Source organism: Lepisma saccharinum, chromosome 11 (assembly GCF_977018435.1).
Source record: "Lepisma saccharinum chromosome 11, izLepSacc3.1, whole genome shotgun sequence".
Taxonomy (NCBI): domain Eukaryota; kingdom Metazoa; phylum Arthropoda; class Insecta; order Zygentoma; family Lepismatidae; genus Lepisma; species Lepisma saccharinum.
In genome coordinates this window covers 63725211-63787773 of record NC_139239.1, presented here as the reverse complement: position 1 = coordinate 63787773, position 62563 = coordinate 63725211, and the positions used below count along the sequence as shown (strand labels likewise).

Sequence of the window (62563 nt, the reverse complement as noted above, 5' to 3'; positions counted from 1 at the left end):
GCAATACATGTTGAAAATTTTTACTGTTCATGGTAGACAAAATCTGTTGTCAGAAATCTAATGGAAACCCAATGGTTTTGTACTGAACATCCTATGTACAGCTACAATACACTTAAAGTAGAGGAACTAGAAGTGAAAATATCTCCTCAGAATTGTATTTAATATAGTATGGAGTGTTTGCTTAATATTGTGCTGATCCCCATGGTGGAGTGGTTATCACATTGCGCTAAAACAGGTGCTCCAGGTTTGTATCCCAGCCTGATCATGCATCTTTCAGTGTGTTCATTCACAATTAGCCAAAATTGGCAGAAAAGCGAAGTAAAATAAAGCAAATGGATAGAGCTCAACATGGTGACTGTAAATATAACTTTTCATTACTTCTGATTAATATTTTTAATTACTTCTGATTAATATTTTTAATATCTAGTTGAAAATCGGAACCAATGTTTCAAAACACCTATTGATCTACTGAAAACAGTACAACTGAGGAACTAATAAGGGAGGTTATCTAAGTGTCCCCCTCAGATTTCCATGAAACTTGGCAGGTGTATAGAGGGGCCCAAAGGAAGAAGTAAGTTTTTGTGTTTCAGCTAAACTGTTTAAGGGGGCAAACCCCCCCCCCCCCCCTGTGCAAATGTCAAGATGAGAAATTTGTGGGGATCTGACCCCGAAACCACGTAAATATGGTATAAGAAACAGGGCATAGGATCCCTCTATACACCTGCCAAATTTCATGGAAATCGGAAGGGGACACTTAGATAACCTCCCTTGTAAGTCAAATATTCTCTATATTTAATATGGGTTGTATTGCACTTAGCTTAACATTGTGACTAAATATCTTTTGATTCCTCCTGATTAATATTCTTACATATTTCTCTGAAAATCTGAACAAAGTAGATGCTTCAAAACACACATTCATCTACTGAAGACAGAATTTTCAGTAGGGATTTCTAATACTACACTGTACATGGTTAAGTTGTATAATTTTGTCTGCTTTTGATGCAGGTGTCAAACCAATAAGAATTCTTTCACTGTTCATGTAAACAAAAACTATTTTGCTACTAATATACAAACATCTAAAAATCATGAATTTGGAAAGCTGTTGTCTAGAAAGCAGTGGTTAAAATTTGAATACAACTTGATGAATCAAATAAGCCATTAAACTGATGAAAATTTATTGTTTTGTCAGTAATGGAATGTCAAAAGTAAAAATATTTGTGAAAATTCATGTTTTGGAAGGCAACTTATGCATTTGAGACTGGTTTATTATCTTAACTTATCATGCTATTATCAAAATGTAAGTGGCATGAATACCAAATTAACTGAGTTGCACTTGGCTGTGTCAGCAACTGATTATGACATCATTGTTCTTACGGGATCTTGGCTGGCAAGTGATGTTCAAAATTCAGAATTATTAGACAAGATCGAACAAAAAGTAGAGGGGGAGGTGTATTGGTCAGTCAGGGAAACTATTTGTGTAAAATGTACTGAGATGTCAGTTGATTTGTATTTTTGCGTATAAGTTGAGACCTCAAAAAGTTCTTTATTTATATCATTGTATGTTCCTCCTGAAACTAAATTGGATAAATATATAAACCTATATTCTTTGTTAGAAGAGGTGTATATATCTTATAATGGTAAGGTATTTATTATTGGGAGATTTTAATATCCCCACAATATTAAATTCACATACTGATCTTATGCGGTGTGGGAATATTGCAAATGCACTTGTAGTATCAATGACACAAAAAATAACAAAACTTTGTATCTAGTGTTATCCAAGTTAGAGACTGTATTTAAAAAGTAAGTTTCCACTCCTACCAGTTGACGGACACAACCCCCCTCTTATATTTAATTTTAAGTGCTATCGAACTAAATTGTATTGAGCTATGGATTTTAACTTTAAGAAAGGTAATTTTTGAAGTAGTAGTTGGGAAGAATTGCTTCAATGTAAACACCCAAATAATGCAGTTGATAAGTTTTATCAGACCTTTTACGATATACTTAATAAACATATGCCAAAGAAAAGAATTCATAACACAAACTCGTATCCTTGTTGGTTTAATGTTGAAATAATAAGAATATTAAAATGCAAGGAATTACACAGGCGTAAAAGACATATTTCTAATTATTATAATGAATGGTTTATTCAGTTAACTTTGCCTATAAAAACTATGTAAACAAAGTGCAAAATGAAATTCGAAATGATTCAAAACAATTTTGGCAATATATCAAAAATAAGAACTTATAAGAACTAAGTTCCTTTTGTTTTATTGCGATTTCATCATGCTACGAATGCAATTTTAACATGGTTCGATTTCAATTTACTTCTGTTAACACATATTGCGGAGTTTTATCGATTACTTAAGATTTTGTTCAATGTATGCTTTTGTGGTTAGGTTAGGCAGACCAGGTTTGGTTCTCTTAGCATTAAAATAAAGTTCCTTCATGCATTCTACTAACGTTCCGATTTACTTCTTAATTCCCACTAGTCTACGATACTTAGTTGCTTGTCAACAGAAAATACATGGGAAGCGCACATGCATACGTAAGATAATTTTTAAGTTGTTTTTTTGGTAAAATTTTGATATCCGCAAAACGTATTTCTTCAATTTTACAGGAGAAAGTACGGTAATCGTAGACACATTTCTTCAATTTTACACAAGAAACTGCTTTCGGAAATGAGTTTCTCCAAGGTTTACAATGTTCGTCGAGATATTTTCCTTCATCGTGGAATATATTTGACTGGGAAATCATGTATTTTTCAAGAGATATCTCACCGACTCACAATTGCCATTGCTTTCATTTGATTGCCCTACGACAACCGGATGCTGCCTACGTTTGATGACATAAGCCCCTGTCAGTGTTTCAACCCTCTTTTTTACTATGCTTGCCTAACGTAACCAAACCTAGCCCAACCTTATCGGAAATGGTTCGTGGGGCTATCGGTCAGCTACCGTGCATAATGGTTCGTGGTGCTATCAGTCAGCTACCTGTGCATAATGTACAATTTGCACAAGTGACTAACATGGTGAAGGATGTTTGAAACAAGATTTGCCTGCCATATTCTGTGTTATGGAAGCGAAAAAAGAGTCAAAGAAATTACTCGCTATGTGAAAAATTGTTTTATTTTTTCGTGTAAAAAGCATAATGGCACCTTGAAATATGTTCTGCAATACACAATTGGTAAGTATGAACCATGCGAAACACATAATATCCGATTTTAATGTGTCTCCGATCTATGAAACTGGTACCAAACGTACTTACCGAACTGACTTTCCGTAAACTTTTGGAAGGTTGTGGAAGTGTTTTTTCCCCATCGCTTAATTTATTTCGCCGGTAAATCATGTATTTTTGAAGATTAATCTCTCTCCAATGCATGAAAGCTGTTGCCTCTATGTCCTTCCACTACATGAACAAAATGTTGCGTGCGTTCGATGATGTAACCCCTGGTCAGTGTTTCCAACCAAATCGTTGTTTTGCAAGAACATGACAATTTTAACTGTTTGCCTAACCTAACCGTGCATGGTTCATGGGGCTATTTATGAATTGTTTGTGGGGCTACGTGCATAGTTTGTGGGGTTTTTGAACCCAGAAAAAAATACAAAATCAGTAACACGAAAGTAGGTATTTTTCGGTGAAGAAGGTTGGAAACACTGCACACCCACTGATCATAGACAACACTAGTAAAGATTTGCCTGCCATATTGCGTGTAACGCAACCGAAAAACCAACAAACAATAATTACTCAATATGTGGAAAATTGAAATTATTGTCATGAAAAAACTAAAGATACCAGTTTCATAGATCGGAGACACATTAAAATCGCATATTTTGTGTTTCGCATGGTTCGTACTTACAAATTGTGTATTACGGAACATAGTTCATGAATAGTTCATGTAAATGTTTACTATCCTTCGGACACCTATAACTTCTGAGTTTCGTCAATTTTTGACATTTGTACTTACCTATCTGCTTCGCGGATCATTTTTTAACGTGTATTCACGTTTTTTTGATCAATTTTTTTTTTAAAAAAAAGTGTTTTTGTAACTGAAGAACGTACGTTTCCCCAAATGGTTTGTGGGGGCTATGCGAGAATGGTGTGTGGGGCTACGCATATTTTTTTCAAAACCAATTTTTAACTATTGTGACCCTACCTAACCTAACCTTACCGGAAATGGTTCGTGGGGCTATGCGTCAATGGTTGAATTTCCACTATGAAACATTCCCACATCACACAAAACACCTTCCAGATGTTAGACAATACTACAGGAACTTATTACGGTAAGTAGTTTCTTCTGCAGAAATGAAGACATCTGTCCGAAGGATAGTAAACTAGTACCGAAAAATACATGATTTCCCAGTCAAATATATTCCACGATGAAGGAAAATATCTCGACGAACATTGTAAACCTTGGAGAAACTCATTTCCGAAAGCAGTTTCTTGTGTAAAATTGAAGAAATGTGTCTCCGATGTATGAAACTGTTACCAAACGAAATCCCACCTTCAAGAATCCTTAGCAATGCAGAATACGTAAGTACCAATGTGAAAATAAAGGAATTTCAGACGTTTGGTGGATACCGAAATTTTAATGTCTTGGCAGGTTCATGAGATGAGAACACTTATTTTTGTTCGATTCGTGAGTATCCTTGCCTTACGGATCATTCTAGTCTGTGGAGCAAGCCCTATACCAAAGATTAGGATTGTTCCGACACATACTATAGAGATAACACCAGTGTGATAACACAACATACATAAATAATAATACAAATAACATCAACAAAAAAAATATCTTCTTCTTCTTCTTCTTCTTTGTGACCCTTACCGCCGGTTATATGGCAGTTTTGGTCAAAGGTATGCGATGTAGTACACTTGTGAGCAGAAGTACCATTGAATCGAAGTCATAGTAAGTTGTGGTCGTAAAGATATTGTAATATTACACTTCACTGTATTTTAGTACTGATCAGAAGCTTGAACATACACACAAATTTCAAAATTGAATACCATTCTGTCTGGCAAAACTATATAATATCCACATCGTACGGGGTGAAGGAGACGATAATAGGGATGGTATGGATATGGGAAATGGTATTTTGGCTCTGTGTAAACAGTTAAAAAGAGCGTGTCTGTATTTGCTTCTTAACGGGCAATGGAAGAAGAGATGAACTGGCGTTTGTTTGTTTTCTCCGCAATCACAAGCAGGGGAGGGATTTTGATGCAGTCTTGCTAGGTGTTCGTTTGTGCAAACGTGTCCCGTTCGTAGGCGAAGTGTGAAAGTTATCACTTCACGAGGAAGTTTCAGTTTATGAAACCAGGGTCGACTGACTACTTTTTCTGCGTACCATTTATAAGTGGTCGTATTTGCAATTTGATTAAGTGCCCGAGCTTCCCATTGGGAATTAAGTTTCATTTTAACTCGGGGTAGAAGATCAGTATAGGATAAACGAAGGGGAGTAGGAAAAGGAGTGTTCTTTGCCTTTTTTGCGTATTGGTCCACTAAATCCTGATATATATTAAGATTGCTATGAGCTTTTACGTACGTAAATTGCACTCGTTGATCATTTTGGCGGAGATTTAATGTAGTTTGTAAGATCAGGGACGGGAGAATGGGCATGCGGTATGCATCTTTTCCACAACGATCGAGTGTAAATAAAACACTCATTGCGTCAGTTAGAATTAGAGTTTTTTTAAATCCCGCTCCACGGGCATAGAGCAATGCCTGGTGTATGGCATAACATTCTGCCGAAAATATGGACATGTCTTGCGGTAAGGAGAATTGTCTGACTATGTTTTGGCAGGGTGCGTAGAATGCGCAGCCGACATGTTCGTCATCTTTTGATCCGTCAGTGTATATGAAGTCATAGTCTGGCCAAATTTCTTTATAATATTCATGTCGACCGAAATCAACATAATTGACATTGACAGGTGACTCGGTAGGAATCCTCAAAGTGTAAATCAAGGGATTTTCTATAGTGTAACTTAAGTGATATGCTTCTCTATCTATGTTGTAACAATACAAAAAATAATATCTAGAACATGATCTATCCAAGGGTAAAGTTTCACCCAGTTTTCGTTGTATTGCAAATGCTTTATTGAAAGGATGGTTGTGTCTTTCCCATATTTTAAATAGAAATTTCGTAGTAGAATACTGGCGTCTAAATGAAAGGGCCTGTTCAGCGCTCTCGTTGTAGACACTAATATTTGGACTAGATTTCATTAATCCTAGACAAACACGGAGTGCCTGTCTCTGTAAAATGTCTATTTTATCGGCCCAAGTATCAATCGTCCCACCATAAACGGGTGCCGAATACTCGAATAAAGAGCGAAAGCAATTTTTGTAGAACAAAGTCATAATGGAGGGGTGTCCACCCCATTTCGTGTTCGCCAAACCTTTTAGAATATTGATTATTTGTTTTCCTTTTGCTAGCAGTTTGTTAATATGGACTTTCCAATCTAATTTTCTATCAAAGGAAACCCCCAGGTAAGTACAGGAAGATACTACCGGAATCTGTAGTATATGTGTCAGATTGTTAGGGTGTCGGTTTGATGTATAAGGGTTAAATATTATAATTTTTGATTTCTCGGCAGAAAAAGATAAACCGCGAGATAATAATTGAACACGTAGAGTATGAATCAGGTTGCGCAATTCTAAAATTCCTTGTGTGGTGTCTGATGTACTTTGATAAAAACAAAAATCGTCAGCATATTGAATGATGTTGTGAGTGGCCCTTGGTATTTGATGTATATATTTGGTGTAAATGTTAAATAGGAGGGGACTCAGAGGGGAGCCCTGTGGTATTCCGCTCCGAACCAGTCTCGGGCCCTTCACATCATTATGAAACCAGAAGACCAGAATACGTTCCTGATATAGATTCCAAGCTATTTTAGCCACAATCGGGTGAATGTTTATTGAATCAAGAAGATTGCATAATATTGAAATGTCAACGGAGTCATATGCTTTAGCGATGTCAACAAATAAGCTGAAGCAAAATTGTCTCAGGAGTTGGCTATTTTGAATAGCAACAGTGAGTGTAGCAATAGCATCCTGACTACCAAGACCGATGCGAAATCCTAATTGTGTGGATGGGAAAAATTGGCGTTTTTCTAGTGTCCAAACGATTCTATGTTGGAGGGTACGTTCGAATAGTTTAGCCATAACTGGTATCAAAACTATAGGTCGATATGAAGAGGCTTGCATGGTTGGTTTGTTTGGTTTTAAAATAGGTATCACAATATGTTGGGTCCAGCCACGTGGTATTTTTCCTCTGCGATATACATAATTATAAATCGCAGCAAGAATTTCGAACCCTTGAACTGGTAAGTGCTTTAGAATTTCATAGGTAATACCATCGTATCCAGGTGCCGTGGATTTGATTTTATCAAGGATATTTTTTAGTTCTTTAACTGAAATAGCTGGGAAGTCATCAGTAAATTCGGTAGGTTCACGGTCATAAAAGGGGGAAGGCATAGGGACGGATGGGGGGGTGAGAAGATCCATAAAATCTGATTCCCAGGAAGTATCAATTGGACGTGGATGGGAAACATGGGGATGTCGGAGAGAATTGAATTTCCGCCAAATTATACTAATTGGCACGTTAAGGTCAAGAGACTGACAATATGATTTCCATGCCTGACGTTTAGCTTTGATATATGTTTTTTTCGCTATCGCCTGGGCATTCTTTAGTTCTCGCCAGGTATCCGGCATAGGATATCTGGCGTATAATTTTGCTAATATTTTCTTTCTTTTTTTAATTGTGGCACAGGTTGGGTTCCACCAATAGAGTTTTGGAAAACGGTCAAAAGAGTAAAACTTTTGTCTTGTTCCGCTGTCATCGAGTGCGATTGTTAGCATTTGCAAGAATTGGGTATATGTAATGGTCCTTACTGAAGCCGAATCATCACTATAATATAAACGGAGGAAAGAAGTGCGGAAATTTTCCCAGTTTATGGAATCGCGTTTCCAGCGACGAACCGGAGGTACAGTTGTGCTTGTAGTCGATAAATTAGCCGGTAAAGAAAGGAAAATTGGGGTATGATCACTCCCTCTTAAATCCATGTCGTTAAACCAATTGATGTTATTGAATATATGTGGTGATACTAAAGTGAGGTCTATACTCGTCGGGCTGGATCCGTTATGAGGATAATGTGTGGGGGAACCATCATTCAGAATAATAAGGTTATTTTCAGTAACCCAATTTTCTATTGTGGTTCCCAGCCTATCCGTCCGAGAGTTACCCCATATGTGATTATGTGCATTAAAATCTCCTGTTATCAAATATGGACCCGGAATGATTGTAAAAAGTTCGTTCAAGGCTGAGAGTGGGATATTCTGAGAAAGAGGATGTGGTGGAAGGTACATAGATATAAGCGTAAATAAATAATGAGCATATTTAATTCGGGCGGCAGCTATTTCACCTTGGTATTTTTTTATTATTGGGAGGGAATGTGGAATGTTAATTACGGAATGGGGTATATTTTCATGGACATATACAGCAACTCCCCGTTGATTTTGGTCAAAGGGAGGGCCGTACATTATGTAGTGTGGTAACCGATAGTTCTCATGATGTGTACCTTTCACCTCCTGTAGACAGATAAGTTGTGGACGGTAATCCGCCAAAATATCTTGAATTTCGCATTTACGTGCCGATAGACTGCGCACGTTCCATTGTAGAGTAACAGGCAAGGACATGTTTTTAGGATAAGGGAGGGGAGGTGATAGAGATAAATATGAAAGATATCGGGGCGTATTAACGACCCGACATAATAGACAAGAGGTGTGACGTAAGTTCTTGTATTCTTCTAATTATTTTCTCCTGTTCGTGTATTTCTGGTATATTAACTACAGAGGCCCATAGATCCGGAATAAGATCAAGTAGAGAACGATATATTGATCGCTGTTCGGGAGATAATGTGTCTCTGGCACCATATGTCCGCATAGGGGGTAAAGTGTTATCGGAACGAGTCTCTGTTAGGCCTTGTTGACCTTGAACCTTCTCGTCTGTACGAATCGTGATACTTTCTGGTGTACTCTTGGGTGGAATTCTCCCAAGTGCACCAGCTCCTGTACTACGAGGCGGAGGAAAGGCTCGGGATCCTATTGGGGGTGAGGGATGGAAAATATCATCATCTGAGGCACTGGTAGAAGAGTCCGAGGTGTCAGAGGTTTTCTTATTATTTTTCTTCTTACGTCTTCTTCCACGTGTAGGGCGCACCAGAGGTGTACAGTCCTGGGTAGAGTTAGCTTTATTATTTGTAGGAGGTTCTTGTCTCACGATGTTGGAATAAGTGTTTCTTCTTGTAGAGGCCGGTGGTCCCCCAAAAGAGGTATCTGCTTCCAGGGTAGGTATGGTTGGGTATGTATGTGGATCGTGTAGTGATCGTAATACCTCCGCCTTTGTGAGAGGGGCTACATATGTACCCCGTATTTTGTGGCTAGCCTCAAAGTAAGAAATATTTTCTATTGCCATACGAGTATGTATGGCATGAGCTTCCCTCCTAGCTGGACAATTCTTATCTAGAGCATTGTGTTGTTCTTTGCAATTTATGCATTGGGGTGGTTTGTTGCAAGATTCCCCATGCTTTGGGGATCCACATTGTGGGCAATTTGCTTTCGATTTGCACTGATTTGCACCATGAGACAGTCTGTAACAGCATTTGCACTGCAAGACAGGTCTAATACGAGGTTGTACGTCCTTGATTTCGAGATTTAATATAATTTTTTCTGGAAGTCTGTTTCCGCGAAAAGTGACACACACTACAGTGGAATCTCTGAGTGTGAAATTCGCATCGGAGTTCCAAATTTTCTTTTGTTGTCGTTTGGCACTTATTGCCTGTATGGGACCAGCATCAATTCCTTCCAGAATATCTGTTTCTGTTAAGTCTATGGCCACGCCAAAAATTAAACCCTCTCTTTGAACTAACGATTGGGGTACGCGGGCCAGTACGGCTAGTTGTGTGTGTAGTGTTCGGTCATTAACGAACGTGTTGGCTGCTTGTGCACTAGCAAATGTGACTCTCACCCGATTTCGTCCACATTGCTCTACTAGATCAACTGGGATTTCGTTTTTACGAAAAAAATTGCCCAAACTTCCCCCATTTAGTTTGCCAATATTTTTATCCACTCCTTCTAATAAAACAATATATGGTCCCGAATGATCTCTAGAATAATTAAAGTTAGGTATAGCAGATGTGGGTGATTTAGCTACTTTTTCCTGGCCTACTTCATTGTTTTCCTCTCTTTGCCTTTTGGGAACACGTTTGCTTTTGTGATCCGTCATGTCAACTTCTTCTCGATCATTTATATCTGCCCAGTCATTCTGGTTTTCCGTTACGTCAGCCAAAGCTAACATAGCATTGGCTGCGTTAAGTTCATTACTACTTTCTTCCATGTTGGGACGATCTAATTGTTTCCCGGTATCCTTTTGAAACAACTAGAAAAATGTCTGTCACAACACAATCGTAGCACTCGATAGTCACACTTTCTTACGCTTTTCGCGTTCAAAACCTATCACGTATGTATTTATCGAATCCTGAACCTTTCACTTCTAATAACAGATAACTTTCAAGTCCACAATTATTAAAAAACCATGTAAAATAGACACTTCCAGAAAAGTACAACTTGAAGTTCCTATTTTAGCCACAAATTCCAAAAAAAAAAAAATATGCAGAATTGCTGATGCCCTATCCAGAATCCAGACTCACTCGGAGTTGACTGTTGAATACTCGGCAAGATAGCGTAATTTGGGCAGACAGTTGAAGGCACTACCAACATTTTGTTGTTTAAATAGATATAAATCAATCATGCCGTTTTCGCAAAGTAAATTCAAATCCATTTTTAAATTTACGATAATTATGAAGCTCAAGAGAGAAGAGAGAATTCAAAATTGACTGGTTTATGTCAACAAGACAAAAAGAGTTGCAGAAAAGTTGCAAAGTTGAGTTAGGCGCGTTTCCGTTAAGTTCATATACATCCAAAGTCGCAAAAGAGGCGCAACTGTTGAATGAACTAGATCCACGCTATCACCCAGAAAAAGATAAAAAAGACAGATGAATGGCGGCGCCCTTCCGAGATGAAACACTGCTGCGCCCGATTCCCTTTTAAATCTGAAAATTAAACTACGAGTAATGTTTTACTTATATTTAATCGCAATATATTTGAATACATAAATACAATGGATTATATGTCAATGGTAAAATATATAATAACTTAATGTTAAGTAGGTTTCCCTGGCAGAAAGTACAAAAAGTTGAGGAAATTTCTAGAAGTGTACCCGTGAACGTAACCTTTCGTAAATTTTATCATAGTGTGCTACAGACTCGAATGTCTTGCAACACAGCAACAGAATGTGCTAAGTAATGTAGAAGCACACGAGGTCCTCATAATCTTCATTGACAAGGCAAGAAAATTATACGAAGACGTGGCTGGGTGAAAAGTTTAAATAGTAAGTCGAAGAAAGCCTAGGTTAATTTGTTTTTCATGTAAGTGTGACACTAAAGTATCTCACGATTACCTGTAAGACTAATAGAATTATTTTTTTACATTGAATCTGGCTCTCTGTGTGTTCACGTTTTACTGTTAAATAGTAGTGATCCTTAACTTTTAGTTTACAAAGCCATCCAGCCCGTCGTATTTTTAGATCGGTACACATGAAAAACTATTGTCATGTATTGTGTCTTCGATAAATTTTGAAAAAAATTTTGTAATTACATTTCATATCATGGTCTGAACATCCTACACAGATCTCACTGTAAACATATGTTTTAAAATTGCAGAGTATCTTGTGGGTTGTTAAAGCTTCAAAGAGTAATCAATCTCGGGGAGAATTTATTCTGGTAAGAAGTATAGGTAAGAAGTATAAAAGCATAAAGTAACAACCTGTATGTAATAGAATTAGTGAAATTCATTTATTTGGGTGACTGATTTTCAGTTAGAATTTTTAAATGTTTTTAGATATTCTACTTTTCATTCAGATGTTGTTTTCCAGTCTGATGTTTGGAGCAAGGATTTAAGTTACAATCAGACACCTACAGGCATCATGTATGGTTGGGGAAACACTGTCAATGGAGAGTTGGGTCTAGGTGGGATAGAAGAAGAACAGATTCTTACTCCACAGATGCTTAGGTTTCAAGATGCATGGAAAGTAGAAGAAGGTATGATATACTTTTGCAGTATTTTAATTCATGGTATGACTTAAGATGACCGAACCCCTCTCCGATTTTCTTCATATTTGACATACTAATTGAGGCCTGCTAATGATGAATCTGAAGTTAAAATTTGTCTGAAACTTCTAGAAATTGCTAAATAATTGCGAACCATTGACGCTAGCCCCACGAACCAATGACGTGTAGTTAGGTTAGGCAAACGTAGTTAATATTTGGTGTCGTGGTAGTATCAGGAATATATATATTTCCTTGTGAAACAAAAAAATTTGCGAAAATGGACTGTTTCCATTCCGAAAACGGTAACACTTTACTATACCTGAGACAGATTTCTTCAAATTTACAGGAGAAAGTACTTACGCAAATCATTTTCTGTAGTGTTGTTGATGTTCGGGAATGTAATTTTGATTCATTTTAATGCGAATGCATGTGGTTTTGTACGAAAATCTATTTCCGACGCGCTATTGCTGCTGCCGCCATTTGCTTCCTGCATGAGAGCACAATACGCTCTCGTATTGTCCGTATATGCTAAATTGAACGAAAGGAGTGCTAATGGAACCAAACCTAACAGGCCTAACCTAACCTAGTAGGCATACCTTGTCCCCGTGATGGTTTGTGGGGCTATCGTGAATTTTTGGGCTAACGTCAATGGTTTTTCTGGCTCAAGGGACGATCAACGGTAAGCTATCGCCATGTTGTGTGTGGAAATAACAAGAACAGTAAGTACTCATAAATGTAAGAAATATACATTACTTTCCTAACAAATTCAATTATTTCACCTAAATAAGTGTTCCGTAATGCAGAATAGTACGTTAGCAATGTAAAAAAGTGCGAAAGAAATGATTCCCAGGTGTCTCAGGTATAGTAAAGTAGTACCCCGAAAACTAACACCTTATTTTTGCTTATTTTGCAATTTCAAGACATTTCCGACAACTTTTAACTTCAGATTCGTGATTAGGAGGCCTCAATAAGTGAGTATGCAAAATATGAAGAAAATCTGGAAGGTTTCGGTCATCTTAAGTCGTTCCTAATTCATTTTTACTTTAAAAAAGGTAACTGTTCTGAATGTCGAATGATTTTTTTCAAGTTTCGTTGGAGAAAGATGAAGTATCGCAGAAGTGTGGAAATGATTGGGAGCAAATTGACAATATCGTAAGTATCTTCAATTGCTTTGAAATTCGGCATATTCACTAATTTTGGCCTCGTAAATCACGAATCTGCAGTTAAAATTTGGCGGTCACGTCTAGAAATTGCAAAATAAGTCGAAAAAAGTGGAGTGAACACCCGTTATATATGTTTACGATCACCCTTAATTTTAACTATGCTTGCCTAACCGAACCTTACCGTGAATGGTTTGTGGGGCAAATGTGTTTTCCACCTTTACGTAAGATGCCATTTTCTCACATGCAAATGAACACTTCATGCAATGGGTCTCACTTATTGCACAACACTTGAGCAACGTTGTGTTATGACTACGGTAGCAAGACCGTTGTGTGGAAAGGAAGACGTCTTCGGTTTCCATGTTTGTGTATGGAGAATTGTAGCGGTAATTGACAAGCTTATTTTGCAATTTCTAGATGTGACCGCCAAATTTTAACTGTAGATTCGTGATTACGAGACCAAAATTAGTGAGTATACCAAATTTGAAAGCAATTGGAGAAACTTCCGGTATTCTCAATATATACCAATGATTGTGAAGTAAAATTCAACCATGGTGAAATAAATTTCTGCTGTTGGAGTTTGGAAAAGTGCAATTTATCGTTGGAGAAGAGAGATAAAAACTACCTTACACAAGCATCTGCGCTTCCCATCGACGAGTCATTTTTCGTTCATAGAAGAAGAAAAAATACATAATAGTGGAAATGACTGTGAACGTAAATTTGAAGCTTTCTGAAAGTAATTTACACGGTTCCTGCTTCCGGAAAGTCCTTTTAATTTGCAGAGCCAAACAGCCCCACTTCCCATCGATAAGCCATTCCACAGACTATACGCTGCTTGGTCTCCACATGAAGCTAAAAAGGGGTGTTATGCTTGAGACCCTCCTAACCTAAGGAGGAAAGTACTTTAGGATGTAGTTTTAATGCTAAGAGTCCTTAAACTAACCAGCCTAATCTAATCACGAAAGCATTTAGTGACATTTGTTAATTGGAAACTATACAATAGCTCGCCGCACGATAAACAGACCGATTCAGAAAACCCCTTTGCACGCCACACACATGACCTAGATGGCAGCAGCAGTCCGTAACTAAGACAGCAGTAAATGAATGCCTGGTAACAATAGGTAATAGGAGTATATGCAAATGCAGAGTAAGTAATCGCTAAAACTCCAAAGTTTGTGTTAATAGACATATGTAGAAATTGAACCATGTAAAACATGGGTGTGTACAATGATGAAATCAGAATTAAACACTCGGAGCTTGACCCTTTAAAAAAGGCTGAGACTACTTTCATAGTAGTGCTGTAAATAGCAGAAGATGTTGAAGGCCAGAAATCACACGATCAGATGTTGGAAGTATTTACGGAAGTAATTTTAATACTAACAGCCTTGAATGTGACCTGCTTAACCTAACCATGAAAGAAAAAGCGTACTTGTCAGCCACATGGAAATAAATGCACACTGACATGCTAACAACTAAATATTAATTATATTAATAATAGATGTCCAGGCCAAGACATAGGTCATGGGTATGCACAATCTAAAACCTGGTAAAGCTAGTCACTCCTGTGGAAGGAAAAAAAAACTTTGTGCTTTCAGATAAATTAGCTAAACTTTTGTTTGCTGGATGCTGAACTCATCATTATAAACATACCTGTTGTACATTATGTAAATCCACTACATGCATATTCACATAATGAATACTTATCTTTTAGAATGATTTATCTGTCCCATGTTCTTACATATATGCATTTTACATTGTGCAGCCATTTGTCATGTGTTGCCTAGGTAACCCATTACTGCTGCAATCTTTGAGACATTTAGCTATATGAGCAATTTTGCATTTTATGTCCTCTAAGTAGAAACGTTTGAACAATTACAATCAATGTGTTCTACTTGCTGCACTCATTTGTATTTTTTCCCCCTGTAAAATATTGGTCTCTTCACATGAATAGGTTAGGTGAGTTCCGTTGCAATCCCTTAATATTTCCATGTTATGTTGACTACATGTACAGTCGTGGAAAGAAATTCTTCCACCATAAGACTACTGGTATAAAGGCTCTATGGGGGAAGTGTCTTTTTCCATGACCGTACATGCCTAGGCTACATATAAGTTAGCCACTTCAGTTTGATTGTCATAGCATTTCACCCTTACTTCTTTTTGTGGCCCAACTTTCCAATGTTCCAGTTGTTTAATCCTGAACTAATCATGGTACACATGCATTTCCAACATGATTCAATTTCTAATCATGTCTGCACACCCACACATATTTCATTGGGCCCAATGGAGGCACATAGTGGTTCAGATTCAACTTTAAACTGTAGGTCCAGTCCCGATTAGCCTTTCTATGCATAAAGTGAACTTATAAACTCAAACTCGCATACTTCCTTCATTTAGTGATTACTTAATCCATGTTTTCTAGAGAATGATTTTTCCCTTCCGTCTGTTCCTATGTGCATATTTGTTTGCTAGTCGCCATTCATTTACTGTTATCTTGATTACAGACTGCTGCTGGCATCTAGATCGCATGCATGGGTTGGGAAGGGCTTTTCCACTTTGGACCTGTTACCGTGAGATGAGAAATATTTTCATTGTAGGTTAGATGTTTCAGGTTTAGGGCTCTTAGCATTAATATAAAGTCTCTAAATGATTTTGTATCTAGTTTCAACCATTGTATGCACAAGACGATATTCTCATCTTGGTCCACACGTAGCAAGAGGTGACTCACTGTATAGCTATGATGTCATTCACTCTTAATCAGCATAGGAACAGCTTTACGACCTACAACTATGAAAGTCATTCCTTGAACTTGAATTTTACTGTGCATTATATACGAGATATAATAGTTTGTTGCTTTTCCCCATCAAAACCAGTGTGTGCATTATACACACACAAATAAGGTATATTCTTCCTTAGATATTTGTATAGTACAATTGTGTTGTTAGAGTTAAATGTACAGTACTTTAGTGTAAAGGAATTATAGATTTTGAAAAGTGCCATGCAAAGAAATTTGAACGAATGCATTAAGTTTATAGTTTAATTTGTAATTAACATTTTTTTTCTGTACAGTTGCTTGTGGAATCAATCACACTGTGATTGTCACAGAGACCGGTCAAGTTTATTCCTGTGGAAGTAATGATTATGGCCAGTTAGGCCATGAGAAGCCAAAGAAAAGACCAGGTAAATCTAGCATTTTGACTTTAGTTCTTTTTCTAATTTAATATACACTGGCTGACAAAAAAAAGTTAAGCACCCAGAAGGAGTGGTTGGACGTGAATGAAACTACATATGCTGAAAGTCCATGTACCTTTATTGAACTGATTACAATATAGGATGCAAGAGTCAAGGCCGTTGGCAGTTACAGGTGGAATGGTGGCGCCAGGTCAGTAGGGTGTCACACCCCCTCTGGCCGCAATGCATGCCCTTATGCAGTTTGGAATAGTGTCAAACAGCCTTTGAATCCTCTCCTGAGGCACGTTCATCCACAGGTGTTGCAGCTGTCCCTCCAGATCCCGCAGGTTGGCACTAGGACAATGTCATCCCACACATGTTCAATGATGGAGAGGTCCGGGGATCGTGCTGGCCACGGGAGAACCTCAACATGCTCTAGGCAGTCCATAGACACATGGGTTGTGTGTGGGCGTGCATTATCTTGTTGGAACACTGTCCCAGGGTGCTGTGCCATAAGGGGTAGGACGTGTGGACGCAGAATGTCTGTGACGTATCGCTGTGCCGTCAAAGTCTGCTGAAGCACTATTAGAGGTGACCTGAACGCATATCCAATGGCTCCCCACACCATGATGCCAGGGGTCACACCTGTGTGTCTCTCCACAATGTAGGCAGGATGTGCCCTCTGCCTTTGATGCCGCCACACCCGCACACGATGGTCATGGAGAAGCGGGACTCATAACTGAACATGATGCGATGCCATTCATCCTCTGTCCATGCCTCCCGAGCACGGCACCACACCAACCGCAGGCATCGGTGTTGTGGTGTCAACGGCAACCGGTGCATGGGGCGGTAGGATCCGAATCTGGCAGATGCGAGTCGTTGAGACACTGTGCGGGATCTCACAGGATGTTGTAGAGTGTCCAGTACATGTTCTTGGGTGACGGGTGCCGAAGTTGTGGGATCCCGCACTGCTTGGAGCGCCATACGACGGTCCTCCCTCGGGGTGGTGTTTCTTGGTCGACCTGAACCTGCATGACGTGCATGGGTGCCCTCATGTACCCATTGATTCCAACATCGGGCCACTGTGACATCTGAATGGCCCACATGCCTGGCAATTGCCCTATACGACCAACCCGCCTCATGCAGTCCCACAATGCAGCCTCTGTCAAATGCTGTCAATTGCTTAATCGACTGTCTAACGCGTCTGTGAGTCATCACCGGTGCTTTGTTTTCCTATCTGAACTTCATGCTGCACTGTCTGACTCACAGCAGGTGACTGGTCCCACCTTATCAGCAACAGGAGGTGATGTCACAAATGCCCTCTGGTGGGCATTCTACACATTACAGATCCTTGTACATCTAATCATTTACTCACACATCAATGGTATGCATGTATACCGAAATGGGGTAATCTTCGACCACTCCTTCTGGGTGCTTCACTTTTTTGTCAGCCAGTGTATATACATAAAATAGGTAAAAAAAAGGTAAAGATAAAGTGCTCCCCTGTGCTTAGCACCACGCCATGAAGGCGTATAGGGGGTGTGGGGGTAACGCCCCACACTTTCTTGATCTGGTCATGAGTTGGGGTGATGTGATCAGCATCACGCCCCTGACCACCTTTACCCCCCATGGGATCCAAAACACTATGTGCCTCCACCAGGTATCGAACCCAGGACCCCTTGATTACAAGGCAGCGACGCTACCACTCCATTTTAGAAATTGTGGGTAATTGTAGACTGCTAAAATGGCATCTGACTTGAGAATGTTTGAGGTTGTATTTTTGCCTGCAGCATATGCATGTTCCATCCTGTTTTGTCATGTAATTATGAGTCATCTTTGTCATTGTGATTAGCTTCTTTAAAGAAAATGTAGAAAAGTGGCGTTAAATAACCAAATGCAACAACACATGAATGTTTTTGATGTCAAATTTGTGTTGAATGTCTTCAGTTTCGATCCATTTCTGGTGCCAAGAGTTAACTTTCGTTGTAACCTTTTTATCTCTCTCTTAAGGAGACAGAAAAGTAATGGAAAGAGATATGTTTTGTAAAAATTGCTTCCAAAGAGTTATTATTGCCTCTGTAGGGTGATAAACTTCTATGCTTTAACTTGAGTTGCAGCTTGAGTCTTGTAGCACAAGCCATCGGGAAAGCTCTCTGTGTTCTAGGAAACCGGAATAACACCACCCTGACTTCTGCTTCTATTTTGGAACAAAACTTCGATTAATAAATGAACATCAGTGCAACAGGTGTTGACATTGAAATAATGCTTTGAAATTTTCCTTTGAAATTGTTGTTCTGTATTTACAAGAGTTTTGTTTTAAAATATTGAAGAAAATAATTGGAATATTAAAATTGATTGCAATCACAAAATTATTTTTTTCACACAATACTTGTGCAAAATGAATGACATTTAAATGATTGCATTATGTCCAGGATAATTAGACATGATAGTCTACCTCTTGCAACACTCGCATCAACATGGGCCTGTTGATAGTGTCTATCGCTGCGATGATACGCTCCCTTAGGGCTGCGATATCACATGGTATCGGTGAGACAAATACCCTGTCTTTGGTAAAACCCCACAAAAAGAAGTCACATGTTGTAAGTTCCCGTGATCATGGGGACCAAAACATTGCGGCAGGGATATGAACTCTCAGCTTAACGAAACATGCACGCGCAAATTGTTTGTGTTCCTATCATGTTGATGTGTGCTCTGTCACCCATGGTGCATACATTGAACATTTGTAGGTGTTAAAAAAACTGCTTGAGTTCCTCGTTCGTTCTCGGCTGGTTTCATTAATGTAAGTTCAATAGTTTACTTGCAATAAATATTTGTAACCCCTCGATCATTTATGAAATGCCTCGTATATACAGGTTTTTTAAAGTACTTATGAAAGAATGATTTATCGAATTTATAATATTTTATTTTCAGAGCTAATAGATGCATTGGGTGCATATGTTATTAAACATGCTGCATGTGGAGGGCAACATACACTTGCTGTGAACGAATGGGGCCAGCTGTACAGTTGGGGATCAGATTTCAACGGGCAGCTTGGTAAGTTTTAGTGATGAATGTTCCATGCTGATCATATTTATGTGTGTGTCTGTGTGCAAAATTGTTTATGTGTATGTATAAAAGGCAGAAAGAGGAAACACTCACCGGACATTGGAGATTTTCAAAATTTTCGCAGCAGCAGTTTGTATTGTCAGTGTAGACAAAAAGAGTGTGATGGATCTGCAGGGTTGCCAGGTCAGAAGTGAAACTGAAACTTGATAAAAATACTAGGGCTGAGCTGATACCACTTTGAACCGATGCCGATACTCTTACCGATACCAACCTATTCCGATACAGATACTTGAAAATTGCAATAATTAAAATCTGTTCAAAATATTAACCAATATTTGTGTGTAAATATTCTTCTCCAATTATATGCATCAATTTACCAATAAATTTGCTTCTGAATATTCAAGAAATACATCAGAATATTAAAATAGATGCTATGTAATCACACAATACAATTTGTTATGCAAAATTGTTGAAAAATAAAAATAAAGTTCGAATTTTGCATAATTTCCGAGATAATTAGACTCCATGAAAGTGTTGCCTGGCATTTTTGCGGATGCTGTGAGATACCAATATGCCGGAAAAGTTTCAGCTGGTTATCGGTAGATGAATTCCAACAGATTCTTTACGATATTGATACCAATGCATCGGTATCAGCTCATCCCTATAAAATACATCATGATTAGCCAGCATTATCTAGGTAAGCGAGTACATTAGGGTGGGTAGTCAGAACAGGGAAAATTATTGCGTGGCATTGTTCAGGTGGAAAGCATGGAGAACCAACTATGTTATGGGGTGTAAGGCCTTCTGGTAAGGCACCTAATGTCAACCTCACTTCCACTAAGTATATTCCATTAACTGCAATATTTTAGGCCAACAAAGTTCTGGCACCTGGATCTATGGCCAGGATAATCCTCTGTGGCATTGTGTTGTCCTGTGTTTGTCCTTGTGGGTGTTGAGTGCTCCCTTAGAGACTCAGTTTTCCCAGAGACAGTATAGTTTTAGTTCTTTTAAACCATTGAATGAATGAATGAGTACAGAAGGTTGCCCACAATAAAAATTGTCTACTTTGACTGGCCATCGCAAACGACGCATTGAACTGCTGTTATGTTCAGATACAGAGCTGGCTACACTGGGGCCTGTACTAGATAACAGTATCAGTTGAGCACGATCCGTGGAATGATGGAAGGTAAAAGTGACAGCTTTCTGGGAGGGGTTCATTTGTGGACCCCTCCCAGAATAGTTACTCAGCAATAGTGAAACACTGCTAAGAATAGGGTTTAATTGCCAACAAAGCTGGTTTGGGTCTCATATCATCCAACGATGTGCTCAACAGGTCCCTGTGGTACGTGGTCGGCCGGAAATTGTGAGAAGATCACGGCCCCAGCTCGCTCGAACCCCCAATACAGTGTGCTGCATTAGAACATGAGTGACACATGACAATCCCCCAATGCAGAGAAGTTTGGCTACATGCCACGGTATCTCAAAAGGCACAGTTTCCAATATCATCTGGAAGAACCTCTCATTGGAAGCACGTCACAAAGCATGCGGACACTGCCTCACAGAGTGCCACATCCAGGAGAGGTTCACAAATGCTAGAAAACTGTATGTAGCATACTTGGAGGGGACAAGTGGAAATGGGTGTATACGCTGGATGAGGGGTGGCTCTACCTAGATGAGACCAACAGAGTTCGATCCATTTTCTACCGTCCAACAGACCAGAAGAGCCATTCTAACTTTGTGCTGCAGTGCAAGGAGAAGTTTTCCAAGGCATTTCTGGTGGTGGCCGGATATTGCAGTTGGGGAACGCTGCCACTCATCAAAGTGCCTTCCAACACCAAAGTCATCACAGCTTACTTCCAGGAGAACGTTATGGCCCCTCTGTATGACACACATATCCCCCACCTGTATGGTGACGAGACCACACATGTATGGATCCACATGCACAAGGCCTCCAGCCATACCGCTCGAGCATCCAAGGCGTTCTATGCAAGGAAAGCAGAAGAGACAGGAATTCGAGTGATCACATTTTCGTCCATCCCTGTGAAATCCCCGGAAGCCTCACCAATGGACTACTGTGGGTTTGGTCATCACCCCCTAGAGCTAGAAGGCCACTCCCTTGCCGCATGACGTCAGTCTGATCCGACCTTCCAGCAGTAGCCAGAGCTGTTCGTTTCTCAGCAGTTCACGATATAGCTTCTACAGCGGGAAAGAATTACAACTTAATGTTGAGCAGAATGTTGTTAAACAAGAATAGTAAATAAGGATATACAAATCTGCTGAAAGTCAATTATTTTAATATACCAAAATATAAAGTAATATATACATTGTACTAGGTAAGTTCGAATATCTAATTTTTTCTTCCAAATTTAGTGATTTACATTTATGTATGCACAATTCTTTGCATTTTGATCTTAGCATTCAAACGCATTCGAAAGAAAAATATTACTAGATAAAATTTAGGAGGATATACAGATTTTCAGCCAGCGATTAGTTTAAACAAGTTAAGGCATGTATATTTATTCATTCATTGTCGTCACTTCTACCACCTTAAAATTTTAAAATCACAATAAAAAATAAAATCATTCTGAAATGTCATTACCTCAAAACGTCTGATGGAAATTAAAACACCAAGAACATAAAGTTTCATGAGCTCATTCTCAAATTCACTGGCAAAAACGCACAATGTAAGTAAGCTACAATTACATCCAAACTAAGCAGATTAAATAAAAAATAAATCACCTCTACGCAGAATGTTAGAATCTCAGAATAATCTCATGTAATTAAACACAAAGATTCTTTCCTCCTAAATTAAGCAGCCCCATCACAAAAATAAAGCACAATTACACAATGTAAGTAAGTAACAATTACATAAAAAGCATATTAAATTCTCATCTTTTTCATAGTTTGATAGGAACATCTTTCTCGGTATCGTATAGAGTTGAAAATGTTTGTCTCCTTCTCATATTTTCATAGTTTGAAAGGAACGTCTTTCTCGGTTTCCTATCGAGTTGAAAATGTTTGTCTCGTTTTCGGTTTTTTCATAGTTTGAAATGAACATCTTTCTCAGTTTTGTATCGAGTTGAAAATGTTTGTCTCGTACTCGGTTTGTTCATAGTTTGAAAGGAAAGTCTTTCTCGGTTTCGTATCGAGTTGAAAATGTTTGTCTCATTCTCGGTTTGTTCATAGTTTGAAAGGAAAGTCTTTCTCGGTTTCGTATCGAGTTCAAAATGTTTGTCTCGTTCTCGGTTTTTTCATAGTTTGAAAGGAACGTCTGTCTCGGTTTCGTATCCAGTTGAAAATGCTTGTCTCATTCTCGGTTTTTTCATAGTTTGAATTGAATGTCTTTCTAGGTTTCGCATCGAGATGAAAATGTTTCTCTCGTTCTCGGATTGTTCATATGTTAAAAGGAACGTCTTTCTCGGTTTCGTATCCAGTTGAAAATGCTTGTCTCGTTCTCAGTTTTTTTCATAGTTTGAATTGAATGTCTTTCTAGGTTTCGCATCGAGATGAAAATGTTTGTCTTGTTCTCGGATTGTTCATAGGTTGAAGGGAACGTCTTTCTCGGTTTCGTATATTAGTTGAAAATGATTGTCTCGTTCTCAGTTTTTTCATACTTTGAATTGAATGTCTTTCTAGGTTTCGTATCGAGTTGAAAATGTTTGTCTCGTTCTCGGTTTCGTATCGAGTTGAAAACATTTGTCTCGTTCTCGGTTTTTCCATAGTTTGAAAGGAAAGTCTTTCTCGGTTTCGTATCGAGTTGAAAATGTTTGTCTCGTTATCAATTTTTTCATAGTTTAAAATGAACGTCTTTCTAGGTTTCATATGGAGCTGAAAATGTTTGTCTCATTCTCGGTTTTTTCATAGTTTGAAAGGTAAAGTCTTTCTTTGTTTCGTATGGAGTTGAAAATGTATGTCTCGTTCTCGATTTTTTCATAGTTTGAAAGGAACGTCTTTCTGGGTTTCTTATCGAGTAGAAAATGTTTGTCTCGTTCTCGGTTTTTCCATAGTTTGAAAGGAACATCTTTCTCGGTTTCGTATCCAGTTGAAAATGCTTGTCTCATTGTCGGTTTTTTCATAGTTTGAATTGAATGTCTTTCTAGGTTTCGCATTGAGATGAAAATGTTTGTCTCGTTCTCGGATTGTTCAGAGGTTGAAAGGAATGTCTTTCTCGGTTTTGTATCCAGTTGAAAACGTTTGTCTCGTTCTCAGTTTTTTCATAGTTTGAATTAAATGTCTTTCTAGGTTTCGCATCGAGATGAAAATGTTTGTCTCATTCTCAGTTTTTCCATTGTTTGAAAGGTAAAGTCTTTCTGGGTTTCGTATGGAGTTGAAAATGTATGTCTCGTTCTCGGTTTTTTCATAGTTCGAAAGGAACGTCTTTCTGGGTTTCTTATCGAGTTGAAAATGTTTGTCTCGTTCTCGGTTTTTCCATAGGGCCTCCCGATGGCGCAGTGGTAGTGTTGTCGCCTTGTAATCAAGGGGTCCCGGGTTCGATACCCGGTGGAGGCACAAGTGGTTCGGATCCCACTTTAAACTGTAGGTCCAGTCCCGATTAGCCTTACTGTGCATAAAGTGGACTTAAAACAACAAATCAATCGGTTTTTCCATAGTTTGAAAGGAAAGTCTTTCTCGGTTTCGTATCGAGATGAAAACGTTTGTCTCGTTCTCGGTTTTTTCATAGTTTGAAATGATTGTCTTTCTCTATTTCGCATCGAGATGAAAATGTTTGTCTTATTGTCGGTTTTTTCATAGTTTGAAATGAATGTTTCACTCTCGGTTTAGTCTTGAATTGCAATTGTTTGTGTCATCCTTTGCGAACTGCAAAAATGTTTATCCGTTCTCGGTTTCGCCACAAGTTTTAAATGAATGTCTTGTTCTCGGTTTCTTCTCGAATTGTGTTTGTTGATATATCTCATCAATTCACTGTTTGTACTGATCATCATGATTAACCTAGAGAGTCTGAAAAGCAACATAGCATTTTTATCAAGTACAAGATTATTCTAGATTGTCTTTATTATTATAAAGTTACCCAAGTAAATATTAGAGGGAAGAGAGAAAATATCAAGAGTGAGTTTCCGTTTATTTAAGTTAAGCATAATGTAGTGTAAAGTATGTGCAAGTGGAGGAATATCATAAAGAGAACTCCGTGTAGAGAAAAGTAGTATTGTCTATAAGAATGAATAGAACATAGATTCTTGTCTAGTTAAATACTCATGTAATAATTTTGAACGAAGGGGGGAATTGCTAGCTGTTTAGGAGTATACAAAGGCAACTTGAAAATGCCAATTTCAAACAAAACATGCATCTTATACTAGCTACTTGAAATTACCTTGGAAGCTTTTGTTGGTGAAAAATATTTCTTGTATATAGCTCTAATCCATTTTTCTCGACTTTCTTCATGGTTTGGAAACGAAAATACTGTCACTGTTGACTCATTGTTGTAATTGCCTTTACAATATGCCATACAACTACGAAATGGCATGATGCCATCAAAAGTTTACTTCATTTACAAGAAAACAAGAACCCCCCCCCCACTAAAACACTAAATGTAAGGCGAAAGCACATCCATCTGTAAAAGCACAGGTTCACAGTACACAGCTAGAAGCTCAACTAAGTAGCATTTTTGCAGGGTGTGGAGAATTTCCAACCTCCTTTCGTCGACCCCCAAGGGTCTGCCTGTCACTGTGTCACGAGGGGGAGGTCGTTGACCAAAATGGCCTTGAGTTTCAGGAGGTGATGGTTTGGCCTTCTAAAAAAGGCACTTGCTCGATGCCATCCCCGTACCTTGCAGGGTCTTGGGAAAGTTCCCAAAGGGGTATGGCGAGACATTTCCCTTCCGATTCTACGCAGGAGTTTGCTACAGTTGAAACTACGCTGCCGGGCGATCGTTCGGGCTCGTGACCATCACATGGAACACAATCGGATTTACAAGCCAGTTGCAAGGTTCAAAGTTGACTATTTTTATCGTGGGCAACCTTCTGCAGTTTTAAGAATTGCTGTTGGTATCAGTAAGGAAGAAATAGCATGTGGGTTGAGATGAGAGAGTGTCCCAAGAATTTTGTGGGCATTACCCATATAGACAATTTTTTTTTTACTTTCAAAATTGAAGTAGGCACATTTTAAAAGGTGAATATTGCCTCGTCCCATTGGAAAATTTTGGAAAACTTTTCTTAAGCATTTTTAGTATTTTCAATGCGTGTATTATGTGATGAAATAAACTATATGCAATTAAAAACTTTCACTGCTTTGTATAATTTTTTATAGATTGTCAGATTTTGAGAAATATGATATGGTTCTATGAACAGTTTACAAGATTTACTGTGATATTTTATATTTTTTGATCCAGGTTTAAATTTGGGCAGTGAAGTTGAAACAACACCAAGGATGATCAAAACACTGGCCACATCGCAAGTAATCCAAATTGCATGTGGAGTTCAGCATTCTTTAGCACTCACTAACAGTAAGTACATTAATATAATTTACTAGCTGATTACCCGGCATTGCCCGGGGTTTATTTATCCCAATCTTCTATTAGACAGAAAAATAATGAATTCTAACTATTGTGTAAAATGAACTTGGAGTTGAACGGCATTGGGAGTGTCACTATTCATCTTAACGACTCCGAAAACTATGGATTCCACACTAATATCGGTCGTTTTCGATTATTTTTACATGTCACCCCCTTCCCACCCCGACCCCCACCCCTAGGGATGCCAGGGGTGTCTTACCCCCACAGTATTTCTTTCCAGATAGTAAGTCATATGTGTACCAAGTTTCTTCATTGTGACGACACTAATCTAGGTTATTTTTCACCCCCTCTCACCTCCGATGCTGATAGGTGATGAACTTTGAGTTGAATGGTATTGGGAGTGTCACTATTCATCTTAGTAACCCAGAAATCTATGGCAATTTTGCACCTTCTGTGTAGGCAACCAAATTCGCCGTGTTGTGTAGTGGGAAGCATAACTTGCAGAATATGACACATGAAAATGCCATGCAACAGAATACTATTTTATGCCCCTTCCCACCCCCACCCCTAGGGGTGTCTTAAACCCACAGTATTTCTTTCCAGATTGTAAGTGATATGTGTACCAAGTTTGGTTCAAATCGCTCCAGGCATTCGAGAGTTAAGCTGGAACAAACATACATATAAACATACATCCATTTATATATACATATTCCAAGGTGTTAAAAGTCTTTGGCTATCGTAAGTTTAATTGAAATGCTTGCCTGTTTTATTATTATTATTTATTATCCCGATGAGTTTACATAAGCACTGCTATCTGCATTTCAACTAGTCAACTGCAACCAGTGTAATGTGTTCAAAAACAAGGTGTCAGGTTCAAATCGTGATTATGTATGGATATATAATGGTTTTGCCCTGTTTGAATTTCATTAGCTCATTCTCTTAGTTGTGATTAATCCAAGTGATAGAAATGTGACATTAAATAGCTGAGCAGAAATAGAAGTAAATTCTAAATTTCTAAAGTAGAACTAAATTTTCATGTTAACAGATTTGAATTCTTGATAATTCACATGGAAAAGTCAGGGATTATACTTATTCTGAAAAAGTATTGGAAGTGTCTGTGAAATTTAGGTTTTTGAACTAACAAAAAAAATTACAAGTGGAGATCAGAACCAGATAAAATTAACAGTGGAGTCCCAATTTTACGCTCCCTTGTTTTATATTTTCTCTCATTATACATTCAATCTTCATGGTGCCACTGGAACAAACCTATGATTTTCACAGATTTTACATTTTCTTGCATTTTAATTCTTTTCGTCTTGGTCCTCTGAAAAACGTAAAATCGAAATTCCACTGTATTGGCTGATACCAGTGATATCTGTATTGGAGAGTATCAGTAGGAGTTTAATCACGGATACCGACTGATATTTTCTGGAGACTAGGTGTTTCACAGAATCTTCAAGAATGGCACACAACACTTTTGCTTAGTGTAAGTATCCTGTAAATTATTTTTGTATTTTTGCAACAACATTGTGGTTGGATTATTTGATTAAATGTGAAATGTCTTGTGTGAAATTATTAATATTTTCAAGAAGAAGAAGGAATCAAACCTGCGACCTCTTGATTACAAAGCAGTTGTGTTAATATATCATTTGTATCCATGGATACTTACTGAACTGAGAAAGTTTTAATTGCAGACCTTTTTATCTTCAGATGGTGAACTGTATTCATGGGGTGGCAATTCGCATGGCCAGCTAGGCATAGGATCAACGGCACTCTCAGATAGCAAACCGCATAGAATTAAGTCATTGATTGGCATTCCCATTGCTTTTGTGGCTTGTGGAGGATATCATAGTTTTGCGGTTTCAAAGTCAGGTAACTATTTGTTCATTAAATAATTAAGGTACTGAAAATACATTTGTTTGTAATGCAAGTGCTGGCAACAGAAAAAAACATTTAAAAGCTCTGACATATATCCCTTATGCAATCATATATATTGTTGCAATATTTCAATACTCAAGGCATTGAACTGATGAAATTATTAAGTTTTATTTTCCAAATCAGGTGTATATTCACCTCCATTTTATTATCTTGATGCTGAAGGGTATTTTTAAAATTATCTCATTTCATCACAAAATTTTAAACTATAATTGAGATACTAGTTACTGGTTTACACAGTAGCATGTTGATCTCTTTAAAGTGCAAGTTCAGTATTGTTGAACTAATTTTTCTAACATCATTGTTAGTACTGTATTGAGCAGTGTAAGTACAGTATTCATAATAATACTCTATATCCCATTTTTCATGTACTCTTTTTTTTGTTTTATTGTTTTTTCTGATTTTCCGTAGGTTATTCTGTATATTTAGCACTTTTTGTAATTTGAGATTTTCTGGGTCCCATCCACCTCAAATTATCAGGACTGAACTGTGTGTCTAATAAAGCAGTTTGAAATAGAATGCTAATTTTAAGGAATTAAGAAACAAATATAACTTTATCATTCCTTCCTTTTTCCATCTTCCTTAATTACTCCCACCTCCAAAATCTTTAATCAAATACATAGTAAATTCCGCAATGTATCACAATATTGCATCAGGCATGTTGTGCATTTGCTACAAATTGATAAGAAGATAATTGTAGTCATCTCGGTATAGTATACTCCTTAATGACAGTCATAATTTGGGTACAAGAGTAAAACTTCTCATGACATGTTCCTTTATTTATAGGAAAATAACATTTCATTTTCATCCTAATTCTTTTCTTGTGTCTTTATGCTCATATCTCTAGGTGCTGTATTTGGATGGGGGAAGAATACTTTTGGACAGCTTGGTTTAAATGACGATGTAGATAAAAGATATCCTTGTCAGTTAAAGTCACTACGAAGCATTAAAGTGAAATACATTGCCTGTGGAGAAGACTTCTCTGTGTTCCTCACAAAGGTTTGTCACATTTATAATTTTTACGTGAAACCTCGATTTTGTTTTTATGGGGACCAAACTTTAAAAACTTAAAATACAGGAAAATGTAAAATCGAGGATTTTTTTTTTAACATTTTGCTATGTTGGAACCATCAAGATTAAATGTATAATGTGGGAAAATGTAAAATCTTGGAACTTAAAATCAGGGGTTCCACTGTATTTATTTAGAGAAGGACCGATGTAAATTTTTGCCAATAAGCACCAATATAAAGTGGTTCATTCACCTCCTTGACAGCTAACTGCAGTGTTGTTTTTTTAAAATAAATTTTGTAAATGTTGTGCCTCCACTGGATATCGAACCTGGAACCTCTTGATTACAAAGTGGTGACATTACCACTATGCCATTGGGAGGCCATTTTGAAAAGAATAACATCTTGGAGTTTCATCAATAGTCCAGTGGTTATGGTCATCCAGTATTCATGAGGTTTAAAGTTCAATTTTATCAACTTTTAACATGTCAAATTTTCACCATGGCTTGTATTTTTAATTTTGCATTGCCTTTCTACTTCACTAGGTTAATTGCAAAATTAACATGAATGATGAAATGAGGAAATAAATGAAATAACAACCACAATGTAACGATCATGTTGTACCTGAGATTCGAACCTACAACATCTGGCATGTTGTGCTAGCTATTTGCTCATGCAAGTTAGATTTTCACCATGTCTATTTTATGACCCTAATACGTAATTTTTTTGTTCCAGGATGGAGGTGTGTTTACATGTGGTGCTGGGATGTATGGTCAGTTAGGTCATGGATCCATATCCAATGAAATAGTGCCTCGGAAAGTTATGGAACTAATGGGAAGCACGGTCAGCCAAGTTGTTTGTGGCAGGTGAACTTTTGAGTTGTTTTTGACTGTAGATTAAGATGTATTAACTTAGACATAACTTTCATCTTCTGCAAGCATAATTTACTCGTGCCATATGTTGAGACACATTAAAAAAATGCAGCACAAAACAAAATTAAAACCTTAATTCTGAGCTTGAACTTCACAATTCTTGCCAGTTCTGATACTTCAATAAATTCAATTTAAATACTTCATCAGGAAGTTAGTTCTTGTAGGCTGTTAGTTCTGCTAACTTACATCATTCTTAGATCTGAAATTCTGACTTTTCAATGCCCTTGTCCTTAACCTATTTCATACTGAAGCGTCTCTCATTTTTTAGTTCTGTAACATAATATGAAAGATAAATAAATTAATGGCAATATTCACTATTGCTGCATGATAATAGCATAGAATAATAATTGTTCGTTTTTAGAATAAATCCTAATGTGATGTAAGTCTTGAAGCTTTCCTGGCGACAAAAGATTAAAAGATTCTCTCGGGCTATCGACCCAAATTATTTGTATTCTGCAAACAGTGGTAAATTGATGACCTTAACTCATGACCCTTTGTTTTGTTTATATTTTACCTGTTAGCTTCATTGAAGGTCTTTTGTTAGTTTAAAACCATGTTTGTTCCAACGTGTCACTTTCCCATGCTAGCAATCGCTCAATAGTTTCTGATCCTATCATAGGCAAGCAAAATGAGAGGAGAGAATGGGAAGCAGAAAAACAGCGCTTACATTTATTCCTCACTTTTTAATGTCATTCAAGAAGTTCATTTTGCACAATTATCGAGATAGTGGTTAGTGTGCTGTACGAACATTTGTACATTCTCGTGTAGCTTATTTGCAGCCTGGCTTCTCTCTACAGAGAGGGCGACAGTAGATAGTGACTGCATCGCATTGTCTGCTAGAAAGATCAATGTTCATCATGCACGGGAAAAGTGGCTGCTTATTCCAAACGCTGTTTAGAAATTGTCTCCGAGAGTGATAGAAAAGATAGCCAAGATAGGAAATAGCATTCTTGCTTAAAGGCAACACTATTAACTTTGAAAAGTTCTTCCATCTTTTTCTCATCTTATATTACTGTTAATAATAAAATACAAGTTATGTAGCTCTTAAACGTTGTGATATCTTCTCCATTAAACCATTTAAATATATGTGAACTATATGAATCTCTTATTTCAAAATTCTAAGCTATCGCAGAATATTTTTTAATAATAAAATTAAAGCATTTATCAATGCTTTTTTCAATCTTCCCACATTATCAAGATTAATTGGATGAAATTAGAATTAATATTTGATTGCCAGAAGATTTATTATTCATAAACACCCTGTAGCAGAGTATTGTCTGGATGTGTAAAGTTTGTTTTTTTTCTCTTGGATTAGGAGACATGCCCTAGCCTTCGTTCCATCTAGAGGGAGAGTCTATGCCTTTGGTATTGGAGGAGCTGGCCAGCTAGGAACGAGAGTTGCATGCAATGCTGCTACCCCACAGGTTGTGTTGGGTCCATGGGTGTCTCCCAGTGGAACATCTGCTATGGAAGTTAACAAACACATCCACGAAGACAGCTGCATAATCAAAAGGATATTTGCTGGAGGCGATCACTGTTTTGCATCAGTAACATTACAAAAGGTCAGTCTATGTAGCGTTCACATATTGTGTAAAGAGAGATGTGATTGGTCATCTGCAGGAATTTTACCTCTCAGAAAGGTGCAACAATGCAATTTTGTACAAAATGGTTCTGTCTTTCTCCATAAAACTGCTTGAATTCAAAATTTGGCATTTCTGGGAGTAAACTATACCAGTCTTCATGTAATTACCAGCCCTTTATTGTAATTTGATGCATTGTCATGCCATTAAAATGAAATTACATGTATGAAATAGGTAATTTTTCATCTGGCATCTACTTTCAGATACCCAAGATGAGAACTATGTTCCTTTTCCGGAATGTCTGGAGTAAGAGAACGCGAACGCATCCTTAGCGCACATTGCGGTTGTGTGCCTCATCCTATGAATGCACGGAGGGGAGGTGTTGCACGGGAGGGGGCAACTTGACTGGTCCAGTAGTTCTGTAGTACCCATGACAGCTCGCAAGCCTACTAGTCTCCCCACCTAGTCTGGCCCCACCCACAAGCTTTTGCCTCTGCGCGTTGCTACTCCAGACATTCCGGAAAAGGAATATAAGTAGTGGATGTGTGTGTTATCATTGAAGTATACTTCTATAACTTTGCTTGTTACTTGAATATATCCTTGAACATATGCCCATATTGCTTCGTACTAGTCCTAGAAATGTCAGGTGAAATTGACATGTGGCTAAAAATATTGTGGAAATTCGGGGAATTTTATAAAAATTAGTATAGAGCTAATACTGATTCCAAGGTATCACTATCAGCCGATACCAGTGACTGGTAGTGATGTTAGTATCGGTTGGAATTTAATTGATACTGACTAATACTTTTCTGGAGTTTGGCTGCTTTGTGTAATCCACAAAAAAGCCTCACCCATTTCCATGGAGCCTAAATATCCTGGAAATTTGCAAAATTCATACATTTTCATTTATTTTACACCAGTATTGTGTGAAAGAATGGATTTTGTGATCAAAATTTACATCTATTTTAAATTCTGATGTAATTCTTGAATGTTTTAAAACAAAAATCAGGTAAATTGATGCAAATAAATGCAGTGGAATACTTACGCATTAATATCAAATAATATTTTGAAGAAGTTTTAATTGCTCAAATTTTGAAGCATTGGTGTCATCGTAAACTGGTAAGAGCATTGTCATTGGTACTGATAAGGGTAAATTATCTGTGTGTGTAGGCATTATGAAATGATGACAGTTGAACCTTGATTTTACATTTTACAGGGGACCAAGCTGAAAAAACTTAACATGCGGGGAAAATGTAAAATCGAGGAAAATTTTACAGCATTTTACTATGTTGGAGCCATCAAGATTGAATATATAATGCAGGAAAATGTAAAATCCAGGAACGTGAAATTGGGGTTCCACTGCACCAATTTAAATAGACTTGTGTTACAAGTTGGAGGCTTCTCAATAATATATACCGTATTTACTCATGTATAATGCACACTTTTTTCCAAAGTTTTTGCCCCGAATTAGTGTGGTGCGTATTATGCACGGAATAATTTTTTAATGTTTACAGAACCCTATCATGTTATACAGGGTGTATACAAATGAATATCGGAGTTTTAAACTTGTATATTTTCTATGCTATACACATTACAAATATGAACCATATATGAAATGAAAGAGTAACTCACCAAGTTTTCATAACCTACATTACAAGTGTTCAATGTGGGAACCATTCATGATATGGTACACATCCAGCCGTTCTGACGCTTTCCACCTTCTCATCTGATACACACGGCTGTCCGGACCTTTTACCTTTACACAAGCATCTTGTCATCTTAAACTGGTTATACCACTTACGAATGTTGTCAGAAGGTGGATCACTTCCAAATCTTTACAAATGGCTCCGCCAAGCAGTAGAGTTAGTAAACAATTTTTTCGCATGCGTAGAATCGAAACTTGGTTAGTTACTCTTTCATTTCATATATGGTTCATATTTGTAATGTGTATAGCATAGAAAATATACAAGTTTAAAACTCCAATATTCATTTGTGTACACCCGGTATATCGTTGTAAAGCTTGAATTCTGTAGTTTCTGAATATGGCAACAGTATTCCATTCAAGATGGCAACACTTATTTGCAATGTGGTTGAAATATGCTCATTACAAAAGGAAGTAACGTTTTATGGTACTTTGTATTAAAAAAAAGATAAGAAAAAAGAAAATAATTAAATGTATTTCTGGCAAAATAATATGACATATATGGAGTGTGTAAATGCCTTAATGGCATTTAATGGCTCATTAATCTTCTGCTGCTAACTGCTAGTTTGAGAGTCCTGAATGTGCTTCCTATAAATGTTTCGTTAGTCATAGAAAAAGTACATATTTTGAAGTTTTAAAGACGAAATTAGCAAAACCACTGATAAATGTTTCAAGGCCATGTGCTACAATTTTTCACTTTGTAATGTAATGTTCTCCTCTTGGTCCACATAGCAACAGGTGACTCATTGAATAGGAATGATGTCATTCACTGTTGATCGGCATAGCAACAGCTTTACGACCTACAACTAAAAAAGCCACTTATTGAACATGGATTGTACTGTGCATTATATACAAGATATAATTGTTTGTCACTTTTCCCTATCAAAAACCAGGGTGCGCATTATACACGCACATGCATTATACACGTGTAAATACGGTAATAAGCTTCCACATTATTTAATAAGAACAGAATGATATTTTCCTTTCTTTTTTACAGAACTGCATTCCTCCAGACGATTACAGAATATTTAAGCCCCAGACTCAAATTTTGATGGTAACGTTAGACAATTTAGAGAAGTTCCAAAATGTACCTGAAGATTCATCTGTAGATCAGGATCTTATGTCGTAAGTAATCTACATTTGCATTTTCTCTCACTACAATATATATATACAGTGGAATCCCATTTTTTTCAGGGGCTTGCCACAGGAGTAGTGGCAAAAATAAGATTGACATAAACACCACATTATATAACATGTGTTTTGATGATACCTGGATCGCTGAACATATTGAGCGTAAACGTAAAATTTGAGAACATTAACTAAGGGTTGCACTGTATATATTATTTCATAGAACTTTGGCACAGCTGATGTTATGTGAATAATGCAGTTTTCTTTAAAAATGTTAAAAAATAATGTATAGTAACCTAATGTTTTTCTTCCCTTACATATGTTGTTGTGAAACTTTTAATAATGACATCAACCATGCTGATGCTGTCTGTGCTTTTTGCAGATATATTGAAACAGTCTTCAGTAGTCAAGCCTGTTTTAATGGCTCATTCCTTCTAGACGACGACGAACATTATTGTTGTACATCTCGACATCATGGGGTGGACATAGTAAAAGCTGCTAAAGGATTTACCTTCATCAGCAGAGTTAGGAATGCTGTCATCCATGACTTGGTATGTAGTATTTTCATACTAAATTTGTATTGCATTTCCCATATATTATTGATTACAGAAGTGATATTATCTACGACGAGTGCTTTCAATATCAGTAATTCTTCTGTATGGTGTGCATCACTGTTATCATTAAAACTCAGTTTGATACGAATACGATAAGCAAAATAAATCATTGCAAAATCCCTTAGCACGATAAAAGCTTTGTAATTAAAACTGGAAAATCTTGTTTTACTTATATTGAATTGAGGTTCACAGGTTCATTGTCTCTTATTGTTAATTTTTGCTTGTATGCATTACAAAATCTAATTACTACACAGGATTGAAATGAGACTTCATAGCCTCAACAGATATCCAAATGGCAACTGGGTTACTTCTGGGTTTGAGTATTCTGAATGTGCCTCTACAAGGTACAAGGATATCCTGTAACTATCAGACAAGATGTCAGTCTTCAAAAGGAAGTTGCTGCTTTGTAAGAGAAAGATTAATGATGAAAGCATTGCTCTCGTACATTGAGTATGTTGCTAGAAGAAAGAGGACTACAATTAAATAAATACAAACATTGCTGTATGCCTGTTTTTAACGTCTGTTATCCAGCTTTTCTCACTGTCTGTATTATCCTTTTTATCTCATAAATATTGTATCGCTGAATGAAATGACACCATCTTATAAACATTAAAAAATTTACACCACTTGTATTAATCATAAACATTATAATTCCATTACTTGTGTGTGTACCAACAGTAAGTAAACACAAGAAGATTTTTGTGTTGATCTTTCATAGTCACGTTGAGGGAATGCACGTGCAGATTTTGGCAGTGCAGGGGAGCCTTGACAGCTAAAAGAATGAAAATCCCTACTCTAGAGAAATAATCTTACAGCGACACACACACACATTTTACATCTTGCACCCTAAAAAGCAATATCATGGTTCCACAGTATTTGTCATGTAGATAAAATAGAACACTAGATAAGTTGTGGTTGGAAAGAAAGGAAAGATCTTGTTCACATGTTAAATTTAAACCTGGAGCACCTGGATTACAAGACGTGATACTGGGAAGGTCCTGGAATTTTAAAATTTCTAGTATTTAGCAAAACTCCAATAGTATTGGATCAGTCAAAATTTTTGAAATTCCAGGACCTTCCCAGTATCATGTCTTGTAATCCAGGTGCTCCAGGTTCTATTCTCAGTGAGACATATTTTCAGTTTTTTGGACACCCACTAAATTGTAGATCCAGACTCAATTAGCATAATGAAATGGGAGATCGACACAGCCTGATGGAAGGTAGACTTCTACATGGGCCCTTATTGGAAACATTACTCTTTTTAAAATTATAGTAAGGAAGTTTTACTTAATATAACTGCATAAGGCAGTTGGAAGAATAAAATGACAGACCTATAACTAAAACAGTGGTCTGATGGGTGAATAAATTAAGTTACAGTGCATCTGTGTTAGTGCTTGCAAAATATGTTAAGAGATAATATTACGAGTTGTAACATTGATCTGAAACATACAGTGTTGTTTGTGCATATTTCTCTGCCTGTGTAAATTCATCTTCTTGAGCTAGTCTCATCTTCCAAGGTCAGGGCCACCCTGGTGGCATAGTGGTAATGTCATCACTTTGTAATCAAGGGGTCTCGGGTTCGATACCCAGTGAAGGCACATGACACCCGATTGACCCATGTGTGCATAAATTGGACTTAAAACGACAACAACCCCTACAAATACACAGGGAGTATTAATACATTTGTTAATTGTATTTTTAATCAGGTTTGATCAGGAATTCACAAAAAAATTATTGTTTATCCAGAGAAAGGAGGAGCTGGAAGGAAACGGTAGTACGAACTCCATGCCTGAAATACATTTTACGTGTACTTTTCTTAACTGCCATTATATTTTGGTTTGATGAGAGCTCTGTGTAACAAAAATCTGCTTTGTCAAGCTTTGGCCCTTAAAAAGAGACTGTTGCACATGAATTTAGTTGTCATAATACTACAACAAAATATTTGTATGGTTATATTTGTAATTATCAGAATTCTATTAGATCTGATTTTTTTAATTCTTACAATTTTGGCGTAGAAGTAAGAAATTTCCTCATGTGTACATTTTTCACATGATATGTACAGGGAGGTTATTTCAGTCGTTCACGGCCAGCGTATCGGCCGTTCAGCGGACTTTTCATGCAACAGGTCCCGGCAAATTGCGTTCAGGAAGTCCGTAACAGAAACCGCTTGTTTTGTAATGTTTCCACTTTTCACAATTACAGTTACAATTACAATTGAAATAAGCACGTGCCTTGTCGCAAGGATGCTGTGTGTGTGTGTGTGGAAAAGGTGTCCTCCCAAATACAAATATTTCTGGCACCTTATTTCTGACAGAAAATCTTAGATTAGACATCGCTACTTTATCGTCAGTTGTCAGAAAGGGAAGACAGCATCCCGGCGCATAAAGCAAACCGAAAGCGTAAAATGATATTTAAAAGTAATAATAATGATGATCACTAACCTCCTGTGTTATAAGAGATGTTGAAAATGACCTCCTTTAACAGCAATACAACACGTTTCTTAGGTTCAAGAGATCCGGTCTATCGTAATTCCCTGACCACTTTTCTGCAAGAATTCGTTTTCACGTAATTATCGTACATAAAAACTCTCTGTTCAAGACTATATTTGTTTAACGACATAACTAATGAATGAATAACAATTAACACACAATAAAGCACTGGCCATGAGTAGCAACACAGTATAAACAACACGCGTACTGATAAACGCAAACAGAAGTGAACTTGAACGTACACTGACTAGTCTGGTAGCCGACAGTGTTGCTAACCATTTTTCGGCAATGTCCCTACAGACGTAGTCAAAATGTCCCTACAACTGACCAAATGTCCCTACGCCAAGTAAAGCGACTAACAAAATTATCACCTCATGAGCATGCAAAACAGAAGATAAAATATACACATTTACTTACCAAATCTTTCTGCTCGGTGCTTCCACAATTAATGAAGGAGCGAATTTACATTTGCCTATCCTAACTTAACCTAACCGTACCTGGAAGCGGACCCGGCGCCTACCCAGCGTCGAATAACATGGGTACCTGGGGGAAACCCTGGGGGGTAAAGGCGGTCAGGGGCGTGATGCTGATCACATCACCCCCACTCACGACCGGATCAAGAAAGTGTGGGGCGTTACCCTCACACCCCCTATACGCCTTCATGGCGTGGTGCTATGCACAGGGGAACACTTTACCTTTTTTGTACCTGAATGGTTCGTGGGGCTATCCGTCAATGGTTTGTTGGGCTACCCGTTTTTCGAGCCCAAATTTTAACTATGTTTGCCTTGCCTAACCTAACTTAACCTAACCTTACCGAGAATGCTCAGTGGGGCTATTCCTGAATGGTTTTGCGGTAATAGTGATTACGAACCGATAAAAAATATTTTTTTCGTATCACTTTAACATCATCGAAGACGCCATTTTCGTATCCTGCAATTTTATGATTGATGTAATGTTGCCAAATTTACCTGTAATCAAATCAGTTCTTCTACATCGTGATTGTCGCTGTCACATGTAAGCATGTTCTTTGGGCAATATACTGAAATGAATAAGTTTATTAATTAGCCCTCCTGCACACTCCACCTAACAATCTGTATAACATTAACAACTTTTTTACTGTTCTCTTCCGCTATTCTTATACAATCCATGCTCTCCAAGTATGAAATCAACAGTGTGGCAACGCTGTAGACAGCGTAACTAATTGTAATTTGTTCATATCAACAAATATGGCTACCATACTTGTATACGGAGAATCATTGCGAGAATTGAAATGCTTATTTTACAACTTTTACACGTTAATTAACATTTTTTCCCCCTCACCCCAACATGTTAACTTGAGATAAATCATCACGAATAATTATTTCGTGAGTATAAGACGTAGCATAGAAATTACAGAAGGGTCCGGTATTGGAAATTCTTGCCTTAATGAATAATAGGGGTGTGCGGGACAGAATTTTTTGGGTCGGGACGGGATCGGGACGGTAATTTTTTTAAATCCCGACATTCGGGACTGAAAAATTTGCAATTTCCCGACCAAGTCGGAAAATTTTCGGGACGGGAAATGTTCGAAATTTCCCGAAGCACTGGAAATCTCGAATTTTACAAGTCATTTTCACTTTAAGTGATTGTTTTTGCATTTCTAGAATAAAAACTTACAATTTTCGATAAGTTCCAGAAACTTACAAGGCAGAAAACGTCGAGAATTAACGACTTTTTAAAGTAAAGGATCCCGCACACCCCTAATGAATAACGTTGAGTCGTTTACTGTTGATTATGTTATTTGAAGTCATACATGCTGCTGCTGTGCAGAGATAGATGTTGGTTGGTGATGCTGTATTTCCTGCAGTCTTTAACAATTCTGGTCCCATTTTATTTCCCTTTTTTGTTTTTGTTGAGTTGAGTTGAGTTGGTGTTTTAAGTCCACTTTATGCACAGTAAGGCTAATCGGGACTGGACCTACAGTTTAAAGTGGGATCCGAACCACTTGTGCCTCCACGGGTATCGAACCCGGGACCCCTTGATTACAAGGCGACGACGCTACCACTGCGCCATCGGGGAGGCCCTTTTTTTGTTTTTGTATCACTTAACATTGAAAATATTCTTTCCGTTTCCGCTTTAGAATGTGGCAATGTTAGCACTATTTTCGCGAGAGTGGAAATGTTTTCAAAAAGGAACTTGCCTTGAAAGTTTTTGGTAACCGATAACATGTTTCAAAATTCTGATGGAGATTTGTTAGTTAGTTCTTTTTTCTCCTCTTCGCTAAAGTATCCAGATAAACTAATTCATAAAATGTCATTTACCAAGATTGAAAAAAGTACCTACGTTTTCCCTCATTTGGCACAATCTGTCCCTACGTTCTTACGCGGGAGAAATTTAGTGAAAAGTCCCTATGCTTAGGGACATGTCCCTACGGTTGGCATCACTGCCGACACGTGCAGTATGAAGCGCCCTCTCGCGGCTGACAGACAACTCACCCAACCCCCGATAAGGTGCCGGCGCTGTCGCGACAACTGAGGATAAAGTAGCGATGACTAATCTAAGATTAGATGTCAGAAATAAGGTGCCAGAAATATTTGTATTTGGGAGGACACCTTTTCCACACACACACACACAGCATCCTTGCGACAAGGTACGTGCTTATTTCAATTGTAATTGTAACTGTAATTGTGAAAAGTGGAAACATTACAAAACAAGCGGTTTCTGTTACGGACTTCCTGAACGCAATTTGCTGGGACCTGTTGCATGAAGAGTCCGCTGAACGGCCGACAGGCTGGCGGTGAACGACTGAAATAACCTCCCTGTATTTATATTCTGGAATAGTGTTGGTCGCCATTTTATAGCTTGGATTTAAAGATATCGACAATTGTATTTGACTAAGAGCGATGAATGACATCAGGTAGAACTGGTATAAGTGGAATCTTTGATTAGCACAGTTAAGTTGATTCATTCTATTTCTTTTCCAGATCTCCAGCTGCGTAACTGAGTTACTAATGCCTTCCTTAGTTCCATCACCACCAGATGTTGAGACCTTACGGATCTACCTCACTTTGCCATTTTATCATGAATTTGATAATCCTAAGAACTATGCAGAACTGCAATGTCCATTTGGGAATTCCTTAATCAATTTGAAAATGGAAGCTGGGAAAATAGTTGGTGAGTTATTTAAAACCTCAACTGCATTACGTAGTGTTTTAAAAATACTAGTATTTACATTTTGAGTGTGGTTAAGGTTTACAATACTGTATTTTTTACTTAAAAAATATGAGAATGGAATATTTATTTATTTTTAAGTTATAAATGACATTTTTTTAAAATTTTAAGGTCTGTTTGAAAACCTGACCTGTACATATATGAGTAACATTAAATGCTTAGAATACATATAATAACACTTTTTTCTTTCAGGTATCTGGTGGAGCAAAACTCCTGTAGAATATTTTGAGAGGCTAATACGGGTATATAAAGATGTTGTAATATATCTACTCAGGTTACCAGAAGCTAACAAAAGTCCAAGGGTGAGTTGCATTTTGTTTCTGTTTAAAGGTCAACTAGAATGCTCTTCTTACTGATAAACTTGGTACCATGCTAGAAATTATTGCTTTCTCACTGGAAGGCTAGCTGTTTTTAGCAACTAGATAGTGTTCTGTTTCACTGCTTGCATCTGGGCTCCATGCTAGGAGAACCCAATCAGAACAAACTTTAATCATGCTCTAACGTCTGCATGTTTTATTTATATGAGGGCTGAGCCAATACCACCTTGAACCGATACCCACACCGATGCGTGAAAATTGTAATATTTAAAAGTTGTTCAAAATGTTAATGTGTAAGTATTCCACTCCAATTATGTGTATTGATTATAGCCCTTTCTTTCTTGCTCTAGTTCGGATTTTAATATATAACAATTTGTTTTAATTGGATTAAAGATACCCTTCCGTTTACAAGTGAAAGTTAGCTATGAACCTGCATACTGGACCCCCATTGGTACGTGTATGACGATAAATGGAACGTGATGAAAAGAGAAGAAAGTGTGACTAAATATCAAGAAGACAATTCAGTCCAATCTATCTCTCAACTAATCATTCACTTTGATAAATGTCCTCGGTTAAATATGAAGTCTTGATTGGCACATCATTTTATGTATATACCTGTCAAATATTCAAATCAATGTTATAGCTCAGTAGGTAGCTACGGATATATGTTGAAAAGGAATACCAGCTTACTTAGGATGAATAGTGCTTATATACTATAAAATAAATATTTTTATAATTATTACATTGATAAAATAACTAGAAATAACAAAAGTTACAAGAGCATAAAATTATGCAATTATTTGAAAGAACATTTATAACATAAATGTTATTTATATGAAGAAAACACTTCTTTACTGTCTCCTTGCGAGGCAGAGCAAGTCTTTTTCTTAATATTTTGTCATGTATCAGTTCTACATCTGAGTATACTCAATGTGTCAAATTCCTCAATCAGGTCTACAAGATGGCTTCCATTCTTCAATTTTCAAAACTTCACATTTGGCTTATTCACATCCAAAATGCAGAAAATATTTCACTCACCTAGTCTTATTTCTCATAACATTTCATTTTAGATAATGCAATATTCATTTACTAGCTAGTTAATGCAGATGCCAGCAGATAATAATTTCCTGCTCCCAATTATTAAACTAGGCACTTTACACCAGTTCCAAATCGTTCCTTTTTCTTTTCAAAGACTATTCCATTATAAAAGCATTTTCAAGCTTCTGTTATCAACAAAATGTCTCTATATCGTTTAAACAAACTATTAAAGATTAACTTGTAAAGTATTAATCTTTCAAAATATCCAGATTTATACAAATATCAATCCTTCACCAATAGCCACATTTTTACTTATCTTCCATCCATCATCAGAATTTTTTTAAAGTCACAGACAACTAGTATTAGAGCAACTAGTTCAAGCCAGATTTTTTAGTATGAGTTATCTTTTATCTTAACCATACCATACCTTTCTTTCATTCGGAGGGAGAGAAACCAAAATCTTACACAGGCCATACGATGTACCAAGAGTTTTGTTTTAAAATATTCAAGAATTACATCAGAATATTAAAATATGTGTTACGTAGTCACACACAACTTTTGATTTTGCATAATTCCACGATAATTAAACTCCATCAAAGTGTCGCATGGTATTTTTGTGAACCCTGAGAGATGTAGAGATGGGGCAGATTAATTGGTATTCTGTATTGATATCTTCTGATATAAGCATATTCGTACACTTGTAAACTTAACAATTTGCAAGGTAAATGTGTAAATACAGTTTATTTTTTACAGAAAAAGTGACTTGGTTATGTGCATCAATTAAGGAAATAAATTAACTTAACTCTCTCTCTCGCCTTATGGCTGGAGCAACACAAGCCTTCCATCTCTCCCTATTCTGGGCAAGATGAATCCAATCTTTTCCATCCTTACTGATTTCCTTTAGGTCCATCTCAACGTTATCCCTTCATCTTTGTCTTGGCCATCCTACAGGTCTCTTACCATCAGATTTCCCAACAAGAATCCTGCAAACCTTTTTTTCTCCCATTCATGCCACATGGCCTGCCTTCTTGATTTAGCATTAATCAAGGAACCAATAATATTTGTGAACAAACTTTTACAACTTTATATCCGATCAGTAGAATATTGTTTAACAGTATCAGCAAAACTTTCATATCAGTGCATCACTCGTGACAAGTATATCTAAGAATGTGTAGGAAATATTTTCTTCTTCTTTTTCAGACATTAGTGTGGGATGAGAGTATGGTAGTCACACTTCAAGTTCTGAGTAAGCTCAACAAAATTAATCATGACGAAGGTTTGAAAGTGCCTTATGACACATTTTACCTCCAAGAACTAACAGATAATGTTGACATCCGAGTTGACTATGTAAAGTGGCTTACAGAAAGGGATCCAAGTGTGGTAAGTGTTACTTGTAGAACCATTTTGAACAAGAATCATTTTGTGGTTCAGCAAATGCTGAAATTACTTTGCTTCTAATATACAGTATGTTGCATACATAAGGTACTCTCTGTGGGGTTTAGAATATTCCATACAGTTTATTCTTCCATTTATTAATCATTCATCCATACCTAATGCGATTAAAAAAGGCATTACATGACAAAAATGTAAATGTTAATATCTCTCTCTGGGTCAGAAATCAATTGTCTTCATGAAACAGTCCCACAATGGTGGAAATTTGGATCTATATCCTGAACCATAGATTGATTAACTGACTGTTGTGGCAGTACCTGTGAGCCCTGAAATTCCGCAAAATGTCCATACATGCTAAATGATTGTTGCTCGTATTTTCTTAATAATGAAAATATTTCTGTATTTAGAGCCGCAATAGATTCAAAATTATGAAAACATTCAAACATGAGTGGTGAATTTTCTTCTCATTCAAAGGCAAATAATATTTGTATGACACTGCCTCATTATGAATTGTTGCAAAGTGCTATACTGTATGGTAAGTTAGCTCATTGATTTTAATTATGGCATTCCACAAGATTGCACTCGCACATCCCATCAGTTCATCAATTTTAGAACTGTACAAAAGCTGAACTTATGTGTAATGATATGGAAGTAAGGATACCCACATTCTTGATCACACCATTTAGTCAACACCAACTTAAATCAACTTTACCTCTCAGTGCTATCCCTCATGTATTGTCCAATTAAGACAATTAGAGAATATGTTTATGTGATTATTAAACAGCAAATGACTGATATTAATGTAAAAATAATCAGATTATCATTCTTCTTAATGCACATTGCTTGTGTAACTGTCACTTCTTTTGTTTCAGTTATAATTAAACAAACATGAAAGTTTTTATGTAGGAAAATTTCAGCTAAATATTGTCTGATGAAAGCTTTGTAGGTAAAACTGAAACATTGCTACGTAAAATTTTTATTCTTGTTTTATTTGAGATGAAAGAAAAGTGTCAGATTTTAATTGATGTGAAGGGAAAATTTAGTGCATTTAGAGTCCCTTCACATGAGGCCATAACTTTGCTTGCTTCATCAACCATCTGTGGCATGTTTCATGAGCATACACAAGATTCTGTGATATTTCCCTTTACACCAGGCAGTGGGACCACTGAGTGACATGTTTGTAGAGCCTTTTTCATGCCATAGGTGGTTGACAAACATGGTTGAACCAACACTACACCAGTGAAGTGGCATATTCTGTTGTAGAATGTAGCGTATGCTCATGTAGCATGACACACACACACACACCACAAACATGCCACTCACCCTATGAACGGATTTCAACTCAGAATTTCTCAAGTACAAGATAATCCTTGCTCTTTCTCATGATTTTGTTTGTATAATTTTGCTTGAATGAAGATTACCTTTTTTCTATGTGTTCCTGATTTCTTCATGGTGATGGAAGATACCAGGCCTAATAAGAAGGGTAAATATCAAAAGTAATAGTAAAATTACGGTCTTTATACGGCGCACGCTTTTAGAAGGAACATGAGTTTGGCCAATACCCAGCCAGTGCTACTGCGCTGTTGCCAAACTAACTGCTAGCGCAAGGGAAGGACAGAAAATTCGCGATGTGTCCATTATTTTTGATAATGCATGCACAGTATATATGAGTACAGTGAAATAATATAGTGAATATTTCTACACAGGATTATATCATATCACTGTAGCATATACGAGAAACCCATACCTGAAAGAAGCTTGAAGGTATTTATTTATTCATCGCCGCTCTCGTCGTCTTCCTTGGTCTCCGCAGGATTTTTTCCAGGGAGGGGCAAGGAAGGTGTTTTTTCCAGGGGGGCAAACATGGCACATTTTCCTCCATAATAGTGTTGTTCCCTCAAAAACACTGCTTAAATTTGAATATCATATTCATGCAATAATTAACACATATTATTGTGGCTGTAATGAAATTATATGTGAAAAATATATAATTTTTGGTTGACTCATTTTCCAGGGGGGGCCATGGCCCCCCTTGCCCCCCTCCCGGACGCCCATGGGTCTCCGTGTCACTGATTTCACTCATTTCCGAATCAGTCTCCTGGAGGTTAATGATTAGATTTTGCACCATTGGTGCCTGTACTACTCTGGTGTTAAGTTTTGAGAGTGACATTATTTAAAATAAAAAGAACACACTGAACACACACTATCGCACGAAAGGGCCGTATTTAATCTTCATACAAACTGTTCTTTGTGGCGCACGAGTGAACGATGAGCGAATAATTTTACACCGGTCTTGCTACGAAAATGCTGATCTGAACTCAAACTGACCCAGGCTTTCAATGTTCGAGAACGCCCAGAACAATGAAGGATCATTGTTTATATCGAGGCTAATTTAACACCCACAGTTTTCCCTAGACACAACAACTCAGCTGCGTCAACACGGTGGCAAGGCAACAAAAAAAAAAACAGGCAGAAGGAAATGAAAGGTGTTTCCCTTGTTTCTTCAAGGAACGATAACTCCGGCTGTAGGCGATGGAAATTCATGGGATTTGGACAGTCAGGTTCAAAATGTCTTTACCCATCTTATGATGAACCTTCAAGTGGCAAGTTTTATGAAAATTTCTTCTGCGCAAGAAAAATACAGAACACGGCTTTTAACTTCCGTGCCGCAGTCTCCTAACTGTACAACGTTGCACTCCTGCCATTGGTTGATCGCCACGCACACCCTCTGCGTGACCCCACCCGATATCGCTTCTAAAAGCGTGCATCGTATAATGAATGATGTGTAATTTAACATTAGCTTCAATTTTTGGATTATATTATTTATGATGAATATTCTTATGCTTTTCATTTTTTTAGGGATGGGACCGATTAATCGGTACTCTATCGGTATCGGCCAATATAGAATTTAGTACAAAATTCTACCATTTTGTTGTAATTTTTATGGATAATCTCCATGCCCTACTTTCTGAAAAAGTAAATGTCTAAATATTCAACTTCTTTTGCATTGCAATCAGCTCGAAACACACATTTATTACGGAGATCAATGAAAATTTCAGGGTCTTCAAGGACCATTTCTAATTTTATATCGGATCGGTTATCTGTAGGGATGTGCCGAAGCCGATTACAGATGTATGAAAATCGGCCGAAATTGACACATCGGCATCGGTATCGGAATCGGCAAAAATCCGATATTTAAACCAGTACAGATTATACTAGAGTATTTAGCTTCTAATAAGTTTTATATTCTAGTTTTGTAAGATTTATTGAAAATTTGGTTATGATTCGTCATTATTATTATAGAGTTTTTGTAATAAAATTATTGCAAACTCATTCAGAGGATCAACCTAACTATAAATCGGAAATAAAACAGTACATTGCTGAACCAGGATCTGCTGTTGTATTGGAAATTCAAAGATGAGTATTCAAACCTGAAGCAAGTGCTGAGAAAATACTAGGGCATATCTGCTGCATCAGTATTCAGTGATTGAGTGTTCAGTGTTGCTGAACAGATTTGAGATAAGATAAGAAGTAGGTTACTTCCTGAAGTGCTTCCAAATCTCGTGTTTTTGAAGTTGAATCTTGCAGAACAGGAATTCATTTTGCATTTCAAAGAACTGCTTGTGTACTAATGTTTAATCTCTTGAGAATCCATGTTCTTCTTAAAGGTTCACATAACATTTTGTAGATGCAAATGTAAATTCGCATCTCTTGAGAATATATATGTATATACATATGATATGCAATAGAAATGTACATAGAAAATTTATTTTTGTCATGCTGAAAATAACATCCCATTTCTGTTTAATAATCTTACGTATCGAAATCGGTTAAATATCGGCATCGGTATCGGTTCCAAAAATTATCGGGGAGTACATCGGCATCGGTAAATTTTCAGCTTCGTCACATCCCTAGTTATCGGTATCAGTAAATTTTATATCGGTACTGTATCGGTATTGGCCAAAATTTCATATCGGCCCATCCCTACATTTTTTCAATGTCTTGTCTAGTGTATTTGTACTTCTGCTTTGCTGGGCAGCACTGTTTTATTTTTATGTAGAGGTGTCAGGAGTAGTCTTTTTCAGAAGTCACTCAAGTGTAAATTTCACTTCCACATAGCATTTTGCAGACTAACGAGGCTCTGCCGTCTGGACTCACAGCCAGTGTAATCGTCTGTGGGGCCTGTGTTGTGTCCATGTGACTGTGTTTGGTATTATTGGATTGATCGATTTGGTTTATTTTGCATTGCATTTCTGCCACTTTTGGCTGACCACGAAGATGAGGGTAAGTGATGACATGCTGGTGGAGTGGTTAGCACACTGCACTACGATGCCAGGACCCTCAGGTTCAAATCCCAACTTGGGCATGGGTGCTCTTTGTGTCTCTGTCCCTTCATTATATCATCACACCCTCTAATCTTAGCAATTAGCCAAAAGTGGCAGAAATGCGAAGTAAAATAAACCAAATAAAACAGGCCAATGAATCAAGTGATGACATGATGAAGGAAAACTCACAAGGGGCATCCATTCCCTGGCTGGGATTCGAACCTGGGAACCCTCACATCATAGAGTGCTGTTCAAACTTGTCTGCCATGGAGGCCAGTTGATACCTTACTGGACTTTTAATGTGTTTTATGATGAATTTTCACAAGATACAAAGTTGTTTTTTAGGAAATTTAAAACTTCAACGTAATATGTTCCAATCATTTTTTTTACTTTTAAAATCCTGTCTCTTCACATAAATACATATTCTTTGTTCTTCTCAAAGCGGAAGTTTCTAGATTGAGAGACGGGGGTTCCTAGTTGAACCTTAGGGACAGGTGAAGGGATGGGGGGATGGTTATGAAAATTATTTTAGTTTGGAGGATGTTTTACACAAATTATCCTAGCCAAGCGAATAGCATCCCTCCAGATTGAGCACTGGTGCTTTGTGTACATTTTATTTAAAAATATTCTTGCCTCTATGTGATGTGAGGAATATTGTGACAAATATATTACCTATCTTCTTTTCTTTCAGCCTTCATCCAAGTTTTATTTCTGTAACTATCCATTCCTATTTGATGCTCAGGCTAAAACACTTCTTCTACAGACGGATCAAGCATTACAGGTAGTGTGGAATTTATGCAATATTTTGTGTTAATTTTTTAATTTTATTTTATAATATAATTAGTGCATGTACTTTCTAGAACTTTTAGACTATTGACGATGCAAATTCACTGTTTGCAAAATGTTGAAAGCCTTTTAAAAATGTTGGTAGTTTGTTCCAAAGTAACACATGACATTGGACATGTGTTCTTTATATGCGAAAAGTTTTTATTCATAAAATTGTATTTTAATTTTAATGAAAATTGAAAAATGTGCTGTCATCTTTATAGGATGTAATGTGTTAAAATATGTTTTGTGTTATATTTCCTGAGATTTTTGGGTGTGTCTTGTTAACACATCAATAGGTTTTTATGTGTTACCAAATTTACTTAAGCACTTCATGCCCTCAAATAAGCTGCCCACCCAGATTTAAAAAAATAGAATTGGGATTTTCCAATGCCACAACCCAGTTTTACTGTTGCATTTCACAACCACTAATTTATATAGTAACACACCTTTCACTCATTTGATTAACTAGAGTCCTGTGGCTTTTCAGAATAAGAGCTTAATGTGCATCTCTCATTTATTAAACTAGATAAGAATATTTATTGGACAATGCCTTCAGTTGACACATTGCACAAAATGCAAACTTCTCGCACATATGATAATGCACTTTCTTTCTAGTTCCAAAAATTAATGTCGTCTATACAAGTTCTGGGATTCGTGCACATATTTTTAGAAAAAAAAAATCATCTGCACTTCTACCAGTGTCTCACGTGTCTGCAACTTCCATCAAACATACAAATTGCACCACAATTCACTATTCCCTTTATTTCTTCAGACATTTAATTTTTTCTTGTTTCATTTTCTTTCCAACAAAATGCTCCATGAAAGTTCATCTTACCCTAAATACTTTCTCATGGATGCTTATTACAGACTACTTTTAGGCAAATTGAATCTGTTAAATGTTTAGTAATTTTACCATTATGCTATACTGATCAGTCAGTAATACTGATACTCAATTGCTATTTTATTTCCCCTCTTTTTTTTTCACAAATTGTTATGGAACAAAATCAGATGAATTTTGCACTTTATTTAATGCCAATGCTACTTAAACAATTTTTAGGTTGAAAGTTTTTTTTTCTCTCTTTTTTTCAGATGCAGAGTGCTATGAACGAGGCTGCCACAAGGGCTATCACGCAGTTGCTGTTTCTTCCAATTTCTGATCCTACTGTGAGCCAGTTTTTGATGTTGAATGTGACCCGAGAAAATATTGTGAATGATACGCTTGCTCAATTGACCCAGTGCAGTTCGTCAGATCTGAAGAAGCCCCTCAAGGTAATCATTCGCTAATGAAAGCTCTCTTATCACATTCTATATCATATAATGCTATTCTGGATGAGGATATGGAACCCTACTTTAAACTTTCAATTTTGTTTGCTGCCTTGCTGAAAACTTCATGTATCAATATGTTTCCAATTTTCTTATCAGCTATACGGCAAAAAGCATAACTGTACCGGCTTCCTGCCTGTCTAAGTTGAGTCACATGGACAATGTTGTCGATGCATTCATATAATCTGCTTCACCGTAGAAGCAACCAAGTAAGCTCTGGAACGCCTGAAAAGAATATGCAGAGGCCATCAACAGGGGTGCGATGACCATGGCCGATTCACTGATGTGGTTGGTTTTTAGCTGACACGGAGCGATGTCATGGCTGATGTGGTTGGTTTTAGCTGATGCGGAGCGATGGCCATGGCCAATTCACTGATGTGGTTGGTTTTAGCTAACGCAACACGATGGCCATGGCAGGTTCGCTGATTTGATTAGTTTTAGGTGACGCAGACCCCTCTGTTATCTGCTATTGTAGCAGGAAGCCGGCATAGTTATGCCTTTTGCCCTAAAGCAGAAAACACAAAACAAGACCGAAGAGGCAACTGTATGCAGTTGATTTTGGTTATTCTCCTCATCCTCTACCCTTGTCTGCTATACTCCTTTCTTCTCTGTATCTTTCATATTTCATCCTGCCACCTCATCTGTATGTATACAGTGGAATCTCAATTTTATGTTTTTCAAGGATATTGGTATCGGAAAGTATCAGTTGGGAGTTCAATAACCATACCATCTAAAGCTTTCCGGGTGTTTGCTGTAGTCCACAGAAATGCCACATAACACTTTAGCAATCTAAATATCCTAAAAATGATGCAAAATTTTCATTATTTTTACCACATGATTGTTGGAAGAAATGAATTTTGAGATTAACACATTCCGAACATGCAATGGGTATAGCACGTTCTAAATCTACTATTTGATAAGATGGATTATGGGCATAGGCCACCCTTTGGTATACTGTCATATTGTGAATGAACGCCGAGCTATATTTGCATCACATCTCTTGTGTACATGTATTGTAATAATTTCTTACAAATTCCAACTGCTAGATGATGAGAGTATGGTTTTTGCTCATGTATTTGTACTCATGTCGTATTATGTTACGCTTTTGCTTATGCTCTTGCAAATTGTATTGAACAGTTTATATGCACAGTGTATAAATTTTTTTACAAGGATTCCACTTTGGATTTCGAAGCTGCTAACATATTTAGGTTATTTTTCATTAATTATTTCTATATTACATATTGAAATTTTTTTTCAGTAACTTTTATTAAAATGTTTTATTTTTTCTTCCAGATAATTGTTACAGAAAACATTCAAAAATGTGAGAAAATGTATATAAAATATATATATCTCTGTGAAAAGACCATGTTTTGTACATTTCAGAAAGATTTGGTAAATAATAACAAACTTAAAAACGTATTTTCTATAATTTTTGGAAAACGTAAAAAATTCCCAGTCTATGTGGAAAAAAAAAACATTCCAGACTGCAAAGTGTTAATGTTTATCTCATACAAAATTATGAATATTGTAAAGCAAAAACCCTGGTAGATTGCTGTGGTATAGTTTCAATGGAAAATTTAATTTGTAAATACTGTATTCTGAACTACTATGAATTCTTACAGTTTTCAAGTATTGATTTAGGTATCAGTTCGAAGTGGTACAGTCCTTGTACATTTCTGTTATTTCACAGTAGCATTTATTTTATTACTACTACTACTACCACTATTATTATCATGATAATTATTATCTTCATGTAGGTGAAGTTCTTTGGAGAAGAAGCGGAAGATGCTGGAGGTGTTAGGAAAGAGTTCTTTATGTTACTGCTACGGGAAATTCTTGATCCAAAGTATGGAATGTTCAGAAACCATGATGACTCCAACTTGCTATGGTTTAGTGAAGATTCATTCGAAGATGAAGTCATGTACTTTCTAATAGGTAATTATTCTCATGTCGCTCTTTTAGTCTTTTATGGCATCATATTTGTAAAAATGAACAGTTCAAGTATAACGGGTATCGTTAGAGGCACATATTTTTGGTAAATAAAAAAGCAAAATTTCGGTACAAAAACGGAGTCAATTTCAGGTTCAAAAGCGGTAAATAAAATAAAATATCGGTGTTATAGCGGTGAAAAATTGGATGAAAAGTGGTATATGAAAAGACATTTTGTTTTTAAAACTGTGAATATAATCCTAAATTTGATTTTCTAATAGCATATTTATGTAGTTTCAGAGTATTAAGTTTATTTCTGTGTAAAGGAGTCCATTTTTGCTTCTCCAATATTAACAGCAGAAGTAATAAATTTTCCGGGAATTGCATAACTATCAGGATAATTCAGACCTCAGAAGGTGTCGCGTCTGTGAATAAACCCTGAATTTTGTGTTTAAGAGTTAATTTCGCTTTTTGCAGTTCATTTCGCATTATTTCGTGACAAAACATGGTCACAAAATGCATCTCACACCTTTCAAAAACATGAAAAATTAACACTGCAATGTGTTTTTTTTTTTTTTTTTTTTTTTCAAATTTCATTTTTTTGTCAAAAACAAAATATGCATGCCCCTAGGTATCGTTATGTGAGTCGTATATGTATTCATTTTCTTTGCCTCTATGATTGATAATGATTATTGATAATTTGTCACAACGGTTGCTTCGCACATGTTAATAATCTTGAGGCCTCACAAAACAAAATCTGTATATCTAATGGCAACAGTGTGCTGCACGGTAAGAGAAGCTGTTCATTTGAACTGTTCAGTGACAGTAGCCAATCTTGATTCCCGAACAGAATCTAGAAAGAAAATGCAAACAAAGATCAAACAATGGGTTATTGATCATATATGGACATAACGAGGGAAGTTATAGGAGATCCATGATGAGGATTGGACTTGTTTCAGGGAATCGCGGAATGGAATCCTAAAGTGATGAACGGGTCGCGGAAAAGCGAATTGGCAGTTCGGCTCAAAAATAATGGAAGACACGGAAGTTGGCTTCGAAACATGCTCGTGATATCAACGAATATCCGATCATCCATAGGTTATCCATCCGTGCTATATGGTGCCTATGATTCACGAAGGATAGGATTACCTTCGTCATGAGAAATATTGGTGCACAAGTGAAGGTTTGGACCAATATTTGAATTTTATTTCTCGCTCAGTGTTCATAGATTGAGGGACCCGGAATTATTGCAAGTACGAAACTTTATCTACTTAAGTGCTAACGGTTAAACTCAAATCTAACTTTGGATTCATGGAAGTTATCTGCTTCATACGTATTTAAGCCAGCTCTCGTGTGCGGAATATTGTGGCCATAATACAGGAACATAATACTTGGTTAATTTGGGCGGGAAGCGCATACATCGGGTAGCCATCTTGACGATCAAATTTTGCTGCCCAAGAATGTTATGTAAATCATAATTATTGTAAATAATCTTCAATTTCTCGTGCTCAGTATACTTATTACTTGTCTGTGTTATTTTGTCACGACTTGTCATATAATGAAAGAGGGATTTTGTGACGTATGTTCATGTCCTTCAGCTGTTGAAAATTGGTGTGGCTAAAAACTTCGACTGACAAGTTATATTGTTAGAATATACATATTTGAAATGGTATAAAATTGTATTTGTCCAGCAAGGTTAAAACAATCTAAACTGAAAATTCTCAAGAATATCACACGTAATAATCTACAGTGTCAACAAGCTTAGTATGATCGGTTGTAATGTAAAGGATAACAGCCAAATCAGCTGACATTTGATGTACGACTACAGTATTGTCCAGAATGATGGTTAGATGCAAAATGTTGTTTGCACAAAATAATATGTTTTGATCGTCGTAGTTCATAGTAAAATTTAGCAGATTTTATCTCTGCAGTTATTCAAGTTAATAAAAGCATATAAATCAATTTTCTAGTGTTGATATTATTAAGTAACAGGTTTCTCAATTCATGTAACGTAACCCTGTGTGTACTAACGTCAGTGTTCTCTTACAGGTGGGGCGGTTCACTTCTCACTGGTCACTCGTGCATCATTGATAACTTTCAAGAAGTTGTAAATTAAAATTACCATAACTTATATTCTGATCATTTCATCCATCAGTCTACTGTTATCTTTAGACTGTTTATGCTTATGCCAAGATTCGTTCAAGTCCGCTATTATAGTTCAACTGAATGGGGTTTGGGAGTGAGCATCAGGAATAAATGTTGATTGAGGATAAAATTCTTTATCTGGGAAAGAATTTGAATTAAGGTTATTTTTTATGGGTGCGGTGATAAGTCAATGGAGATAGGTTCATTTCAATATACAGGGTGCACAGGTGACAGTGGGAATTTCTTTACAACAAAGCATAACTTCATTTCTGCTGAAGCTTTTGTACTTGGTGGGCTTTAGATTGGTGTACATAATCTTCTAGGATATTTCAAGGTTCTATTTGCCTGATTAGATTTAATCGGTGTGGTCCAATTGTCACGGCAATCAACGTTACCGATGTGATGGGTGATATCGAAGTAATTCGTGGGAGTTTGATGTGATTTCAGTGTTCATTAAATTGAGTAGTCTTGTAATTTGACAGTACCAATTTAGTATACCCATCCCCAAGGCATTGACACTCAGTTTTGGAGTTCTCATCTCCCAGAGTGCATCATACAAGCATGTCACATAATATATTTTCTTCAAGTCAAATTTTGACTCTAAATTGCAAAATTAGTACCATAAGGTGTGAGTATCTACAGAGATAACAATATCAAAGTTTTTGGTTAAATTATTATTTGGTTGGTAATGTTAACGTGAAATATTAACAAAATTGATGTTGCTTTATCATTTTTGTTGTGTAAATTTTAAAGTGAGAACTATTGACTTGTGGAAACTGTTAAGAATCATATTATTGGTGCTTACAAAAAAGCTTGCGAAGTTTGATGTACTTGTTATTAAGTTGCTGTAGTGATGTTATAGTGAATATAAATTTATTTTACAGGTCTTTTGTGTGGGTTGGCAATTTATAATTTTACCATTATAGAATTGCCTTTTCCTCTTGCTTTATACAAAAAACTGCTTCATGAACCAGTGACTCTTCAGGATTTAAAAGGGTTGAGTCCTACAACTGCAAGGTAAGTGATATTTTGATATTTCAAGATGCAGAAAATGTGCTTATCCCTGGTACACATAATTCTTTTCTCTTATTAGTAAAACTAATCTTATCCTTTAATATGTTTTCATATCAAATATTTGAACTTCTAATGATTGGAAGAAGTACTGCACTAGTATTAATAAACGTGGCTTGTGTTGTCTTTTTTCAAGTCATGAACACATTGAAATGTATTCATAGCCTTGGAGATAGACAAATATGAATAAAAGTTTAGCCATTGCAGCTAGAGAGAATTTTGTTAATTGTAGTCTGATGTGATTTTTGTTATTTAGCATCGCTTTTCTGCCACTTTTGGCTAATTACAATAATAAGGATGAGAGATGATAGGATGAAATTGATGAAGAGATACTCACCAAGAATACCCAGATTGGAATTCGAATGCTGGACTCCTCACATCGTAGTATGCTGTGCTAACCACTCCACCACCGAAGTTGGCCAGTTTTAGTCTTAACTATGAATATGACTAATCTGTTAAAATATCACTCACGTCATAAACAATTTAACTTTCAAATTTTGGAAATTTATCCTGCCAAACCAGGAATTATATGCTATCATTTTATCCTTTCAACTGTCTGTGGTATTCTTTGGATCCTAGGAAGGAAAAGAAATGGAGATTGGAAAGGAAACATGAATAAGAAGCTATTTCTATTCTAAACATACGACTTTGTGGTTTGTTTATTGTGATATTATATGCATTAATGTCTTGTGCTTAAGTACAGGTAATGTGCATCTCTATTTTTGATTTTTTAATTATATCCAATATATAATTAACCAATTAAGAAACATTTGTTTTTTAGGAGTTTACAAGCTATCTTGGATTATGAGGAAGATGACCTTCAAGATGTGTTCAATGTCAATTTTGAAATCACGCAAGAGGTGTGGGGTGAGGTGAAAGTTCGTCAGTTAAAACCAGAAGGTAGCAAGATTCCTGTTACACAAGCTAACAAGTATGTCATTTGTTTTGTATTTGTGTACCATATTTTCCCATGAAATTATCCAAAATTAAGTGCAAAATGGGAAATTAACGCTTAACCTTAGGATTTTGAAACAAACCTTTTCAAGAGTTTTGACAAGTCCATTTTATGCACACATAGGCTAATCGGGACTGGTCCTACAGTTTAAAGTGGGATCCGAACCACTATGCACCATGTTCGATCCCAGAAACCCTTGATTACAAGATAATGATGTTACCACTGTGACATCGAGGACTCTGGACTTCTTCAAGAGGCCAGGTATTCTGTTAGTTATGCCAAGTTAAGTGTGTGACGAAAAATATACTTCTTTAAAAACGACTGAACTTTATGATATCACTGTAATTACATTCGTAAATAATCTAAAAATTTGATTAGAACCAAGCACTTGTAGAACATCATGAGAAAATTGGTTAATTCTAAAATTATAAACTTTTGTTTTAAATTGTTCATAAATTCAAAGAAACACACGCTATTTTCAAATTTCATATTGTACATTGTATGTCCTTAAACAGTGTTTTTGCTTTTAGTTGTTATAGTTGCTGAAGTAAAGAACTCTATTCTTTTACAGTAAAAAAAAATTATAAAAAACTTACGTGAGTGAGTATAATGGTTGCAGACGACGTTTCGCGAAGCTACGCTCCGCTTCTTCAGGTCTCTTTTCAGTACATAAAGTACTTCGTCATATATGTAAAAAATCCAGGATTAGGTAAAAGAGGGTGTTTGGATATGGAATTTAAGAATTTAGAATTATCTCTTAGCCTCATGGCATTTTTATCTTCATGTAATTTTAAATTCCATATCCAAACACCCTCTTTTACCTAATCCTGGATTTTTTACATATATGACGAAGTACTTTATGTACTGAAAAGAGACCTGAAGAAGCAGAGCGTCTCTTCGCGAAACATCGTCTGCAACCATTATACTCACTCACGTAAGTTTTTTATACTTTTTTTTTTATTGTAAAAGAATATATTTAGTGAGTAAACGCACAGATTTCCAAAATGTATATAAAGAACTCTAGCTGTAAGGGTTTCATTTATTTATTATTATTGTTATTACAGTGGAACCCTGATTTTATATCCATGGATTTCATATTTAAAATTGATGTAGCAGTAAAGCTGAGAATAACAATTCTAATGCCCTTCTTTGGTTTTCCAGAAAAGAATTTGTGGATTTATATGTGGACTTTATACTGAATAAGTCTGTTGAAATCCACTTCCAGGCGTTCCATCAAGGTTTCCATAAAGTTTGTGGAGGTCGCGTTCTGGAGCTTTTCCACTCTCATGAACTTATGGCTGTGGTTGTTGGTAAGTAACTTTTCAAAATTTTATTTCGTTTAGTCATTATATTTCCAACCATATTTATTTTGTCATAATAAGTTTAGCAGCAAGAAAGTTTCACGTTCCTGTTACAGTTTGGAAGTATGATTCTTTTTTTTATTTAGGTATTTTTTAAAAAATAAGTTAAATATGCTGCAGGAACAGGAATGGAAAGATTTTAATACAGTTGGTACTTCATTCAGAACACTTTCTTGTTTCCAAAGATCTTGCTGCATTTCAATCAAGTAGTTAAGAAAGTCGAGGTGCATATGTTTGTAACCTATCAGGAGAACCTTTTATTTTACATTATATCTGTAATAGATATGTGGAAGAAGATACGGTAAATAGTGCTGAGCTGATAACTGTGCCGATAACATTTTACATTAAAGTCCCCCCCTTACAGGTTTTCAAATCTTGTTTTCATAATAGATTTGTGCACACAAATTAATCAGAAAGAAGTTATCTACAGTAGTGTTTGGAGAATAATGATGACATCGTCTGTGGAAGAATGATTAATGTACTGTACAACAAAGTCTGGGGTTCAAGGTTCGAATCTGGTTATGTCATTGTGTTTCAATTTGACCCATCATCTATTTCGTCAGTTCATCATTCATCCTTATTGTAGCAGTAACAGAACTTGTATTACGAAAATAGAAAATAGCGACATATGAGAATAGCTTCAGTTAACAGTGTCCATAACCTGGTGCTTCTTATTTGTAATTATCTAACCTCATTCCTGGAGGAGGCACAGATTAGTTCAGTTTCCACTTTAATCTGCAAGTCCAATCTCGATTAGCCTATCTGTGCATAAAGTGGTCTTAAAATTAATGTTCAAATTATGTAATTTCAAAAGCTCATAAAAGTAGCTGGAGATAAAACTTCATAAAGTTCAAGATAGCTTTAATGTATTGCAAACAATCTTCTGTTATTTCATTCTCTTCTGGGAAAAGGTTTTTGACAGGAATGAATAAACACATGAATCGTTAAATAACTTTCTTAGTATTTGCATATAAATCACCAAATTTGTACCGAAGTGCTGCAGGGGTCACCTAGAAAAAAAAAATTACTGTACATTCTTCTTGCATAAATTTGCTCATTTGTAAATGACATTTTACATTTCAGGTAACGAAAACTATGACTGGGAAGAATTGGAGAGGAATTCAGAATATAAAAATGGGTACACTGAAAACGATCCCACTATAAGAATGTTTTGGGAGGTTTTCCATGAATTAACATTGGAACAAAAGAAAATGTTCCTTCTGTACCTCACCGGCAGTGATAGAATTCCAATTTTGGGCATGAAGGCGATAAAGGTGGGTATTTGTAGGGCTGTATTGTGATATTAATCTTGTGAAATCTTACTATGTTATGTAGTGTTTTTACAACTGTCCCTTTTGACCACCATTGTAAATTATTGGGAGTGAAGATAAACTATTTTTCTTTTTCTTTCTTTCTTTCTTTACTTGTTACGTACTATAATATTCAAGTGTTTCAATATGTGAAAGTACAAATTGAGTTTGTTGAAACCAAAGTTTAGTTTTGTTTACTAATTCTTAGAGCTTGTACAATAATTAACCAACCAAAATGACCTGTACATATTGTGAGTCGCTAGTTACATACATTAACCATTGTGAAATCTTGAGAAAAAGAAAATAACAACTCCTCCTAGCTGTATGTCTACAGAGAAAATTTACCATCTGATAATTAAGTTTGTTAGGAATTATTCCTCATCTAAGTCCAAACATTCAAAGTAAAATTAACATGACTTCTTACTTTTCAGATCTACATCCAACCAACCAGCGATGAGAAGTATTTGCCTGTTGCACATACGTGTTTCAACCTACTGGACTTACCAAGGTATAGGACGAAGGAGAGGCTACGGTATAAATTATTGCAGGCTATTCAGTGCACGCAAGGATTTTCTTTAGTGTGAAATTTTGAGGCCTTTTACCGCATACACTGTTGTTATTGTACACTTAAGCAAGGTAAAGGACTATAGAAAATGTGTGAGTCATTGCATATGTTACCCCATAAAAAGTTATTATTGTTAAATCCTCATGCAGACATAATAGTTAAGTTATACAGTGTTAACATGTGTACAGCTACTGTTGGTTGTGAAAAATTGCATAGTGAAATGGTAACAACATTCAATTACATTATAATTGAAAAACGTCGCCTCTGTAACAGTTTTAGCCACTGAATAGCAAGACCAAAAAGTTGCTGTAGTTTGAGAAGATATCCCAAAATATTATTTTTCTTATATATGTATACATATTTTCACCTGTGTGCTTCACATGTTATAAACTTGATTTAGTTAAGTGTATATGTCTAAGCTGTTGAGACCATTTTTGTAACCTGTATCTTTTATATGCATTTTTTCTTGATAAAGGCGTATTTTCTTTTAGTCATGTTCATAAATACTTATTAATACAATTTTTTAGCATGCAAATATTGAACGAATTATATTAATATATTTTTTAAAAAATGCTCTTGTTTTGCTGCCATGTTCTTGGAATTAAGATGTAATTTTCATATCATTTTCATTCTCCAGATTTGCGTCATTAATTGGTTATATTGCAGCTTCCTGCGAATATAGAAGAGCCATGTTCACATTAAACTAACAACCAAGTTACACTTTTGTTAGCTACTAATTTTTAATATTAAAATCAGTTAAAATATTTTATCCGTTCTGTGGCCTTTATTTCCTTTCTGTGCAGAATTCTGCAATAAAATTTCCTTTTCTGTTATGTAAAATAACATTAGTTGAAGTAAACTCACTGTTTACAGCAAACATGGGTGTGTGAAATTTGTAGGCAATCCGATTTAGAAATGAAATGTTGGTAAACTGAAGGAAATGCTTGTCTCAACAGTGTGTATATTTCTTGTTTTTTTTTTGTTTGTTTGTTTTTTTGTTTTTTTTTAAAGTTATAATATTGAGCTAACATGCAATATGTTTTTCCTGACTATATTTGAAATCTCTTTCTTATTTTGATGTCTGAGAGAACAAACAATGGTATCCACTGCTAGTGGAAAGATGTTAATGACCTTTGACTTGTTTGGGGCATATTCTTGCACCAGTGAGTGCAAGCTTGATCACCAGGTGGTGCTGTGGTTCCATATCACCTGCAGTTAGTTGCAAAGCTCATTTGCTAGTTGTCTCTTCCCAGCAACATGTACTCTTGTTCTGTTTTTTCTATATTGTTCATAAAATATGTAGTTTGGAAAACTAAAGTGAAAGCATACTATTCAGAAGGCTTGGGCGATTCCACCGTAGGTTCATTCATGCTGTAGAAACTAGTGCCAAAGAGAATGTCGTCAGTTTTCTCCATTGAGGTTATGCTATATGAAGTAGAGAAGGAGGAGGGTACAACTGTCTTAAAACTTCAAACTTATATTATAATTGAATTTACATTCCCTCTCGAGTTTTCCATCCATTACATAGTTCACAGCCTCTTTTCATCCATACTTAAACATTTCTTTATATAAATTTTACATGTTATCCAATGAACCCACACTATATTTTAGCCTGGAAAGTTCTAGTGTTTTTTGTAGGGTTCATTAAATTTGAATTTTTCAGAAACTACTACTACTTATGAAAAATTTCCAATACTAAACATAAGATAATTATATTGGATAATGTAACAAACAGATAATATTTTATTGCAAGTTCTATTTTAATTGCATATCAAGGAATGTTCACACAGTGTGCTTGTTTATTCCCTAGATGAATTTTAAATTTAGGTTCTTTGCAGCATAATAGAGATATGCATATTTTTCACTTTTATGAACTGCATATTGGTGGAATTTTGGAGACTTTTTCTCTGAAACAATGGAACTAAAATACTTGAAGAGGCTACTACAAGAATTATTTTCAATTAATTACCAGTGCAATGCAAATCGTGTGTTTTCTTTCACATTCACCACTATAGGTAAATGTCAAGGTAGGTTCCAAATGATCAATATCTACAAGTAGTTTTCAGATTTTTTAAGTAATATTTTTAGAAGTTTAAATTTGATAAGTGCATTTACTATCATAAGTAATGCATGAGTCACTGTCATCGATGCTGTACACTGTTGTCGTTATGTTCCTACAAATAGTTTAAAATACCCATAGCCTGATATCATTGAAATGATCCAGTTTAAAATCAATTTTGAAGAGAGGAAGAGAATCAAAAAGGGTATTCTCTCTTCAAACTCTGCCAATGAGTTCATAATTTTCACATAAATGTATTTCCTGTCTGAATAAAGTATATTGTAGAATCAGAAAATGGTCAGATAATAACCATTATATTTCACATAGATACTTACGAATGCATTACTTTTAAGCAAAACAAAGGAAATTGTGTTATCCAGTTTTCCAACCTTACCTATCTACTACATATACTCAGAAGAAGGCTATTTCAGAAATATGGTGGTAAACTATGCTGGAATTTACAAATATTGTTATTTTCCTTGCTTTCATTCATCTACATAGTGCCATGTTTAATCAAATTCTTGCAAACCTGCTCATTTAATTCTTCACTGTTGTTTTCATTATATAAAGCATTGTAATAATGACATGAGTTTTTTCTGTTTTATGTTATATACATACCTTGATGAAGGTGAAAGAAATGAATGTATAAAAAATCAGGAACTTATTTTGCATATACAAAAAATAAAGTTTTAGTTATATCAAGTTGTGGCCATATCCAACCTTCCAAACTTCAGGTATTTGCCTTATTGAGAGTAGTGTTGGAATCCTTATTTTCACTCTTAGCGTGTAGTAATTATGCAGCTAAACTGTTAATGATTGTTACAAGTTATAAGAAAGTTCATTTTATGCAAGCAGTTTTAAGAAAATGCTTACCTCATTGCTAAAATGTTGAGTGAAATTTAGTGATGTCCCTGTAAAATAGTAACACATGATTTCAGATTGATGAGAATATTTTTGGAATATTTTTTTATACATACTCATGCTTTGTGCAAAGCTGTAACACATAAATATTGCTAAGAGTCTCCATATGTAGATTTGTACAAGAGCAAAATAAATATGTTTTGTGTTTGAGAAGCGTTTGTTTAAATGTTGTGCTTCACTGAAAGGAAAAGAATTGTATTTTTAGGAACCTTGATAATGTGAAAGTTTTTATCTTGCTCATATGAATGCTAGAACAGTGCAAGAACTCTTCAGGACACTTCCCAAAATATCATGCATGACAAAAAAAACAGGATATCTAATAACAGGTATGTTGAAATGAAGAATTTTTAAACCTCTTTAGAACAATTGCAATGATGCTAATGAATAGAGTTAAGATTTTTATGA

At 36.3% G+C, this 62563-nt stretch overlaps 1 protein-coding gene across 5 annotated transcripts; it reads left to right on the top strand.

Annotated features, from left to right (window-relative positions):
• Nucleotides 1-11053: 11053 nt before the first annotated feature.
• Herc4 (HECT and RLD domain containing E3 ubiquitin ligase 4) lies at nt 11054-62277 on the top strand. 5 transcript variants are annotated; one of them, XM_083131260.1, is made up of 23 exons: nt 11054-11189; nt 11985-12150; nt 16386-16496; nt 19419-19541; nt 25900-26013; nt 27733-27894; nt 28805-28956; nt 29700-29830; nt 31212-31458; nt 34176-34303; nt 34689-34857; nt 40373-40562; nt 40812-40921; nt 43175-43354; nt 44829-44849; nt 48383-48472; nt 49609-49788; nt 51600-51777; nt 54801-54933; nt 55769-55918; nt 57104-57252; nt 58387-58577; nt 59045-62277. In XM_083131260.1, exons 1-23 carry the CDS (start codon nt 11172-11174, stop codon nt 59195-59197), a joined length of 3246 nt encoding a protein of 1081 aa, XP_082987386.1. In that variant the 5' UTR covers nt 11054-11171; the 3' UTR covers nt 59198-62277. The 5 variants fall into 5 exon arrangements, with proteins under 5 accessions (XP_082987386.1, XP_082987388.1, XP_082987387.1 ...); XM_083131262.1 differs by having other exon boundaries at nt 11971-12150; XM_083131261.1 differs by lacking the exon at nt 11054-11189 and adding an exon at nt 11297-11441.
• The last annotated feature ends 286 nt before the right edge of the window (nt 62278-62563 follow it).

Bases quoted from the DNA above. Each gene is read 5' to 3' on its own strand.
- Herc4 (XM_083131260.1), top strand. The intron at 44,850-48,382 runs GTAAATATCAAA...CTTTTCTTTCAG, and splicing joins TACCAGGCCTAATAAGAAGG to CCTTCATCCAAGTTTTATTT. The intron at 48,473-49,608 runs GTAGTGTGGAAT...TCTTTTTTTCAG, and splicing joins AGACGGATCAAGCATTACAG to ATGCAGAGTGCTATGAACGA.